Consider the following 72,089-nt stretch of genomic DNA (forward strand, 5'->3'; position numbering starts at 1 on the left):
GTAGGCAACGTCAGTCCTGGAGTGCCGATGTTCTACAGATTTTAGCTCCAACCCTTATAAAACCTTGGCTACCTGTAGTTGCAGGTGACTTTATAAACCTTTATTAGTTTGTTCAGGTCTGCTTGATTAGACCTGGAGCTATACACTGCAGGACATCGGCACTCCATGTTGCCTACCCCTGCACTAAGCTATCTGTTTCAACCACATACGGTATATGCCCATAAAAAATGAACGCATTTTAATACAATGAAAAAAACCACTTAAAGCAGTGGTTCTCAAACTGGGGGCTGCGAGATGGTGCCAGGGGCCCCAGTTTTATAATATTTTATGAAATACATTATTTTATTATAAATTCTGTGTAATTAAACCTCAGAAAAATAAGGCTACTAAACAAAAGCAATACATTGTATAATTTAATATGTTTTGTTTAATTCAAATTGTAAGTTTTAGAATGTTAATGTCATACATTTTCTTTTGGGGGTCGTGAAGGAATCCACTGTATAGGCGAAAAAGGTTTGATAACTACTGCATTAAAGAACCATATATGTGTACTACTGAGCATTAACATGTGTTCCATAGAGAGGAAGATATGATGACTTGTTGCCTATAAATATTGTAATGGTGCAAAAAGTCAAACTTCAGAGCAGGGCCGCTGCTGGCAAAACTTTTACAGTGGTGCCCTCTTTAGTTAAAAAACAACAAAATCACACACAACTATAGGATGTGTGAGAATAGAAATATGCTATTGTTATCATTTATAATTGTATTTTGACAGCAACACAAACTACAATTATACAAATATGCAATTATATATTATAGCCTATATTCCTGTATCTGTACTTGTAGCTAATGGACTTCAGTATACTTTACTTTAGGCAGTATAAATCCAAGCAGTTTGGAGAATTACTAAATGTTTTCTTGTAAGTAAATTAAAGGTCAGGTTTAAGGAAACAGCTGATGTCTATTAACAAAAGCAAAAGTTGGTATGTATGGTTATGTGTTTGATTGATTTAACACTCAAGCATTCAGCTAAGTAGGTTTTGTTAATGCAAATAACATTTAGGGTATTATTAGCAACTACAAAACAACAATGGCCCTCATTTATCAAAAGTACGTACACCAAATTTCCAGCGTACACCTGGCGTACACCCAAAACCACGGTGACTTTGAGATTTATCAATATGGACGTTGGCGTACGGCACGCTCAAATCCTACGCCAGCTCAGGAGGTGGTGTACGCACATTCTGAGTTAGTGCAGAAATGCGCAAACAATTCCTAACACCACAAAACGCACTGACAAATGAAAATATATGATATATTATGACCCACTGTAAAAAAACAAAAACATAGTAATTATAAACTTCAGTGTTTATTTTTATGCAACATGTACTTCAATGTTTAATTTGTGAGACTTTACCGAAGCATTTGATTTGTAGGCATATGTATTCCTTCAGTTGAGAGCCTTGAGCGGTGCGGTAATATTCCATCAAAGCGCCTCTCTAAAAATTCCGCTCGCTCAGTACCGCTCGTTGAACCCAGAACGCCCTTTAATAATTTGCTAGTTCGAGAATCTGTAAAAACGTCTAGCAATAAGTTATGGAATTCAAGCCTTCTACATAAATGTAAAGTAAAAATCAAAGTTAAGATTGGACAGGAAGAAAACATTGAAAAGAAGTGCGGAGAGACTGTAAAAGTCAGCGAATGTTCATCCTGGAATCTGAAGCTGCACATTGAAAGAAAGCACAAGGATGTGCTACGAAAACATGGTAATAATGCATCAAAAGGTAAGCTAGTTACATACTATTCGATGATAAATAAATAGCTACACATGAATAGGTAAGGTAAAATGCTTGTGTTGAATGGAGCCATAAATCCGATCATGATGATATGCGGACAAAATCATGGCCACGAATTATCTTTTATGCTACATTATGAACACTTCTTTTTCTTATTTAGTTTAAAGTATGGCCATAAATATAAAATTCGTTCCCAATATTCAACAGTTTGTTCCTTGGAATTAATTATTATAATATTTCGTCATTACTATTACAATTATTATTACTTCAAATTATGAATTAGTCTAGTAAAACATGTGGATGTCGTGGAAACAAATTGTTAATTTGAATTATATCCGGAGCTCCGTATCAAACTGGATCTTAGCTAACAAACAATGTAAATACAGAAAAACACACTACAAAAGTTACTACATCATTTTAAAATATTATTTAAAAAAAACTTAACCGAACCATTAAGCAGACATATAATTTAGATGTAGGCAACAGTAAATAATAATAATAATAAATAATTATTCTTCTAAATATCAATTAAGCGTCATTAATAATAAAAATAATAATACAAATATTACAAAATGTCATGCAATTATTAATGTGTTTTTAATCGATCCGCTCTTTAAACTCCCAAATAAAACAATTTTGTTTCTTTCCACTTCCCTGGTTTCTCGTCTTTGCCGTCTTCCATGTGTCAATGTCGTAAAATGAGGGCGTGGGGGAGGTGGAGACTTGAATTTATATGGGCTTGTTATTCTAATGACGATCGTTTTCAGCCGCGGCATTTATGAAGGGCAGATATTGCGTACACCTGAATTTCAGAGGTACGCACAGCTTCATAAATCAGGCGGTGAGAGGAGTGTAAGCATAATCGTACGCCAACATATACGCCCGTTTCTACGCAAGAATGATAAATAAGGGCCAATGTCTTTAGCATAGATATCTTTACCATGCTTCAAAACGCAACGCAGCAACAACTGAAGTTACATGGTATAAATTGGTATTGTTACACTATTTAAATCACACAGATGAGTTGGTGTCAGCAGCCAGCTATACATTTACACAGGCTTGTGAATGTGAACTGACCTGAAAGTGATGCGCGAGATTTATTTCGTACTTTTCCATTTGAAGACAGAATGCCGCGTTCTGTTACTGTACAAACGGATGGCGGATGATATCAAAGCATCGCGAGAGCAAACTGCTCCGCATGCTTTCTAATCGCTCTCGCGGTTCTTTTATGTTTATCTTTGCAGCAGCATCGAACAAACTTTTGATCATCTGCGGTCAGCTGGGGGGCGGGGATTGCATACAAACCAATAGGGTGTCGGAATGGTGTATGTTTATACTTCACATTGAACATTGAACATTAAGGGCTCTATCTTACACGCAGCGCAATGCGTGACGCAAGTGTCTTTTGCTAGTTTCCACCCTGCGCAATTATTATTTTCACGTTTAGCGCCACATTGTTTAAATATCAAATGCATTTGTGCCCCCTTTTGCGCCCATGGGCGTTCTGGTCTGAAAACAAGGTGTGTTCAGGTGCAATGTTGGCGCGTTGCTATTTTGAGGCAACTAAAATAGACTACGCCATTTACCAACAAAAACCTGGTCTAAAGTCAATGGCACAATATGTTTTTTTTGTTATTTAAAGAGCGCATTAGTAATATGCGCCTCTAAATGGGACGACGACGCGGGTTTGCTTATCACAAACATAAATGCGCAGCAGCACAAAAACGCTTTTAAATATGAAAGATTAATGGATTGAATGTAAAAGATTATTATTGAGTCTTGGACATGAATAAGGACTAATTATGAAACGTTAGAAGACAAAAAGAGCTGCTTCACCTGCAGCCTGGTAAGTAAATAAATGCTTTGCTTTAAACAAATGCATCTGTTTATAAATGTTTTTTTTTAATGCTACCTCACGGATTTATTGTATATGATGACTCTGTACCTGTGGATATGGTGAGATGGGAAACATTTTTAAGTAATGCTTAAAGGACAAGTTCGGTATTTTAGACTTAAAGCCCTGTTTTCAGATTTTTTATGGTGAAATAGAACGGTTTTGACTGAAATTTCGACATTTGCGGCTGCCCTGAGAATTTTCGCGTGTTTGTGTTTCATCTCACACCTCTACAATGGGTTTAATGGTGCACTGGAACAATCCTTCCTAAAATGCATTAAACTTTCGTTTACAAAGACGTGAAACTCACCGAGTGGTCAGGGGTGTTCACTGATATGCTCACACAAAAATCGCTGCAAAAGATGCTTTCCAACAGCTGTTTTAGCATTCGTTGTTAACTTGTGGACCTATTTTTCCAAACGCCTCACACCCGTACATTCTTCCGCTTAGAGCTTGAATAATAGACACTCCATCCCAGGTGGTGGCGCTAATCCGCCATTGCCAATTGCAAGAATAGAAACAAAGTTCCCGGTGGCGGAGTAATACCGTACCTCACAGGACATCTAATACAAGTCCATGGAGCTGGTAAAAACTACGATAAAACCTGTTGGAATGCGTCTTTTGGAGCGATTTTTGTGTGAGCATATCAGTGAACACCCCTGACCACTCGGCGAGTTTCACGTCTTTGTAAACGAAAGTTTAATGCATTTTAGGAAGGATTGTTCCAGTGCACCATTAAACCCATTGTAGAGGTGTGAGGTGAAACACAATCACGCGGAAATTCTCAGGGCAGCCGCAAATGTCGAAATTTCAGTCAAAACCGTTCTATTTCACCATAAACAATCTGAAAACAAGGCTTTAAGTCTAAAATACCGAACTTGTCCTTTAAACAAAAATGTCGCTGTTCAAGTGCTGAAACGTGCAGAGGCCGTTTGTAAATTCTTTATCTCCTGTTTGTTACAAAGAAAGTATTTTTAGAGTACAAACCTTTTCTTACATACTTGTAAATAATTTTGGATGATATTGGAAAGCCATACATTTAAAGCAATTAAAAGCCTGCTTTTTTACTTCCATGACTAAAAGAAAACAGGTTTTAAAGGTTTTAATAAAAAAATAACTATACAAGTGAAAAACAACACAATTATTTAACATTAATCTTAAACTGGGGATCTTCTTCCTCCGCTTAGTTTTTCAGTTTACAAGGTCCGTCATCTAAATAGTAGGGGTGTAACGATTCATTCGTTTTCTCGATGCATCGATTACAAATCCTGTCGATGCATATGCATCGATCTTGAAACCTGGATTTTTGAATCGTGAATCGTTTGTTTCGATTTTATATCGAAGTCGAATGAATCGTGATTATATAACGAATACGATGGATAATAAAAAATATATTAATTCATTTTAAATTAGTTTTATCTGCGACGTAAAATTAATGGATTACGTCACTACTCTTCAATTTGCGGTGCGCCTGTTTGCTGTCATCTGAATGAACGCAGCAGACAGTGCACAAAAGGAGGGACACGAAGGAGAACAACGCACCAGCCAACATGAGATCAAAGGTTTGGGATTACTTCAGTTTTCACAAAGTAAATTGAAAGATTGTCCGAAGTCCGTTGCAGTTGTTGCAGACATTGTAAATCTGAGTTAAAATACATTGGAAATACAACAAACCTTAGCAACCATCTCCGCAGATGCCATGCCATTAAGATAGACATACCTGCACTTAAAGCAGCTAATATTTTAGGGTCAGACGTGAGAAGTGCTACTCCTTTACACACTTTGCTGTATTTACACACTTTGCTGTATTTCCTAAATGTTCAGGAAATGTATGTAATGTTTACAATAAAAGCTTATGGTGCATTGAATATGTAGAAGTAGTATTATTTTTCTTGGTTTACTTGCTTTAATGTTTTTTAAGTCCTAAGAAGTTAAGCTATTAAACTAAAGTCCTGAATCTAGTTATTGAAAATCTATTAAATGGTCATGAATTTCCCAAATATTTCTTTTATTTGCTCAGATGCAGATGTATACTAAAATTTATAGAACAGAATCGTTAATATTCGAATCAAATCAAATTTTATTGTTAATCGAATCGAATCGTTCTGGTTAGCAAAAATCGTTTTTGAATCGAATCGGAAACCTTTGAATCGTGAATCGAATCGATTCGCTGTCTACCCAAAGATTCACAGCCCTACTAAATAGGCATTACTTGGGGAAGTTTTGACATGCACTGACATTTGTGCTTTTTTAAGTTGCTTAAAAACATATTAAAGTCTCATAACACTGTGTTCGGCACAAACTGGGCTACAATATTATATGATCAACATGTATGTTTATGTTTGTATTTTAGAGAGAAAAATGTTTATGCATGGTTTTTGAAAAAGCTAAATTTTTAAGTCACTGAAATAAGTCCACAAAACTCATTCTAAACATGTTTTCCCAAGACTTTTCAAAACAGGATCTAGTAGTCTAGAGTTTTTTCTTCAAAATGATGTGAAAATCATTTGGCCAACTCATTCACATAAAACAATGTATTGATTTACGATTTCTAAGACACTTTTGCTTGGGAAAGGCCGTATGCGTGGAGGCGAGAAAGCTACTGAATAATCAGTGATTGACAGCTGAGAAACAAAAGAGTTGCATAATGAGCCACCAGAGGTGGAAAAAAGTAATAAAATATTGTACTCAAGTAAAAGTAAAGTTACTTTTATAATATTTACTTAAGTAAAAGTAAAGTTACTGGTCTAAATATCTACTCAAGTAAAAGTAAAAAGTAAATCATTTTAACTTTACTCAGAGTAAAAGTTACTTTTTTACAGCGGGGAAAGGTGGAGGATTCTAGTGTAGTTCAAAAACGACAAGGGAATATAAATCTCAAACTAGTTGTTTTTAATTATAGGAACATCTTTACAATTAAAGTGCAAAAACAAAAAGTTAATAAAATAAAAAGCTTTTTTAAACTAAGAAACATTTATGGAATTGTTTAATGATTTTTACATGTGAGTTATGCACTTTTGAAGGTGGTCAGCAGCTGGTAAATACAATCACTATAGTAAGGTTGTAATTGATGTATTGCTGGTAACATACATTATTTTATTAAACTATATATAGTTTAAATGAGCATATAATATAATGAGATGAGTGCCATGGCCATATACTTTTGACAAGTTTATTGTCGTCTAGGTTCCCTGACCTGGGTACCTGATGTCAGACCTTTATTCTTCTCTCTCTTTCTCTCTCTCTCTGCAATGTCTAATGACCTGCGCATTCTCGAGGACGTTCTGAAGTTGTGTTTGACTTGACGCGAAGCTGTTAGACCTCGGAAGATAATGGGCATGGTATTAAAAACGCGTCGTGCAAATGAGCTGTAAAAACCAGGTCGTTTCGTACTCAAGAGCATGAATCCTACCTTTCATATGAAAGAAACGCTCGCCTCGCGTCAGTGGAAAGTGGTCGTTTAAATATGGCCAGGGGTTTCTTTCATAAGATTTGAACTGAGGCGAGTCTGCATTAGCGCGCGCCTGTCTCGTCCGTCTCCATGGTTCTTTTTGCGCGTTCCTCGCCCATCAATCATCCGTTGCGCGTCTTTATCACCTTGCTTTTTTAAAATATTTTTTTACTCAGTAACGGATATGATTTAAAATGTAGCGAAGTACAATACTTTAAACAAAACATACTTAAGTAAAAGTAAAAGTACAGATTTTAAAAACTACTCAAAAAAGTAAAAGTACACAAAAAAACTACTCAATTACAGTAACGTGAGTAAATGTAATTCGTTACTTTCCACCTCTGTGAGCCACATAATAAGCCTTGAAGGAATGTTCAACAAGAATGTAACTTTCTCTGTAGTAAAACCATGATAAGGTTTACTTGGGAATTTTTAACAAACATTTTCAATAGAATGTAAATACACACACATTATATATTGAAATATTTTCTATTGATTTCACAAGTATACCTTTAAAAACCATAGTAATCATAGTAAAGGTGTTTGGCCATCGCAAAAATGAACACGGGGTTAGTGTTTGGTTGGCCAGCGAGAGGTTTACTTTTGTGCAGTAAAAAGCTCAAAAGAAGACCTGAAAGAATCGTTGTCTGGACTCTTATTTTTGTTTTTGTAATCATTATAGTAGAAACACAACAAGGGACAAGCGTGATAAACTTGTTTGTTAACAGCCGCCGCCATTACTCCCTCACGTGTTGATCATGCACTGCAAAAAATGACTTTCTTACTTAGCATTTTTGTCTTGTTTTCATTAGAAATATCTAAAAATTCTTAAATCAAGATGTATTTTCTTGATGAGCAAAATGACCTAAGAAAATAATACTAGTTTTTAGACAAAAAATATACAATTTAAGTGAATTTGTGCTTAAAACAAGCAAAAATATCTGCCAATGGGGTGAGAAAATTTTACTTGAATTAAGTGTTTAAGAAAAAAGAAATCTTATTTCACAATTTTTTTTCTCACCCCATTGGCAGATAATTTTGCTTGTTTTATGGACAATTTCACTTAAATTGTATATTATTTGTTTTAAAACTAGACTTATTTACTTAGGTCATTTTGCTCATCAAGAAAAACCATCTTAATTTAAGAATTTTTAGATATTTCTACTGAAAACAAGACAAAAATACTAAGTAAGAAAGTAATTTTTTGCAGTGTGAAAGCAATACATGTGTGCACACGTGAGTGATCCTGTGTTTAATAAACTTGCTGTGCGGAGATATATGCTTAGACGCAACTAAATAAGGATTGTACTGTTTGCAATCGCGTATTTTATAAGAATACCAAAAAGCGCGTTGAATTTTCTGACTCGTGTGTTTGTTTATGTGTGTGCCCATCGCGTGAACTGTTTGACGGAAGGACAACAAAAACACTCGCGTCTGGAGATACTGACACACATACGCAAGTAAATAAGGATTTAGACGTCATGTTCGGTGCACTCGGATGAAACAACAAGGAATGGAGAGACTAGATTGTGGATTGCTGTTACGAACCTCCAGTGGGAAGTCTAGGGGAGGAGGAGGTTGGTGACAATGATAAAACCATTTCGGATTGAAGGAACAAAAGAAACTGCTTTATCAGCAAATATGACATTTATTTACAATATTATTGAACCAAATAGTACAACAAAACAAAGCAAGTTCCAAAACTGTTCAAGAAAAAGACAACTACATAAAAAGGAACAAAAACAAAAAACTCCTTACAATTTACCACCCTCTCTCCACTGAGAGAGTAACTCCCAACATGAGAGTCAACTTGAGACAATTTACTACAGGAACTCCACGAACGCCACTGCAGTATCACCCAGCTCTGGTAAGCTGTAAATTTAGACATCAGTCTGCCTGTTATCTTTCCTTTTTACCAGCTCCCACTCTCCTACTGATTGGCAACAGGTGGAAGTAATAATTGATTGGCAACTGGAGACAGGTGTGCCCACAGGACCTGTGGAGGACAGAGAAACAGCAGTACATCTGGGCAAACACACACACACACGCACAGCTGGGCCGGGCTAGTTTATTTAATATTAAATAGTCAACTTCCTCTTTCATCATCTGTCTTTTAGTCAGCGGACAACGATACGCATGCTGCTTTATTGGGACAGCCATCCCAATGTCGATATCATGACTCAAAACAGTGGTCTGCGATGGCACGTCACTAAACAGGGAGAGATGAGAGGTTATTAACAACATTACATCATCACGCTGTTCTGGGGAGAGGTATGACAGATGCACCTCCAGGTTAGCCAAGAGCTCTGAATTGGGCAACCTTCCACCCTGATGACCTTCACAGAGCGCCACTAACCCATCGTCAGGTTCTGCCCTGTCACAAACCAAGAAAGCAGCAGTGTTACCTGGAGCAACAGTCTCTGGAGTTTCTTTCTGCTTCTCCTGAGCTACTTCTCTGGAATGATAGGGCTTCAGCATATTAATGTGACACGCTTTTCTTTCTTTTACGGTCGGGTGTGTGAATTATGTAATCCGTCTCAGACACTTTCTTTTCCACCACATAGGGTCCTGAAAAACGAGCAGTAAGGGCAGCGCCAAGCACAGGTAGTAAGACCAACACTTGCTCACCTGGTTTAAATTTCCGTTCAACCGCTTTCCTGTCAAACCGTTTCTTCATGCCCTCTTGAGATAGAGCCAGAGCACTCTTTGCCAGTGAAGTAGCACGGTGCAACCGCTCCCTGTTCTGGGATACAAAATCCAACACATTAACCTTTGGCAAAGACCCAGACACCAACTTCTCCTTTAACACACTAAGTGGCCCTCGCACAGCATGTCCAAACACAAGTTCAGTCGGACTGAACCCTAAAGACTCTTGCTTAGCATTGCGAACAGCAAAAAGCACGTACGGCAACCTTCATCCCAATCTCTTTCTGTATCATAGCAAAAAAATTTTAACGTGGACTTAAGCGTCTGGTGCCAACGCTCAAGGGCACCTTGTGATTCAGGATGATAAGGGCTAGATACAGAATGTGAAATTCCTAGCGCTTGCAACGTCTGACGGAAAATCTTGGACAGAAAATTGGTCCCTTGGTCGGTTTGTACAACTTTTGGCAATCCAAAAGTAGTAAAGAATTTAACTAGAGATTTTGTGATGGTGGGAGCAGTGATATTCCATAATGGCACAGCCTCAGGAAAACGGGTGGACTGCACATCACAGTTTTCAAGAACTGGTTCCCTGACTTAGTCCTAGGTAAAGGACAGACACAATCCACAATAACTTGTTCAAAGGGTTCACCAATAATGGGAATTGGATGCAGCGGGGCAGGAGGTACGACCTGATTTGGTTTTCCAACAATTTGGCATGTACTGCAAGTTTTGCAATATCGTGTTACATCTGCCTTAAGGCCTAGCCAGAAGAAATGCTCAAGCACGCGATTGTAAGTTTTGGTGACGCCTAAATGACCCGACCACAAATTATCATGAGCTAACCCTAGCACGTACTGACACCATTCTGCTGGTACTACAACCTGGTAAACAGTGTCACAACCCCCGGTCTTATTATCTGCTGTCCCACCCCAAAAAAAACCAATTACGCATTAACACTCCATCCTCAATAAAAAAACGGTGCTGACTTACAGACCCACTAACATCACACTCAGCTGCAGCAAAACATTTAGTTAGGGTGAGATCACTCTTTTGAGCCTCGATAAGGACTTTGCGGGTTAATGGCAATGATTTCTTAAAGACAGTGACAGAAGGGGTAACACTTACAGCTCCCTCTTCGAGACCGTTCTTTGTCTCTCTACTAGGGGGCAGCTGATCCTCCCTAAACACAGAGGGAAATAGTGAATCCACAAGAGATCCACCTCTTTGGCCTGCTGACAAGCTTGCGCCCTAGTCAATACACTGACCGAAAAAACTTCAGGGTGTTTCTGAACTAATTCATCATGTTCTGGTTCACAGATAGGAATATCCACCACCTCTATGTCCAGAAAAACTTTTCCACCCGCAATGTCATTTCCCATGATAAAATCTACACCATCAACAGGAAATTGAGATCGAACAGCTACGGGAAAAAAACAGAAGCTAGCTTGGATTGCACATGAATGGAATGTAAAGGAGCAGGAACAAAACTCATCCCAATACCTCAAACTACTGTGCTCACGTCACAGGCAGATTGAGGGGGTCAATGGCAGTATGCTAGCCCTGAATGAGCGTGAGCCACCTGTGTCTCTCAGCACTTTGACCAGACGCTGATCCTCAGGTTTACCTGTGAGGGATACCAGCCCCTTGGAAATAAATGGCCTAAAACATTCATCATGTTCTTTAAAAACCATCTGACTACCACAGGGAGATAGCGTCTTGATCAACCCAACTCCTTTTGGTGATTTAACCACTGGAGCCTGGGACTTTCGCTTATACAAGGCACAATCTGCAATTAGATGATCAGACTTATGGAAAAAAAAACATTTGTCCCCCTGTGACCCCGAGCTAACACGAATGCCCTGAGTGTTACTAGACTTCTTAACAGTGTCAACATCAGAGAATGAGTTATGTCTAACAGACGGGTTCTTATGTGTTAAAGCGAACTCATCAGCAAGCATAGCAGCCTGCTGCAGCGTGGTTACTTTCTGTTCATTGAGATAAACGACAATCTTTTCAGACACACAGTTCTTAAACACTTCTAACAGCATCAACTCGCGAACTGAGGAGAAATCATTAGCTTTACATGCAGCACACCACCTATCAAACAAAATCCCTTGTTCTCTGGCAAAATTTATGTAAGTTTGACCTACTCCTTTTCTGAGAGCCCTGAAACGTTGCCTGTACGCCTCTGACACTAGCTCATAAACCTGAAAGATGGCACTCTTAACTTTTTCAAAGGAGAGGCTGTCTTGCAAAGCCTCTTGAGCTCTCCCTGAAAGTTTACACTGTAACAGGATGACCCACACATCCTTTGGCCAATTAACTCTTTCCCCGCCATTGACGACATATCTCGTCAATCAAGAGAAAACGCTTCCCCGCCAATGACGAGTTTTTCCATCTTTCCGCAATACTATTATCCACTAGGTGGCTTCCGCAACGTTTTAAACCCGGAAGTATTGCCCTATGGCAAGCTGCTGCATGTCTGTGTCTGTTTTAAAGATCGCTCTGAATGGGAACTCTATGAAAAGTCCGTCACAAAAATGGAATTATCTCTGCTTTTTGCTCAATGGTGGTGTTTGTGCAGAAACCTACCCATATTCAAAAGCTGATTATAAAAGAACTACTGAAGGTAGGATGAAACGGTTTTTTTGTTTGAAAGCAGAGGGTCTGTTCTTTCATTTGGTATATTGTATGTTTATATATTTGAAGAAGAACATTTTCTGGAAGACATTAAACTTTTGTGAAAATCATGAAAAACGCTGGTGCTGGCTGGCAACTTTTTTAAAAACGCTGGCAGTGAAAGAGTTAAGAGCAACAGCAATGCGCTCAAATGCAGTAAAATAACTCTCAATATCAGATTCACAGAAGACAGGTACTAGAGAAATATGCACACTTACATCAAAATTACCAGTGGTGTTAGATCCAGATGACACTATACCAGCAACAGTGACTGGGAGCTGCGCGGACTGCAACTCCAACTCACGCATTCTTATGGCTGTTTCCGCCTCCAACTTCTTTAATTCCAACACCCGGGATGACTCAACTTCTATCTTCCTAAACTCTAACTTCCTCCTGAACTGATGCTCACGTTCACGCTCTTCCCTCTCCAACTGGAGCCGAGCCAAACGAACCTTCAGCCGAGCGTCCGCTCCAGAAGTAGGAGTAGACTCCAGAGACAATGAGTGATACCTCGGCAGAGTGAACTGTTTACCTTCGCCTCGCTTCCCACTATGTACGTCTGCCACATCATGTGGTGTGGCCACTTCCTCTACCACCGGACCAGATTGTTTCGCTTCTGCCCCGCTTGGCAAATCTAATGAACTACATACACCGCTCTGCACTAATCCATCAGTTACAACTGCTCGCAACTCTGCTTTAACCAGGGAACTAGATGCAGAAAAACCATAATGTTTAGCGATAGCTGACAGGTCAGTTTTCTTACATCCATCCAGCTGCTCTTATGTAGGGTTTGCTACAAACTCCTCTAAACTAAACACATCCATCCTCACCACAATACTATCTGGATGATCGTGTAGGTTACGTAATAGAACAGTTACACACCAGCTTCTTCGAAAGAAATAACCACTTCCCCAGGACCTACCTACCCAAAACTTAGCCTAAACTGTCTCTTCTGGGGCTTGCCAGGCTCGAGTCAACTTTAAAAGCAAACTTCGGCGGCCGAGGCCACGAAAGCCTACCCCCAACAGGGATCTAGTCCCCACCCAGGATTCGCCCCGAAAATAATAAAGGAAAAATAACAACCAAGTGTCCGATGGAAAGACTGCACAACAGTCTAGCTAGATACTTCTAACTAGCTGGGGAAAGGGTCTTTCTCTAGAAAGAATGGACATTAATTAACCTACACGATACAAACAGTTTCAACATAAATAAAAAAATTATAACTACTAACAGCTTTGTTCCATGCAACCCGAAGTGTTTGTATATCTATTGTTTGGGGAAAAAAGATCCCGGACGAGCCCCCAAATTGTTACGAACCTCCAGTGGGAAGTCTAGGGGAGGAGGAGGTTGGTGACAATGATAAAACCATTTCGGGTTAAAGGAACAAAAAAAACTGCTTTATCAGCAAATATGACATTTATTTACAATATTATTGAACCAAATAGTACAACAAAACACAGCAAGTTTCAAAACTGTTCAACAAAAAGACAACTACATAAAGAGGAACAAAAACAAAAAACTCCAGTACATTCTGGGCAAACACACACACACAGGGCCGTAAAAATTGCATATCCATTGACTGCAGGAGGCACGAGTTATGCATATGGATGTCTCCGCTCGTTCACTTCAATGAGGCGGGGGTGTGGCGATCTCATCTCATTACAGATAAACAGGTAACAGGAGAAAGACTGTACTTCTCCTCCTTCTCATACAATTTACATCGAATAACAATATCTGTTTTCGATCTCACTTACATCATTTAAAAGCAGACATTCCAAGGATTATGTAGAGATTTATCTTTTGTTTCTATGACAGGTTTTTTCGTTACAGGTATTTATAAGTTACAGTTAATTTTTCTGACGCGTTTCTGAAAGGACTTGCGCATCATGTTTATTTTCTTAATTTTGCGAAAAGCACAACATTCTGTTTTTATTGGGAGTGGACAGAAAAAAACTAGACACTTTAACGTTTTAAGTGATGTATAAATCATACCTGTATGTCCAAAATCAGCAGAGTAATCTAAGTATCTTTGCAGAGTGATTGAAAAATAAACAGTTTGCGGCCCCAGAGTGTTAATCGCTTAAACATCCAACAAGAGTTTACAAACACACTTGAAACAGAGACTCCCAAACTCCAGAACTTCTGTTCGCTTCAGCGCTCTCCACCCCCATTTTGAGGGCGTATCCAATCAAAGCAGAGAGGGCTAAACTATGATAATGTTGGTCTTGTCTACGTCACCAATCCCAGGAAGTAAACTGTTGCCTACAATCCGAGTGTTTTTTGTAGTCCTAGAACGTTGGATATGATAACTCGCGTCAACGTTTTCTTTGGGGTATGTACATTTTGAATATCCTTAATATGTACTAATACATACCTACACACAAAAGGATATTTAAAAATATGAATCTTAAAATAGGTGCTCTTTAAAAAACTTTGGTGTTAAACCTAGTCTATAGCTTTTGTCAGATTGTGTGATCAACCTGGCCAAGCCGTAAATAACAAACAGGAGAGAAAATTAAATAATACAAAGAGAACACAGTTTTCACATAAGTGTGAAGTAGTGTTACCTGTTACTTTATGACATAAAGGCTTTTATTTTTTTCAATAATATTCCAATGCCTTGGTTTATTGATTTTATCAGCTTCTAACATGGACAAAATGCTGGTACTTGAACTAAACTATGACTATTATCTTTTATGCGCACTCTCCCTCTGCTTGGCTGCTGCGTCACATGGTTACAGTTGCGCCCTTGCGGCGTGTTCAAAAACATATATTTATTAAATAAAAAATAAATGGTAAATAGATGCTATATTAAGCAGTGTCAGACACATAACTGCTAAGTCTGGTTTCAAACAATGCATATGTGAACTGTGTGTTTGCAGCACAAATTTTTTAGCACTGATGAGGTTTAGGCATTTACACTGCATGTAAAAGCAACAAAGAAGTAGAGCTAAAACGGCTGTGCTGTGATTGTTTTCAGCATCTATGCGGCATCCATAAATAATGTCTATGTATAGCAATAATATCTCAAGCTACTGATTGACTTGTTCAACTGTGATGATTTTGGTTACATGTTTGTGACATAGGAAACTGAGGCAATTTCAAACCGTGGTTTTGAGGATACATAATAAACCCAGTCACATGGTGATGGCTAGGTTTCACATGGAAAAAGACATGTTGAGAGAAGAGGTTTTTTTAACCATGTGAGAAAATGTCATGATAGGTCATCATGTTATCATGTTGTGATTTCTTAGTTAAGTTAGGATATTTAAGGGTAACACTTTACAATAAGGTTCATTAGTTAACATTAGTTAATGTATTATTTAACATGAACAAACTATGAGCAACACATTTGTTACAGTATTTATTTTATCTTTGTTAATGTTAGTTAATAGAAATAAAGCTTTTAATTGTTTGTTCATGTTAGTTCACTGTGTATTAACTAACATTAACAAGATTTTAATAAAGTATTACTAATGGTTGAAATTAACATTAACAAAGATTAATAAATGCTGTATAAGTAAAGTTTATTATTAGTTCATGTTAACTTATGTAGTTAACTAATGAACCTATTGTAAAGTGTTACCGATTTAAGTAGCTTTTATAAATGTGCCTTAGAAACATTAACTGGTGTGCATTTTGAGACGAAACAATAGTACATTTGCATTTTAAACCTTGTCTGTGAATCCAGACCAATCTGATTTAAAACTTGTATAGAAAACTTTTATTGATACAAATTAATTGTAGTTTCTTACCAAATTCCTTCTAATACGATAGAGATAAAACATGAAATTTATAGGGGTCAAGAGGAGGAGACAAAAAACAGACAAACGAAAATAAATACAAAAATGTTAGATTATAGAAAGAAATAAAGTATTTTTGTTCTCTATCTTAGTTATTAATAAAAAATTAATTAACAATATTAATTAAAAATCTATTAAAACAAAATCATAGTCATTATTATGCTATTAAAGAGATTATCTAGATGTCCCTCTTAGCTCCTGATTAAGCAGTTGAGAGAAAAATGGATTGTAACGCAATGCAGAATACATACAGTACTGTGCAAATGTCTAAGGTCACCACCACCAGCTTTGTTGTGTTCAAGTTTTAATGTGCATCAATATTTATTTTTCACTCATTTTATTAAAGGGACACTCCACTTTTTTTGAAAATATACTAATTTTCCAGCTCCCCTAGAGTTAAACATTTGATTTTTACCCTTTTGGAATCCATTCAGTCGATTTCTGGCACAATCGAATGAATCTGATTAGACCATTTAGCATCGCACTCAAAATAACCAAAGAATTTCAATATTTTTCTTATTTAAATCTTGACTCTTCTGTAGTTACATAGAGGTGGAAAGTAACGAATTACATTTATTCACGTTACTGTAATTGAGTAGTTTTTAAAATCTGTACTTTTACTTTTACTTAAGTATGTTTTGTTTAAAGTATTGTACTTTGCTACATTTTAAATCATATCCGTTACTGAGTAAAAATGTATAAAAAAAAATGCAAGATGATAAAGATGCGTCTACGAGTGGAGGGTAATGTCACGGTTAATCCGTGTCATGTCTTGTCTCTGTTCCGATTGTTATCACCTGGACATTCATTGATTAATTACCTGCCTCATCACACCTGTTTGTCATTTAGTCTGTGTGTATATATACCTCTGTCTTCTGTTTGCTCACTGCTGGATCATTGTCATTGCTACCCCGTCTGTTCCCTGTATTGGATGTTCCTGTGTTCACTGTGTTATCCCTCGTGTTTGATCATTAAATGTTATTTATTTTGGAACCTTGCGTTTGCGTCCTGTCTCTCCTTCCGTGTCGTGACACTGCAGGCATGTTACAGCAGCAAAGTCCTTGATTATTACGCCATATCTGCCTTAGAAAATCACAACTTTTAATTTTCTATCAGTCTTAGTACACAATGTAACTACAGAAGAGTCAAGTTTTAAATAAGGATATACAGGAAATTGTAGTGGCAAAAAGTATAAAAAATAACTTTATTTGCTCGATCAAAAAATGCATCAGCATGTATTCAAAAACCATCTCAGCCTTCTGATCTCCTCACCTCTGACTCTATTTTTTATACAATATCATAAAAAACTTCTTATCTGAGATTACGTACCCTCTGCTCATTGGTTCTTACCGGCCACAATTAAAAACTAATTCATTGCCTGGTGCCTAATTGTGGCAAAAGCACAGCTGGACTCTTTATTGAAAGTGAATTAATGGCTGAGCTAGAAAACAAAAGCTTAGGCAGAAACAGAAGTTAACCGAGTGTCATCATGACCTTATGTAGGCCCAGTATAATATTAATACAATATATGATCAGTAATATACCCAACAAAAACTACCATACAATATGTAGGCCTACACAAAATTTAACCTCCTAAGGCCTGGATGTCCACATACATGGACATCAATATTTTTAGTTTTTTGCACCATAATACTTGATTCTGTGTAATTGGAAACTGTTGTACACAAACGTGAAAAATTACACTGGTTCATGTTCAAAGAAAAAATTGGTTATTATATTTATTGGTTCTTTCGAACCCCAAAATAGTTGGAAGAAATCTGAAAAAAATACAAACCAAAACTCAGGTCTTAGGAGGTTAAAACTATTTTTAGAACTACATGTCTTCTTCAGACATCAGTTAGTATATAGTGTGACCTCTCTTGGCACTAAACAGATCTTGAGCTTTTTTGAGGAAACTGAAGTCATTTGATAAAAATTATAAATTAGGATTTAATTTCATTTAGGTTTAAGAGATCCTACAAAGGCCTGCTATTGCTAAAGTGGAAGTGGAGTTTCCCTTAAATAGTTGACACTTCAACTTTTACACTGTTTTTAATACTACATACAAATTTCTTGTATTTTCTGGTTGTATTCTAATAAAGAGACTGATAAATAATTATATACAATCACTATACCATGGTGGCCTAGACTTTTGCACAGTACTGTGTATTTTATATTTTGGTAAAACATCCAAAAATTCTGGGGGAATTTAGAATTTAGTAACTTGGAGAACATAAGATTTAACACATGGTTGATGTGAACATGTGAACAAACCCAAACCACTTAGAACAGACCCAAACCACATATTTACACATTACCCTTCACACGCACATATAGTGACACACAAAAAAAACATAACAGCCAGGGGGAAGTGAAATAAAACCACTACTTTAAAGATCATAAGACCATTCAAAACAATAATACTGTATATAAGGCAGAGTACAGTGGCCAAGAGAAAAGCATATGATTTGGAGTGTTATTCTACTGGAGGCGGCATCCGAAGCATAAATCACAATGAAATTCTTCTTGATGTTTACCTTAATTGCAGCCAGCATCCTTTTTTCCAAAGGTAAGCTCAAATTATCTGTTTATTTTAATAATCAGTTTAATGTATTTCAATCAATTGACAAGGAGGGTCGTGGAGTTGTTATTGCATATACTAGAAACTAATAACATAAGAAGATTAATTTACCTGGGCTGCATATAATTATACTCTATGCATAACATATTACTGCTATTCGTATTTTGACAAACTATATTCAAATGTCTATGTATAGTTGCCATTAAATATCTTAAAAAAGCAACCCGTGCCGCTCATGTGAATCTATATCTAACCTGTAATTCAGAATTTTAAGGCACAGTATATTGAGCTTATGAGTTCGTGTTTTATTTTCTTTAAGAAATTGCACACTACTTTTATTTAAATGTAAATATTCCTAAAACTCTGCTCACACAAGACCATGAAAATCACGCCAACATGTGGTTCATCTAGATTTCTTCTTTGGCCATCTCTGGGCCTGGATTTGTTACTGAAATATGCTGTTTTTTAGTTTTTATCACTCTAGTAAGCATTAGTAAGTTAGGTTATAGTTAAAAACCATCGCTACTCTGCTGCAAGTAATTTTTGAGAACAGGGAGACAGGGTCAGAATTGTTGCTCTGGGCTGGTGTCCAATGAAAGATAAGCCAGCAGTTCCACAGAACTTGTCTATTTATGTTTTTTTAGGATTCAAGCCAGTGGTCTCAAACTCCTGGCCACAGGCAATTTGCGGCCTGGCCTCCCCCCTCTGTGACTCACGTCACCTTTTGTAAAAATATAACATAATCTTGCCCGCCGATGAAAATATTTTTCATATTTGTTTGATTTTTAATTTAAACGTTTAAGGGTTTGTTCACCTCTCGTCTAACAATGCATGTTAAAATGAGTCAAGACGTTTCTTAGGGTGTTTTCACATATAGTTCATTTTAAAAGAACCAAACCCAGTTCACTTAAAGTGAACCAGAAAAGAAACTTGCCGAATGTGACCTCAGTCCTTTTGGTGTTCACAAATATAGTGGACTCAAAAGAGGACCCAGTTCTTTTTTGGTCCTCTTCAGAACTGAAGTGATCTTAGACCCTTTCTTGTTCACATCACAACTTCATAAGAACTCAGACCCCAGCTTTCTGTGCAGCAGTTGATTTTGATACAATGTCAAAACGACACACGAAGCAGACCAGGACCTCATTGTTTTCACATATCAAAAATAAACCACAAAAGAACACAAAAGCTTAGTTTAGTGCAAGGTTTTAATAAACCTTAGTTATTTAAGATACGGTTAAGAAATTTATAAAATCATTTATATTAAAAAGATAAAAACTACTGCTTATATATTTCCAAGTATTATTATACATTAAATAATAGAATTTGAAAAAGTACATTTACAGAAATATTGTACTTTTTTTAACGTTAACATATCTCTGCGGCTCTCCGATGAAATGTAAATTTCAGAAATGGCCCCGATGCCAGTTTGAGACCCCTGATTTAAGCCATTCAATTTCTCTTTTTCAGCTGTGCAGCCTTTCGGTGCAGGTTACAACAGCCACTGCATGTGTGTGAAACTGGAGTCAAGGGTAATCCCACAAGACAATCTGCGAAGTGTGGAGATATTACCTAGAGGTCCCCATTGCAAAACTACAGAGGTTATGTAAGTACTTTTAAAAATATCTAGGATGTGTGTTTTAGGGAAAAATTAGGACACATGAAATCATATTCAGAGCCAAAATCTAAATATTTCTGTGTAAGGTTTCCTCCCCATTCGTTATTCATCTCAAAACAGGACATTGAACTTGTTGGCTCAAAGCAAAGATTCACAATTTATTAGGCAGACATTTGATTATAAATAAATTCCTCAATTTGCATGCAATAGGTTTATTTCTATTTATTAGTACAAACTATAAATGTTATAAAAGTATGAACAAGACACTCATCAATAGCAACTCAGATGACATTTGTCTTAAATGTTTTATCTTTTAGTGCTGGTTTATCAAGTGGAGAGAAGATCTGTCTTAACCCCAGGACACCATGGGTTAAAAAACTCATACATTTTATTGAGAAAAAAGAACGAGTCATCAAGAAAGAGTAAAAGAAATGCATTCTCACCACTATGACTTTAATTACCACTATTCAAAAGATGCTTTGAGTCTTAGTCATGTAATCTGTGTCATTTTCCAAAGGTTAAGCTGTGTATAATTTTTGCATGTTTATTTTTGCATCTATTTTGTATTAGAAGCCTGTCTCTTTTAAAGGAGTTGAGTAATGTATGGATGACTTTGTTATGCTTTTAAAATAAACCCTGTTTAACAAAAAAACATTAACCATTTTTCTGCTAATGAACTTGACATCAAGATTTCAAAATAACCCAGCATTACTTGCTACCTTACATTTCTGCATTTGATTTTATCAATAGTGATTTACAGTGCATTCAAGATTCAAGACATTTCAGTATTTGTATTTTACCTGGGAATTAAATCCATGACCCATTACCTCTTTAATTGAGCTACATCTAAAAGTAACTTTCTGTGGTTTTAGCCTTCAAGAACAGCTTACAATTACAACTTAAAAACTAGTTGATAAGCACAATATCACCCATTGTGCAACAGCAATGATATAATGCTCTGGGAATCTTAATGTAAGTTTCCTCAGATAACAATATTGATACATACCCCTGACAGATTAATGGTGTTGATACTGGTAACAATGAATGTTTTCACAAGAGAAATAACATTTAAGAGTAGTTTTTCTTGCATATTATCTTTTCTTGCATAATATCTATGTTTGAAATTCAGGCTAAAGTCTGAAAATCTAATTATTACGGTAGAAGTATCAATGTGTGATTTCAGTTATCCATTTTACATCAGTCAATACTAAAGGTATTAAGGTTATATATTTACAGATTGCTTTTATGAGTTTAGTGTAGAAAACTGTTAATCACATAAAAATACTTTAGCTGGGTTTTCACAGACTGGGTCACTTTTACTTTAACCAGGCATGAACTAATACACTAATTACAAAAAACAATAAAAGCTAATAACTCTTTTCTTAAGCCCGGTGCACACTGTGAGATTTTAGCCACGATTTAGCTGTCTGGGACAAATTTTGAAATCCTAAAAGATTTCTGGAATCCTAGGCTAAAATCTGCCGTCTTTGATCGCTTGTTTGACATGTTCACAGACAGCCAATTAATGACCGTTGCAATCAAAATTATCCTCCAACAAAATTCTGGCAGTGTCAGAAATTTTGTGAGACAATCCTGCTGTGTGACATCTCCCTACGAAAACCGGCAGATCAATAACCAATAGAAGCACAGAACCAGATGACGCAATTAGTGCGGCGACAACAACAAATCAAGTCAAAAAGAGCCAGATAGACTGTACTGCAGAAAGAGAAACTTGTGGAGTTATGGAAACATAAAGAGTGTTTGTACAATGTGTCATCGCCACTGTATAGGATAAAAATGAAGCAGCCTGGAGAGAAATCGCCCTGGAAATACAAATGCCAGGTACTCGTCTCCTTCGTTTTTTCTTCTTTTATGCTTGAGACAAGTCATGATTTAAATGAATGATAGATGTTGTTTCGGTTTGCTAGCCTTCGCTTTAGCGTGTGTTCGCCCAGCCGTCGTCGATCGATGACAAAAAACGGCGGACGCGTTTGTTTGCGTGCGTATGATTTTTAAAAGTCTTTAAACTCGTACAGTCTGACATTGATGGAAACTGAGATCATACAGTGTGACATGGACTTAACTACGATCTTGATCGCACAGTGTGGCAAGCAACAATCCTAAAGGACTTTTTAAAATCGCACAGTGTATTTAGGCACAGAAAACACCTAATGGTTCTAAATTAAAGAGAACAGCAGAGTTCACACCACAACTATACATTTTAAAAATGTTTACTGAAAACAATATAGTTGAGATACTTTCTGAGCTAATTTTTTCAACTGATGAAAGATAAACCTGAAAGCCAATCAAATATATTCACATTTTAAGTGCTTGTGTATTTGAAATCACTGATGACACTGTGGAGAAGCTATGGTCCATTACATAAAAAAATACATAGTCAATTTCACTGCAACAATGCTTAATATCTGAGGTAATTTTTTATTAATATTGACTGTGCCAATAGATAAAATGATAGATTACACAAACTAGATTTACTGTTTAGAGATACACAAAACACAGTGTGCCGAGGACATCTGCTGGTTAGCCACTGAACATGTGTTCTTGGATTGCTTTACATGTCATACACTTCCCTTTTAGGTCAGACCATTAACTTTGTGACTCAGCACTGCCAGTAATAAAAGTCACGATGAGTATATACACATTTTTGGTAACACTTTACAATAAGGTTCATTAGTTAACATTAGTAATGTATTAACTAACATGAACAAACCATGAGCAATACATTTGTTACAGTACTTATTAATCTTTGTTAATGTTAGTTAATATAAATAAAGCTTTTAATTAATTTTTAATGAATCTAATTTAGTTCATGTTAGTTCACAGTGCATTAACTAACGTTAACAAGATTTTAATAAAGAATTAGTAATTGTTGAAGTTAACATTAACAAAGATTAATAACTACTGTAACAAATGTACACTGCAAAAAATCTACATGCAAAAAAAAAGAAAATTAAACATAATTTTAGTTTTTTTTTTCTTAATTTAAGTAAAATTATCTGCCAATGGGGTGAGGAAATTTTACTTGATAAGACATCTTGAAATAAGAAAAAGAAACTTGTGATGAAAAGTTCTTAAAATCCCAAAACAAGAAAAAAACTATAGTAGATATAGATATTTTAACTAGATTCAAGCAGACAACATTTCTAGGAAACAATTAAAAAAACTGGTAAAATTAGCATTTTTTTTTCTCATTTGTGGTTAAATACTCTTGCTAAGAAATGTCTTGATATGAGAACATATATACACATTTTAAGAGTTTTAGGCTTATTTTGAGGGAAATTTTTGGTTTAAAATGTCTTGATATGAGAATATATGTACACATTTTAAGAATTGAAGGCTTATTTTGAGGGAAATGTTTGGTTTAAAATGTCTTGATATGAGAAATATATACACATTTTAAGAGTATCAGGCTAATTCTGAGGGAAAGATTGGTTTAAAATAAGTATTTAGAGTCTTAAAATAAGACTAGCTAATATTTATGTCCTCTCTCAATTTAGACTGTAGTACTAAAAATAAGCCCTAAAAAAAGACATACATTCAATAAATAAGATAAAACAAACATGCTCTTAATATTGCTTTATTAATTCTACTTCAAAAGGAAAGCAAATGACTGTTCGAATTATGACTGCAGAGCATCATATCACAGCAATTGGTAAGCCTTTAAAAACAAAGCTTGGCCAAGGTTACACAAAAACATCACTGAAACAGTGGAATATACAAAAAAAGATCAATAAAAACTGAATTTTTATTTTGTTGTCGAATTAAAGCAACTGTCTATAAAGAACTGATGAAAACAACTGCTGTCAACAATTAGTGATCAAAAGACCTAAGTCTAACTTAGTACTTTTTCACCACTGCCCAAAAAAATATTCCACTCCAAAATAGCTTTTTTGTAGGAGGACGTTGCATCACGACCATGAATTGCATCTAACATGACTTCTGTCTGAAGTACAGATAGTAAAGTTGTAACGCACTTTGGATACACAAGATGAAGTGCATAATAGTATGCCATTAGGTAGAGCACACCTTCATGGAGGTCTTCTTGTGGAAAAGTTGTAACAGGTGTAGTACCAACAGCCAACATGCAGTTGTCCTCTGACACGATCAGGATTTGACTGAAGAGTTGTCTCCCCTTGAGAAAGGAATCCGGATTTTCTGAGGCTATATTTTCTAATATATTTTGAAGAATGTTTGTAATTAAACAGCTGATCGACCCCATTGACTTCCACAGTATTTCTTGGAAAGATCTTCATTTGTGCTCATCAGAAGAAATAAACACAAACAAGTTTAGAACAACTTGAGTGTGAGTAAATAATGACAGAATTTTCTTTTTTGGTTGAACTATGCTTTTAAGATTTTCACTTTGCCTCCTAATTCTTGAAAGCTTTCTTTATTAATTTATCTGAAATTGCAATTTATTGCCATGATGCGCAGTTACTTTTTTAGCGTAATGTCTCCAGTCTTCAGTGTCACATGAGGCATCAGAAATCTTTCTGATATGCTGCATATTAGTAACATGTATGTAAGCAATATGGTACGAGAGGCATCATGCTTAGCAACGCCCTTCAGCCGTTACTTATTTACGATACATCACTTGCCTCGAGTACCTTATTGCTTTTATAAAAAGTTTACCACACAATGTTAAAGTAAAAAAAAATTTATTAGTGCAACTTTCCTGAAATTAAATCAATGAAAGCATTCCTTCTGCTAGAAAAAAATAGTCCCTGACCATGAACAAAAATGTGTTTCAATGTGTAATATGCATGAAAGCTCAAATCAAAACAGCAAACCATTCTCAAACTAAATAGAACCGTTGGGTGAAGCGGTCATAGCCGTGTTTTATTGTGAATAAAGCACAGATATTGACCAATCAGAATCAAGGATTGTAACTAACAGTTTTATAATATTTATTAACATTAATTTTTAATATCAGTATTGCAAACAACTGTACCATTCTTTTAGGATTCTTTGATGAATATAAAGTTTAAAAGAACATTATAAATGCCTACACTGGTACTTTTTAACAATTTAATTTGTCCTTGCTGAATTAAAGTATTAAAAAATAGTACAATGTATAATTTTAAAGCTTTGTATTTCGGGTTAAATGCATCACAGAATACTGAAAAAAATTGTACAGAATAATTTTCCATACTGATAATAATTCGAAATTTTAGAAGCAAATCATCATATTAGAATAATTTCTGGAGGATCATGTGACACTGAACACTGGAGTAATGATGAGCTTTGATCACAGAAATAAATTACATTTCACTATATTCACATAGAAAAGTTATTTAAATTGAAGTACAATTGCAGTATTACCGTTTTGCTGTATTTGGGATCAAATAAATGCAGCCCTGGTGAGAAGAAATGTCTTTTTAAAAATGTACCTTTCTGAATCTTTTGAATGGTAGTCTACCCAGATAGCACACGTACGTCTCAGATACATATCTGCGAGGTAATCACTCAGATTTCCATTCCGTCTGGAAAACGTATTATAAAGGTCGTTTGCCCATATGAATTACGTATCTGAGACGTACGAGCCCAGCCGTTTTGAAGACGCTTTTAAGATCTTTTCAAGACGCTTGATATTTAGAATGATGGTTAGCAGATGTTTCTAAGATATTTCCAAGATATTTCCAAGATGTTTCTTAGATCTTTAAAAGATCTTTATAAGAGCTTTAATCGAGCTCTTTCTAAGATGTTTCTGAGAGCTTTAAAAGACGATTAAAAGATCATTAAAAATAAATTGCTCTAAACTACATATTCTACACAGTTATACACACATATTATTACAATATATCATTGACAACAATTAAAACAGTATTTTCAATAAAACAGGCAGTTGATTGCGTAAAATTTATTAAAATTAGACAAAGGAAAACATTCATAAGATGCATATTTACACAAGTGTATGCAAAAAAGCAACGTTTTTCTATAACATACAAAGAAACACAATATCTTTAAATTAATCAAATGCTTCCTCGGGCAAAGAACATCTTTTCCCGATTTTCCGCGTCTCCTTGTGGGCTAGACGGACGGATTCTTCATCTGCAGCAGCTGCATTCTAAAAGAAACATTACAAAAATAAGGAAAAATTAATTTTACAAACTATGTCATATGTTTTCTTTGTTTCCTCAATATAACTCTGATTAGAATGTCAAACAAAGATAAAATCATCCGTATTAATCGTCAATATCGTGTATATTATTAATATGAGCGTCTTTGCGTTAAATTCGTGCTACACCACACCATGCACCGTACCTATATCGACGTCGCAATGCAAAAGAAGAAGGGCAAGAAAGAAACCTGTCCTGGTCTGGCGATTTAAGGGAACATTTGTTTAAGGTATGTAGTAATAATACATTTTAATAATGCTGGGTGTGCGATCAGTTAACTAGAAATTTCTTTGATAATAAGCAATGTATGTACAGTAACTAGCTAGTTCACGTTAGATATTTTATTCACGTGTCTGTGGTTATTTTAGGTTTTTGATAGTTAATTTCACTGATAGTTTGAGCCCGTGTAAATTTCTTAAAAAGCTGTAATTATTATTTTATTTAACATGATTATGTTTGCTGTCAAGACTGATATTTATTTATATATTTATTGACGTTGATATGTAAACTTAACCTACTCAGTTGTACTTGACTAATGCAATAATGACAGGTCCACCTGTTTAAGTATATTGTAAAACATTTGAACATAACAACATTTGGACATAACATACACACATTGTTTCAGCCTGCATCAATTTAGTTGTATAGCTGCATTGCTGGTTAACACCTCTGGGCAGATTCTCCATCTTCTTCTTTTATGTGTAGCTGCTCACCTTAAACAGATACAGTACATTGAAGTAATGTTAAAACAAATTAAGCCCTATAATATTGTTTATGTTTACAATAATTGGTAAAAAGTTTGACGGATAAAATGGTTCTTAGCATTCTCTATATAAGCCCCTCTGTCTGTTAACTTTTGTTTGAGCCTGTCTAGATCTTTTATCAGTCTTGAAAGATGTTGGAGAAAAGACATCATCCTCTTCTATAATCTCCATCTGTAATTGGACTAACAACTGGACCAGTGAATGCAGGTGACTCCAAGATTGTCTCGTTTACCGCTGCAATATCAAAAAAATAATTGAATTGAGGCTTTTTATATACATTTAGTATTTTTTATTAAAATTCATAATGAGCATATGTATACATTGATTTAAAACAGTACTCAAGACTGTATATACTGTGAGGTTTTGAATGTTGGACAGATTATCAGACCTGCATCTGCCTCAGACATGTTGATGTTTAGCTCAGTGGTTCCCAAACTTTTTCAGCGTGTGGCCTCCCTTGTGTACGGTGCATTCCTTCACGGCCCCCCAAAGAAAATTTGTGATAAAAAACTGTTCCAAAACTCAACATTTTAATAAATAAAAACATTAAACTACACAAAAATAGTGCTTTTGGTTAATAGCCTTATATTTTTAGGTTTAATTACACAGAATTCATGAAAAATTAATGTATTTCATAAAATGTCATAAAACTGGGGCCCCCCTGGCACCATCTCGCGGCCCCCCTGGGGGCCCCGGCCCCCAGTTTGAAAACCACTGGTTTAGCTAATGACGATTTTAAATACATTTATTTTTTTATTTTTTTTAGGCAACTTACTCTCCATTCGACCTTGCAGGTCACACCATGGTCTCAAGAGGGAAAATGAGTGCTCTATGGATTGAACAGAAAAGGTAGTATTAAACAGTGTTATGTTGTATTTAAATGCCATGAACAATGCGTTTATGTTTTCTTCCTAATTATGTCAACAAATGCTCTCTTACCTTGCATGGTACTTTAGGTTACAGTTTTTCTGAATTGCTAAAACACATTTTTTGAAACCATCACTCATTTTCTCAAAACCTTAAACACAAATCCCAATTTTAAACAAAATTCACAGAACCCCTGACTCTTCTAGCAAAATCAAACAATTGCTTCAAAACCATTTCACTTGTACTCAAAATCAAACTAAGCTTTCAAATCATACACACATAAGTCTATAATATAAAACACTACAAGCATCCATTAGACACTACCTTAAAAAATGGAAAACACAACATCCAGGAGATCTGCTTACAGAAAAATACATGTTTATTGTACATAACAACACACTTGACAAATACTGTTAAAAATCTCTATTACTGTAATCACAAGTTTAGTTCAGTGAATATAGCGAATACTTTACTGTAAGTACTGCAAGTAATTGTAAGTTTTCAATATTACTGTAAGCAGCACTTGTATTTTGTAAAAAGTCAGCAATCCAACTGCAAATTTTGCCAATTGCATCATCTCTGGTGTCCTTTTCTTCCTCATACTCTTCATCTGCCTCTCAGACTGTTTCCAGTCCAAACAATTGCTAAAAAATACCTTTAGATAAAGGTGTGTAGAATTTTGAGTTGTTGTGTTTACTCGATGACAACTGTGTTGTAGTTGTGTTCAACTTTTGCCTGCCTGTGTTTAGCATTTATAAAACAAGTGCATTGCAGTGTGAAATGTGTGTTTTAGTGAGAAGTTTGTGTTTAGGGTTTTGCAAAAAGAGTGCATGATTTGAAAAATGTGTTTAGGCCACTATGAATTTGGTTCAGAGATTGGGGTTTAGTGTTTTAGCAATTCAGAAAAACTGTAATCAAAACTCCAACCATCTGTATGAGGGTCTGGATGGATAAAGGATGCCCACTGGAGCTGGAAATGATGGATCAGGTCATTTTCATTTGTCACATTTACAAAGAAGCACACTCTAAGGATTGCGTTACCCTTTCTGTGACAAATACACTAGACAAAAGTATTGGGAGGCCTCATTCTAATAAACATGTTTATTTATTCCAGTATGTCCAATCAAAACAAATATAAATGCTATACCATATAATACCACTACAAAGAATTTTGTTTTGATTTTTGTTGCAACAGTTTTGTAAGTGCCTTTTTCTGTTCCAAAATGACTACAGCTTCTTGTACAAGTCATTGATAGGTTTAGGTGATGAGTTTTTGGCTAAAAACCTTTGAGTTAAGGTCTGGGGTTTATTCAGACCAGTCAAAGTTCTTCCACACCAGACTGAATCACTAATTTTCTGTTTGAACCATACTTTGTTTGTAGGGTCATTCTTAAGTTGGTATTGAAAAGGGCCCTGCCAAAACTCTTGCTATAAATTTAGCATCAAACGGTTTTTCTAGAATATCATATCATATGCTGTAGCATTAAGATTTGTGCTCATGGACATAAGTAAAGTATTTAAACCTGTTTATTAGAAGGAGGTGTCGCAATAGTTATGTCTATATAGTTTATGTTTAACAAGCCAAAATAACTAGGGCTGCTTCTTTTTAAGAACTTTTGGGTATTTTTAAATCAGCCAGAGGAATAACAGTCCTTAAATGTGTAATGTACTGCAATAATTTTGTAATGATCAAACGTGAGGTCAGATTCTTGTTAACCTACTGTGTTCTTTCTTGATGGTTAGCCAAGTGTCCCAGGACAGAAAATCTGTTTCGTATGGATCAGAGTCAGACATTAACATCTAATATGTAATATCTAGTGATATGTTTTCTTAGATAATGCTGTGAACAAATGCTCTTTTACCTTGAATATTAGGTGGATCCACACTTGAACCATCTGTATGATGATCTGCACCCACTGGATCTGTAAATGGTGGTGCAGGTAAGTTTCACAAGTAAACAAACTCAAATCCTATTCAGACCATTCATGATTCCAGCAATAACCAAGTTTTTTCGTAACAATAAGACTGCATTTACAATGCAAATCTTAATGCACAGATCACATTTTTTTTACTATATTCATTTTTTGTTCTGCTCTTTTTATATTTACATAAGACACTATTCATATCTGATATCGGTGTTACAATAATTTGCAAAACTACAGTTAATATGAGTGTCATGATTTGCACTTGAGTTTTGTATCGACTTAAGCCAGGGTCACTGCCAATTTAGGCATGTTTTAATTATGACACTTAAACAATTGTATATGTACTTCGATAAAGGTTTTTGCAATCATGGAAACATAAGTGAATCGCAGACAGCATTCTTCTTTTACAAATGTAAAATGGCTGGAGTAGTGATGTCACTAGCTAAATTAATTTTCATTTGACCTCCCCCACAGAAAGACACAGCACATCATTATATCATTGGCTCCGCCCACTGGTGTTCAGTCTAAAGTAGTAGTTGTTGACAATCATAAAGTTGTAATAACAGTAAGATTGTGATGTCTAACACAGTCTCACCCCATTTCGTCAATATTTGACGACACTTGACCATTCGTCATATGTTGACGTGAAGGGTATACCTTTCGCGTCATTTTTTGACGAACTGGGGACTTCAATACTATTACGTCCGTTGCATTCTCTTTCCTATTTTATTACCATTTGCGCGTCGGTTTAGGGTTAGATTACGCGAAATTAAACAGTCTACGCGAAATTAAACAGTTGTCACCTGGCGTTGGGGTTAGAAACAGTTGTCACCTGGCGTTGGGGTTAGAGTTAGGTTTGGGTAGGGATGTCATTATGTAAATCTAACCCTAAACCGACGCGCAAATGGTAATAAAATAGGAAAGAGAATGCAACGGACGTAATAGTATTGAAGTCCCCAGTTCGTCAAAAAATGACGCGAAAGGTATACCCTTCACGTCAACATATGACGAATGGTCAAGTGTCGTCAAATATTGACGAAATGGGGTGAGACTGGGTTGTGATGTCAGACAAACATTGTGCTGTTGCTGGCTGTGGGAAATTAGTGTCTTTGTAAGGGTCGCAAATAATTTGAAAATATTTATGTTTCAAAATATGCCCCCCTATCATGAACTAAACTGGACTGTTGCAGAGACCAAGTGTAGTAGGGTACGGAGCGCTCACACTAGTAACACCAAACTTTGGAGGTAAAACATACTTTGGTATGATACAGTATGCATAGTGTGAGTACCCCATAATTTTACTGTAAACCATGCCGCTCCTTAGAGCTTATTTCTATGTATATTTTAAACATTCTTCATTCTCTTGTAATTATTTTTGCAGGTTTCTGAATTGATGTCAGATGCAAAGCAGAAGCTTATTTTCTGCCAGTTTGGCTTCATTGTGGAAAAATGCTTGAAACTAAAATGCAGGTGACATTCTTTTATGACAAATAATTTGTCTGTTTAGTTAATGTTTTATACAGTGTAACTGTACCTAAACATTGTTCCTTGAGGTCCTCTGCTATTCACATTTTGTAAGTCTTCCTTATTTAACACACCTTATTCAAATCATCAGCTCATAAGTAGAGATCTTCATGAACTGAACTGGCTGTGTCCAAATGTTCACACTTGTTGTCTTTGCACTAGACTACTTACATTACGTTTTTTTTTTGTATTTGGCCTAGGTATTCTAGTGGGCGTGAAGATCCCAAGCGTGCATGTAGAATTATTCATCCGATGGGACACACTTAGCATGTGTAAAAATTTCAATCCAGGTAGTGCCAGCAATTTGCACCAAAACGTATTTGTGTTTTATTTACTACTTTTAATTTATATTTAACATTTTTAAGTTTTTCTGTAAATAAAATGAACACTCTGAAATGATCATTTGCTTATATCAAACTTTTAGATGCAGAATTCTTTTCTCCTGTAAAAAAGCTCTTTGTTTTGAGTATGTAGCTTTTAGTGTATTATTTATTCAGTAGTCCCTAAATAAACAACACAATGTTGCAGATGTTTCACAAAATGCATAACAATAATGCAGTGAACACCATAGAAATGTTAACATACAATTAAAAGTCTCATGCTTTACATCCAGAACATGATGCACGATAGGATGCACAAAGTGATATTTGGACGCAGCCTCAGTCTGTCAAATCAAAGAGACATACAGAATGCACAGAGCAGTGGGACTCCATGAACAGAGTTGAGAACCACTGCTGTAACTCATTATGCTTACCTGACTCATGCAGAATTCTGGCCTGGTGTTTGGTCCCCCTTTCTCTGGCTTGTGTCTCCATCATCATTACACTCTTGTCAGTGTAATAGTATCGTCGTCTGCGTACCAGGACTTTGTTACTCAGCTGTCCCTTCTCCTTCAAGCTACATTTTTGTCAAGCTGCAACAAGTTGGAATACATAATTATTAACGTTTAATGATTTTGATGTATGAAATATGTAACAAAAGCAAAAAATGTATAGACATTCTATTAAGAAATTACCTTTTTGTTGTTTGTTTACTGACCTTTCAACCATATTGCATTTATAATTGATCATCATACCTTTGGTCTACTGTTAACAGGCTACTGTAGAAAACAAAGTCAAACAAAAAGAGAGAAAAAAATTATAAATGCTGAATGTGTCTCATCTTAAATACATTGTTGTTGTTTTTGTTTCATTGAATTTGGATGTTTTGATGATTTAAGGAAAATTTACGTAGCATATATGATGTTTTAAATCAGAGTTTGTTAATGACACTTAATCATTAACAAACATTTAAAAAGCTTTATTACAATACTAATTGATAATATTAATGTAATAATATTTTTTTGTAACACCCTAAATCACTGAGCGCACAAACACTACCCCTGTTACAAGCACTGTTACAGTGGTTGACTTCATGCAGACATGCGCAGACATTGAAGTACCGCGAGAGTGATTCAAAAGCCCACGAAACAGTGTAATCACGCGGTACTGTGATGTCATACTGGTTAACGCTAAGCCACGTGAAGCCGGACACAAGGGCTACACTAATCTTTGGGCTGGAGTAGCCTGTGGTTTTTAAGGCTTCGTGTCTCATCGCGTTAAACGATCGCAGAACGATTTATTTCTCTTTTTCACCTCGATCTTTGGCCTCGTGTGATTTACCAAAACCAACATGTGAAGTTACAACGCTGACGAAGGAGTTTCGTCAGTAGAGGTAAGTAACCAACATTATGTTATGCATGTAGTGGATCTAAAGATTGATTGTCGTATATGATCATTCTTTTTTTTGGTTTGTTTGTTTGTAACGTTTATCAATGCAAGCCAAAATCGAGCTGCAAATCCTGAAGGCAAGGCACGTTGAACATGTAACCGTTTTCTCAGCGGTGGTGGGGTAAACATTTGCTAAGTTAGCCTAGACCAGCCCCTGTTTAACTTAAAGTTACTTGAGTTATAAAATGTATCAATCTTCCCGCCCGACTTGCTTGGAGTAAGTTAACGTTATGTAAACGACCGGTATTCACAAGAAGCCTTAAAGTTTTATAGCGAAGTGGTTTGATAATTAAGTTAATATATTTTATCAGTTGTATTAGCTATAAAGTTATTTATATCTGTGAATTAATTCGTATTTTTATCAGTTTCTAACAACACGTACATGACAAAAGGCTAGCGTAACGTTAATAACGTACGTTAAGTTACTTACCAACACGAACAAACTGAGTCTGACAGACAAATTAACTTAAAGCCAACAATTAAAAAAAAAAAACATTATAAATTAACATAAACGTTATGTTTACGAATTATATTATTTACATGTTAATAATGATGTTAAATGCGAAGAAAATGTTGAAGTGTGCCTGAGGGAAAACGGTCATATGATGAAAATGGCGCTCACGTGACGTACGAATGGCCTCACGACCACTGTCTATGCTCGCGACCAGCTTGCGTTTGCGTGACAGAAGGGTTAACTTCCTGCTCCAACCTGCCACCATTTGAATGCAGGGATAATAACAAATAACCAAAGTTTAATAATATTGCTGGATTTTTTTATAATGGTTAATAAATGATGCGTGTAAATTTACACATATTTATTACGTCACTGACATTGTTTTTTATTGCGTTTATTTCTTTTATATTGATTGAAAATGAAAACCTTATTTAATTTAACTGTTACCTAAAATTTGTTTGTGTTTTTATGTTGTTTTTCTGTTTAATATTAGTGTGTCCTGGTAAACGTGTGCTCGGAAACATGCAGATTACAGTATTTACAGAGCCGACCTTGAGTCACCCACTGATGGATAATCTGTTTACCTAAAAACAGGTAATGTGAATTCATTATATTTGCAATGTTTATACAAGTATATAATTTCACAAATATTAAATATTATTAACAATTATTATTAATAATGTACATATTAAATTATATTATACATGTTCAGTTGTTCTGTTAAGTTATTTGAAGGATATGCATGGTAGATCAATTAGATTATCTTTCTCACTAGCTATAAGCAGCATGCTATATAAATGTTCCACTTAAAGGTGTAGCGGAGGATTTTCTCGAATTTAAAAAAAAAATCGCCGTCTCCGCTTTTTAAAAAAATGCAATTGCGCAACACTCCAGATTGACAACTAGGAGGACCAATAGTCTTGATGATCCACCCGGAAAACCTAAATTCTCCGCAATACCTTTAATGTTTAATGCTCTTTTACCTTGATTGTTAGGGCGGTGTTCATACAAAGCAACTTATTGCTCATCTGCTTGAGAGAAAGTTACTGCTGGGGCTCTCCTGCTAAGGTTGTCTTAATTCTAAAAAGAAAATAAGTCATTTAGGCTTAGGTCATAGCAAGTTTTGAATGAATGACTTCACAATCTGTTTTAACAATGTTTATTTACAATGTATTTTATTCCACTTACCTGAATCGTGCAGAGGCTTGATGTTTAGTCCACCGGTTGTCTTCTCCAACCTCTGAGTGAAGCCACCACGAGTGGTCGTGTTAACCAATTTTTTTAATTTTAGTGCACAGTGAGTGTGTCTACATAGTCTAAACGCTTAATAAACTGATTACGTGTAAGGTCATTTAAATGCATAAAATGGTTTTCTTTTATAGGGTAAAGCCCATAAATGGCAAAAACTGATTGGCACAGGTAGTTTTTTGCTCTTAAACCAGATTTTAACGTCTTTTTTGCCGTTTCGTATGTGCGTATGTCTCCACCTGTGATAGATAAACTTCACAAATAAAAGTAAATTAAAACGCTTGAAACATGTTAATGTAATAAGCTGATTTTTATAATATCATAATAAGATAATTGTCCTCTTATTATGTGCATGTAAACATACGCAATGTCTTTGTTTATCCTTTGTCTCAAGTCACACTGAGTGTGAGAAGTCATTTGTCCAGTGCTGTCTGGAAATCTAATGATAACTGCAATTCCTTCAGTCTAACATGATGGTTGAATTACACACAGATAAACTCCCACTTTATAGACCACAAGATTTGAGTTCAGGCAGATTAAGATAGTTGATTGAGTTTAGTTGTTATTGTTTGGCTGTTGGCTCATATTATTATTGATTTTGACAATTTTCTTACAGCCCTTGTCTGTCAAAATAATGCAACCTCTGGTTGTAAAGCACATTTTAAACTGATCTTCTTCATTCTGTCACTAGCCCACCACAATCCATGTTTACCAGCTGTGAAAGTGCAGGCCAAAAATCTTCCTTCACCTGTGGGCCTCTACCCACATGTAGATAAGGTAATGAATTATTTGATTACTGTCGCTGTTTCTGTCACTGGGGCAAAATAACTGCCCTGGAGAACATGAAGAATAGCCAAAACTGTGGTATTGCGCTAGCCCTAAAAATTTGAGAATCTTGATGTTTCTAACACATGGTACAACCGCTTAGTAGGCATGGGCCAGTATAAGATTCTGGCGGTATGATTACCTTTAGCAAAAATACCACGGTTTCACAGTGTTGCGGTATTCCCATTGCTACACTAATTTTTTTTATTTTTAAATGGCAGGTAAAAATAAAGCCTTTAAATTATATTATATATAATATTTTCGAAATGTATATTACATGTAAACATCAAATCAATCACAGACCATTTTAGTGGTTTTGTAACCTTGACTGTTTAAAACCACGGTGTACCTTAAAACTGGTAACCAGCCCATGCCTACCGCGTAGTATCTATTATTAAGGTGGTTGACAGGTCTGTTTGCATGTTATTGCATTGGTAATAATTTATTGTTTATAGTCCAATATTGATTGTGAGAATTATTTAAATTTCCTTAAAAATGTTCTAACATCTTTTCCTTTCTTTTCTTAATGCAGCACTTCAGGAGAAACCTGCCTGTGATCTGCTAAGATGCACAGATTCAACTCTGGCCCATTGTCATCCCAACACCTCATCTGCCATCAGTTTCGTTTAGTGTCGGTCTATTGCAAAAGTTCTTATAAACTTTAAATGAGACTTTGTGTTAAGCAGTTTCCAAACTTTTCATTCCACAACATATTAAGCCCAGGATACACAGCAGGATTTTTGCAATCCAATAAGACCTTATCACACTGTGTGACAAGGATTGTTTAAACTTCAGCAGTAGACTGTCGATGAAGACACCTATTGCATCTGAAGCTGCGACATCCGTCATCAACATGCGCTAGTGGTAAACAAATACAGGTATGCAGGTCGTAGAAGCAAACACATTGTTGATGTGCGATGATCATGCTGAACTTCTTACACTGTCATAAAACTATCGTAGGTGTCTTTGGTCCCAGGACTGGGAAAACAGACGTCTTTAAACCTCTCACACTGTATGAGATAGGACCACCAATTAAGAGCCACGATCACAGAAATCTCCACGATTGTTTCACTATTGGTAATCTTTTATCTGGGACAGCCAAAAATCGTGCCGTGTATTATGGGCTTTAGACAGGTGTAATCTTATAGTATATCAAAACCATTGCTAATAATTAATTGGACAAACCATCACTACAATGCAACACTCACTATCTTACGGTGCGACCCACAAGTGGGTCTTCACCCACAGTTTAAAAACCCTGAGTATGAGAAAGAGTATGTTGTATTGTAATTAAAGTCACATCTAAGTGTTATGGAACAGTTTGTCATTATATTCACAGTATTACATGGTTCTTTCAGCAGTTACTACGTTACAGTGCTCTTAAAGTGTCCTGATCAGCTTTGGGTCTTGTGAAGTAATGTAATGAGAACGTGATCAATAGCTTTGCAGTATTTTGTTACACTGTGGCTGTAATCATATTAACACATAGGTTAAACATTTTATTCAAATTTGGTAAACAAACTAGTCAATATAATTCATGCTGTGATGCTGGATTAAACCTGGTCAAATGATTGTGTATTGTGTTTTCAATTTTTTATGAGGTTTCTTCATCTATATAAACATTCTCAATATCACCTTTGGTTTGCTCAGAGTTTGTTCAGATGATTTTTAAAACTAAATGTTGTGAAAATGCAAGTTGTGTTACACAATTTCAATGGATGGCGTGGGGTCAAAAACTATCAAAAGTTTCAAGCTTAGATATATAACTGTTGACAAACACACTTAATGTGAGTCACACCCAGTAATTATAATAAGCAGGAATTGCAGTAAGCAGGGTCACCTTAAGATAATCAGCTTGTTGGCAATTGTTTTATTTAATTAAATGTATAACTTTTTTCATTTCAGACTGATAAAACAGTCAGAGGGGCAGTGGCTGTTGGCAATGATGTTCTTGTGTGTTTTGTATTTGTTAATATTTTGTAGTCAGAAAGAGTATGAGATCACCTTTTCTTGTGCATGGTGCTTTATCTACGGTAAGTGCCTTTTTAACGTTTTGGATTAAACGCAAAATGTCTACATTGTTTTTTATTATACGTGATATGGGCTTTTATTAATTATATTTAATTATATTTTTTGTTTCAAAATTAATGCCAACCCTTAAAAACATGTTGACTATATTTTTTAAACAATTAAACAAGACATTTATTTAAAAAATGAAATGAGTTGGAGGTCTTTGCTGATTCGTCTGCGTTTGATCGGATTCAAGACCAAACGGAGATGCATTGCAGGCAGGTAGGATTTAGAATTTTTTTTAAGATCTTAAATACGTCTTGTAGAGATATGGAAGACGTATTATTCAAAGACGATCGTCAGCAGATGTAAAGATCTTTACAAGACGTATCTGAGACGTACGTGTGCTATCTGGGTATGACACTGTCGGGCAAGTTAAATTTTACTACTTGACTTCAAATGTGAAAAAAAAAATAGTTAAGGCAGGTAGTTTACCTCCATCTAGTGTCACTGGTGGCTTCAAATCCTTTTTGTAAACCCCATAGAACTGAGCTTTGTTGTAAAAGCTCTCCCAACGGGCCTTTAATTTTGTGATAAATCTGGGGTTTCCTTTGTCAAGGATTCGGCCAAGTTCATCCATCACCTGAAATAATCCCACACATATCTATTTGTAAAAACAAATGAAGTCACTAGGAACTAGAATATATTATGAGATATATTACTTACATGATGTAGTTCTCTGAAACAGGGGTAAGCTTGCAGTATCTTTGAAGGTCTGTCCTGATCCTTCAAACAGTCGGGATTGATGAAGGCTCTCCGAGCATCAACCTCAAGGTCAAGTAGTTGAGCAACTGCTTCCCTGTTAGGCTTTGGTCTTTTATAGATCTCTTGGAGGGTATGGTAATGTCTGGCCTGGCTTTGTTGACTATCAGTGTCAGAATGGTCTTCATCTATTCTGTGGTCAGCCTGACTGAATGGTATATTTTGTTCACCTGTTCCTCCCTATCAACAAAGAAAAAAGAAACCAGTATAAACCCAGTAAGCAGTTTTGGTAGTTTTCATGATTTGATAATCGTCTGTAAATTCCATGTACAAAACTGTTTACTTTATAACTTTTTATAAATGTGACACCTTTACAGATGTGGCCTTTAAAAATGCGCGTCTCTGAAAGCAGAATGCCGCGAGCACTTCCGAAATTCTGCGAGATCCCGCAGAAGGGGGATTCGGTGGGGGACGCAGGAAATAAAAAACCTGTAGAGGGCAGTCGTGTTTCAAGTAGGGCATACTACGACAATGTGTGCTCGACTTTAAGCTTTAAGCATACTATATGATATTGAAGTAACATGACAGGGATTCTCGGTGCTTTGGCAGTACTTTGATGTCACATGCAAGCTTTTTGACAAACATTTGGTTGGCGAAGTTTTCTTTTGCCAGTTACATAAACAGTAAAATATTCTTCATAAAAATCTGACTTAAACGCGGATCATTCGTCTTATTTTTTTTGTGTACACTTACAGTAGAAGAGACGTGATGATAACGAAGTCTTATAACAAAATAATTCGCGAAGACCTTTGAAGAAACCGAGAGCATTTGCGCAATATCATTAACTAGTTTATCTAAATGTACATTTAGTTCATTTTTGCATCTGAACGTTTTTAATAGCTTGAACATGGTTGTAATGCGCTTTTCTGAATTACTGTACTTTTTATATTATCATGTTTTCCTTTACATGGTATGAAACTCGATATAAAGTGTGCAATGATGTTAAATAAATTTGTATAATGTATTATATTTTGTAGTAAGTAAATAAAATCATGTTGTAAGTGTAAATATTCAATTCAAGGTTTCTGAGGTGTTTGTCATAGGCAAAAGGCGCAGTTTCTCTGTTGCTGATTAAAACCTGTTGGCTATATGGGATTTTTTAAAATTAACATTTGTTCTACTTCTTATTTTATTTTTTTGCCTACATTTACTCAAATAATATGATTGTAAAAATAGTAATTAAACCATAGTTCAAGTTAGGCGTAAAACGTAAATTTTTATAAGTTGATGTTAAATACAAATAATATTAATTTGAAGAAAGCAATTATTACAGGTTTAAAAACTTAAATATATAATTCTGACATTATCAAATATATTGATTAAAATAATCTGTAAATTAAATACTTATATTATTAAGGCGTATACATCAAATAAATTATGTACATTTTAAAAAAATATCTATTTCTAGTCAATAATTTTGGTTTGTCTAACTAAAAAAAAATCACATAACTGACATTAAAAGATTTTATTAAGTTACTTTAATCATTTATTTTAGATAGACTACATTTACAAAGACACTGAATCATTTTTTACAGTGTATACATTGTGATCTTACGGTATTATTAAATGCATATAAATAAAAATATGTAAAACTAAATAAAGGAGATGTCATACACGGACTCCGTGAAAGCATACGTTTTCTTGTTCAGTCCACGTGGGTTAAACGGTCAAATAGCCTATTCTCCATAAAAATCCCACTTAATACAGCAAGTAAAAATTATCTGGTCAGATCATCTTTAAATATGTAAGTGAGTGTTCAAGAAGATTTGAAATGTATGATCATTATGGGGAATCAACAGCTATTTTAATTACTTTTAACAAAAATGACTTCTTTAGTCAGAAAACTGCCAACTAAGTCTGTGTATATTAACAAACAGTGATAAGTTGATATGATTATTATTAATAATCACAAATCTATTTTATTATTTAAGTTTATTTTAGTTTTTTATTTTATTTGTGTGGGGATTGGTAAAGTTAATTAATAAATAAATAATTAACCTAATGTTATTTAATTGGTTGCTTTTATATCTTTTAGTATAGTGTTTGTTTAGCGAATTTACATATTATTATTATCATAAAATTGTGTTAAATGTATTGCTTAATTAACAATAAATAGTCAAAAGAACATAGCATATAATAAAAATTTCCTCCACTGCCTATTGAATGCTCTACACCCAGTCCAGTAGGAGGCGCTAATTACCCTTCAGTTGCCAACCGCCACTCAGGCCAAAAGCGCAGAAGAACAAAAATGACCGGAAAATCTGACAGGACTGAGATGATGACAACAGCACAGCGGGGTTTTAGAAGTTTTAAATATTTAATATATTTTGCATAGGTTTCTTGTTGTCTAGTTTGTTACAGCCTAATTAGTCATTACTGTTAGGGAGGCAGTGTTTCCCACAGATCTGAAATTTACTTGTGGTGGTAGCTGGTGAAAAGGGCAATCATTATTATCCACCGACAAAAAATGGTCTACTATACATGTAACAAAGAACTAATAATGTGTGACACAACACAATACTTTGATTTATAAAACATTCATATTAATTTCACATTATAGTTTATTAATCTAACCACCCCAAACTTTTTTTGCCATAAACAAAGCTGACACTGTTTGTCAAAGCACCACGAAAACACTTTATGTTTTTGCACTGATATATGAAGCAATTTGATGACCCCTTTTATCAAACTCAATTATATACAATACTATGAATACTATAGCCTATATAGACAGTGCAGGTCTATAGATTATAAATGTGACTGATGTTATAATGTTAATAACTTCTATAAGCACTTTTACTGCTTCTGCTTTCTATTTCTCTTTTGCCGATTAAAAAAAGCTTAATCCACTAATTATTTCAGATATAAAAGTCTACTTGCTGTCCCAATGACAGACTTTACATTACAGCTTTACGTTTTTTATATCCTGAGTCAGCTAGAGCTTTGCTCATTTAGTATTAACACTGCTTTTTGCTACAATCTCTGTGCAAACTGTTTAGATTTTAGTAAAGATATTATCTATTAATAGTAAGATTATTAAAAAATGGGATAAAGAAAATGAAGCGGCGCGTGGTCGTGACAAGAGCCAGTTGTTATCGCCATAGAAACCGGAGGCACGCTAAAACAGCACTCGAGCTTTAGCGCGGTAGCGCTCACGGCCGTTCTCCGATCGACTCGGGTTTTACACACAATATTAATCAGACTTGGGACCCGAAGTAATGAACTAGGACCGACCCGGACCCATCTGACCATTTAAAATATAAACCCGGAACCGTACGGGTCCCGCGTCCTCAGTGAAGAAAGACCTCTAATGGTAAAACTCTGCTCAAGTTCAGAAACATGAAAGGATACGGGTCCCGCGTCCTCAGTGAAGAAAGACCTCTAATGGTAAAACTCTGCTCAAGTTCAGAAACATGAAAGGATACAATGTGACACTGAGGTTGCTTCACGTCGCGCCCAATTCATTGAGAAACAGAGAGCACGTGAACGGACACTCAACGGGAGAGACACAACGTGCTTGCACACAAAATGAAGCCAACTTAGATGCTATAAACACACATGCACATAAGCATATGCGACCATTTTGGTCGCAGTGTGTTCCCTGGCTGCTCCGTATGTGCTGCTGCAGTTGATCCAGTTTGCCGCGCTGGATGATGAGTTTATGACGCGTGCATCATCTTCACGGTCACCCGCCCCCACCTCTCTCTCGCGCTCTCTCTCTCTCTCTCTCTCTCTCCAAAACACGGGTCATCTAGTCGAGTTCAGAAAATAAGGAAATTCGTAAAGTGATTTTTTTTACCTGGGCGGGTCGCAATTTACCTGGGCGCTGCGCCCAAGTAGAGCCTATGTATGGGAAACACTGGGAGGTTTTGCAAGTTTTTGTCGTAGTAATCGTGTAGCTTGCAGTTTACTATGGTTTGATGCTTAATTTTTCTTGGGTGTTTTTGTAAGTAACGTTATGTCTTAATTTAATGTTATTGCACAATGCACAAAACTGTTCAGAATCTTTCAGTTTATATTATTCTGGTTAACCTTATGAAGCATGTACTTAAAGGAACAGTGATTAATAAGGCACTTATTTATGCAGTTAATTCATAATTTACAAAATACGATTTGTTTAAAAAAGGCAATACATTTATGTTGCCTAACAGTCACTTGAGAAATAATTCTAGAAAAATAACGTGTACAGACATTTTCACAGACATTGTAATGTAACTGTAACATCTGCATGTAAATTATATATATAAAAGCAGCTTTCTGGCAACAGGACTTATATTTATCTTTATGTAAGAGTTATACTTTTATTTTAGTGAGAGAGTTATGTTTGTGTTTAAGCAGACATTGCAAGCAGGCCAAGCACTTATAGCTTTACATGGCTGGAGTCAATACTACCCAACCAAAATTACAACTAATGTTTTGCTTAAACCTTGCCTAATCGCAGTGTTTTCCCCTTTTATTATTTCTCTTTTTGTAGGCCCGTCAGAGTGATTTTCTGAGTTCTTTCACATGCTGTATGGTAAGAGTGAATTTCTGCCAGTTGATACCAGTGACAGGTGTTAATTATTAAGTTTATCTTTGTATTTTTTATTAAAGGTCAGCGAATGGATGGATTATCCAGTCAAGGTACAGAATGAAAGGTAAATGGCAAGTAATTAAGTAATGTACTAAATGTATAAACTGTAGTGTATTCAGTAGCTACTAATCACATTACCTCTATCACTCTCTCTAAAAGACTTGACTGAGTTAGAAGAAGCTGGGCGACTCTTCAGAGTGAAGATGTTATGGTAATGTAAATCTTAAGTTTTTATATTGCAGTTATATATATCAGAGACAGCACGTCATTTTAACCATGTTTTATGGTTAAAGGGGTTTTGCACCCTAATGGCACTTTTCCATTGCATAGTACCCTACAGGTAAGGTTGAGTCAGCTCACTTTACTTTGGCTTGGTTAGCTTTTCCATTGAGTTTAGCAACACTTCAGAGTGGGAGGGATTATAGGGGTGTCAAATGTATATAGCACGACATTCATTGCTCGACTTATCGAGACTGTTTTCTAAGATGGCTCCTGTCTGTATACGCATAATATACTGTCTTTATAAAGGATCTTCTTATTAGGGCTGTCACTTTTGAGAAGAATCAAGCACACATATCCCGCGCTTGAGCGTGTTTCTGAAAAGTAATCTTCACTGACAACACGCACACATACTAGGGCTGGGTATCGATTCAGATGTTCCAGATCGATTCAATTTCGATTCACAAGCTATCATATCGATTCGATTTCGATTCTCGATTCAATTTTCGATTCCAGTTCTCGGGTCTGTTTTTATACTCGATTCTCGATTCAACTCAATGAATATAGATTTAATACAAATACTATATTAATAAAAAAACAACAGTGAACATAAGTTTACAAGTGGGTAATTAATAAAAAAAAATCTGAATCGACCACGTTTAAAAAAACTATTAATTGAAATATCCATTTTTTTGCCCAGCCCTAACACATACATACCCTATGTATGCGCGCGTTCATATACATTAACCCTGTCCGTGCTGTTTGCTTGACCGTTTTTAATGATAGAGCACACAAATCATTGATATTTGAGAAATAAAACTTACCGCTGAGTTAAGCAGATCTTACTTCACTCCGTCGTCTATGTGACATGCGACAGTCAGCACGTGATCATTTTAAATCAGTTTACAAGACAAATGCTCTTGTTGTTTAATATAAAGTTTACATCAGGGCTTTGAACCTGATTTTTTCCCCAATTGGTTCATTCCGAACAGAAACAGTATTTTAACGTTTCCGGTTTTTGGTTCAATCCTAAAGCTGACGTTCCTGAACCAGTTAGAACAAAAAAATAAAAATCCCGAACCGGTTAATAACGTTCCATGTCAGCTGTGGGACATAAAAATAAGTAGGCTGATCATTAGGACATTAAACTTAAGAAAAATTATGTAGACTAATAAGTTAAGTCTCTATCTTGTCATCGAACATTAAAAAGGCTAAATTATGTAAGCAGCATAACTGACATGCCTACATTTGTTAAGTGCACTTAAACACACGCGCACACACACAGACGGAGGACGAATTCCAAACGGCGCTTCGGGAAGAAGATGCTGCATAAACAGTCGCTCCACATAAAGTGAAAATTAAGATGTTTTTCAGTGCTTTATTCGCCAAATGTATTTTATACATCAAGAGTTCTAATCTTTGAAGGGCATAGGGATAATCATATTTGATTGGAGTTAGGGCTGTCACTTTTGAGAAAAATCAAATTCATACGGATATCTAATATCATGCAATGTATCCGAATATATTCGAATATCTAGGTGCCCCCCGCGCGCATCAAAAAAACCCCCACCATAATGGAGATTCAATCACAAATTTATTAACAGTGACAGTCATAAACAGGACTGTCTGAATTACTTTTTTTTACTTTTGAAACAGAAGGTTATCAACTTATAAATAACAACTTATATGAAAAAAAAACTATTCAGAACAGGTACAGACAATAACTTAAACAGCAGGAAGCCCAAACGGATTTCGCGCCCACAGATTTCGGCGGAAAATTCAGCGGATGTAATGGGCTTGACAAGCAAACATATCCCGCGCTTGAGCGTGTTTGTGATAAGTAATATCTTTGACAACAAGCACACATACATAGCCTATCCCACACGTTTGTGAGCCGTCATTGACAAGTACATTAACCCTGCGCGTGCTGTTTGCTTGATCGGTTTTAATGATAGAGTGCACAAACCCTTTGATATTTGAGAAAAAATTAAACTTACCGCTAAGTTAAGCAGATCTCATTTGACTCTGTTGTCTATGTGACGTGCGACAGTCAGCACATGATCATTTCAAATCCGTTTACAAGACAAATGCTGTTGTTGTTTAATATTAAGTTTACATTGCATTGTAAAAATCGAATGAATATTTGAATATCGAATAAAAAGTGACAGCCCTAATTGGAGTTGGGCCGGACACATTCAAATGCATGTGCGTCTGTGTGTACAGAATTTTTTATTTTAGTGCCTTTTGTGGTTAAATTGTTTAAAATCACTTAAGTGTTAACATTTGCAAGTCTTTGAAACACGTGCAAATGATCAACTTTCACCATATTTAAATTTGCATATTAATCCGCAAATCGCATGTGAGCCGAACTGTCGGTTGTGATCTGTACAGATCACTGACCAACTGTGATCCGTTACACCACTAATTAGTATTAAAAAAAACAAACAAACATCTTGAGATACTTGGTAGCCTACAATATTTACCTCTTATGATTGAGCATTAGAGACTTGGGCTTGAGTAGGCTACCTGCTGGTGGCAAGCTTCTCATTTCTCTGAGTCAATGACAACCGGAAGTGAACTTCACAGAGTCAAATTGCACAGAAATCTTGTCAAAGAACTGAAAAAATAACGTTATTAACCGGTTACCCTTTATTTTCAATTAACTGTTCTGTTCCGGAACATGTATTTTTGGAAAGTTTCTGGTTTCGTTTCTGTTCCTTGCAAAACATCAAAAGTTTCTGGTTTTCGTTCCTTGAACCGGTTCAAAGCCTTGGTTTACATTCTTCATACATGCTTATTTCATAACGAAAATGTATTAAAGGGACATTTCACTTTTTTTGAAAATATGCTAATTTTCCAGTTCCCCTAGAGTTAAATATTTGATCCAATCCATTGAATCTGATCAGACCATTAGCACCGTGCTAAGAAATAACCAAAGAGTTTCAATATTTTTCCTATTTAAAACTTGACTCTGCAATTACATTGTGTACTAAGACCGACGGAAATTAAAAGTTGCTATTTTCTAGGCAAATATGGTTAGACCTATACTCTCATTCTGGCATAATAATCAGTGACTTTGCTGATTTAACATGGCTGCAGGAGGTGCAATGATATTACACACTGCCCGAAAATAGTCCTCTGCCGTTGAAAGTAACCAAGGGGACTATTTTCGGGCAGTGTGTAATATAACTACGCCTGTTGCAGCCATGTTACATCATTGATTATTACGCCAGTTTGAGAGTATATTTTCTCCGTAAGAATCAAATGTTTAACACAAGCTTTTTATTCTGCTATAACACTAAAAACAATAATATATGTAATTTTATATACAAATTATAATTCTATCTATCTGGTTCGTGTTGGTCCAATTTAATTCAGAGCACTTGTTTGGTTTGGTGTTATTATTTTCATTGTAAGCCTTTAAAAAGTAATTATTTTTGATGCAATTTTGTAATATTTACGGCTTAAATTCTCTTATACATTTTTTTTTAATATTTAAAATCATTCCGCAGAATTATCCAAAAAATTTCCACAGAAAAAGCAAAAAAAAGTCTGCAGAAGCCGGAGCCACGTCTTCCCTGTCTTGCGCACAGTTGCCGTCGGTCTCACTCTCAGCTTCCTCCCTATTACGAGGTGTTAAACTGTAAAAAATGCGCTACACATGGCATTTTAAAAACCGGATGGTTTATTTATAGTGGATATTTCACGTCATGTTTGAATGCATATTCGAATATCAAATAAAAAGTGACAGCCCTACTTCTTATTAAACTGTTTGTACATTTACAAAGTTCAACTTGGGGTTAAGTGCCTTGCTCAAGGGCACAACGGTGGTGACCAGGATTCAAACTCACAAATTCTAGGCTAGCATACTAGCCAGGTTCCTTAACTGCTGTGCTACTGTCACCCCTTTTGGCTTAGTGCCTGCTTTCGAACCACACCCGTGGAGATATCTGCCAACAAATGGACAATCATTCATGGGGCTACAGATGGGGCTGCATTCAAGAATTTTCAATGTATGTGTTCAAATTCACATTCTGCGTAAAAAAAAAAGTTTCGATGAGAGGTGATGGAGGGTGGTGTTTGGCACTATGACCCTATCTCGTCTGCAAATTAAATTGGTGCAAAACTGGCCGCCATGCTTGCACTAAGTGTGGCCTTACTTTGCCTATTCACGTACTTTAGCCCTATTCGGACGGGATTAGTTTTACAGGGGGACCTCTGAGAAAACCGTGCTCCTCAGAGGTCCTCTGTGTTTTTAATCCCGTCCGAATCGGCCATGTCTGTGTTTTTCTCTGACGACCTCCGTAAGAATTCCAGAGCAATTTACCTACTGTTTTTCGCTGAACTCAGAGGTCCTCTGAGAAATTTAATCACGTCCGGATGCAAATGTCTGTGTTTGCTCGCAATATCTTTTGAAAACGCGGTTCATTTCGTGTTTTGGCCAATGTGATCTGCCGTAAGGTCTTACTAATGCGCGTATATTGTATTTCCTGAGTCCTCTTCATTCAGATATGGATGTTTTAACGCATTCGGCAAAATAAAATAATTAAATCAAGACGAGCTGAATATCAAACACTGTTAAGACTGGCCACTGTAATATCATTAACGTTATAAGAAACTCCGTTCAAAGTTGTTCAACTCCGGAATGGTAATGTTAATTAATAAAGATAATAAATTGTTATTAATCATTATTTCTAAATTTCTTTGGGTTTATTCTAAGCAGACAGTTATATAAAACATGTAGGATAACGTTACTTTGGTAGGATTTGTATATTTTATTTTGATTTGTTAAAATTAAATTAATAAATTACATTCTGTCATAATTTTTCATTTAAAGCAAAATATTAAACATTACAAACACGCGTATCCAGAGCACGTGCTCTTCTGCAACGCCCAAATGCATGAAACAGACACTCCCATCTCTGGAATAGCCTGTTTCATTTTAATCCAGTCCGAATCGGTACATAAAAACACAGACGTCCTGGGGGACACGTTGAAACTCAAACGTTGTTTGGAAAACTAATCCCGTCCGAATAGTGCTTTAGTCACTTAATTTTACTGACTTGCACTAGAAGAAACGGCAATAAAGATTTTTTTATCTTTGTGTTTTGTCTATTTTTTTACCTAAAACTTTTTCTTTAAAATGTACCTTCTCAGATGCAGTTATGTCAAAGCACTCGTTTCGGCTGGCCAGATTGGAACAGACCTGAATGGGAAGATGGCAGAGCTAAGACTGACAATGTCCAGGAAAAATGTTAACTAAAAATGAGTGTTTTTCCTCAGCGAGTGAGTTTGGGAATGTTTTAAATGTGCCTAAAAGTTTGAAAATGTAATACCGAGGGAAAAAAGTGAGCGCTTTGAAAAGGCTTTAAAAAGAAAATAAAGTCTGAAGTTGATGGTAAATGAATTTAAAGTTTTTACTTGAAAAGTTTGTACTTGTTTGTACTTGTCAAGTCTGTGCTGAAAAAAATGGAGTAAAGTTTGTATTTGAAAAGACTTGGAATTGTGTGTTCTGTAGAATGAGTACACATATATGTGCAGGCTGTATAAAAAACATAGTTGTGCCACTAATATAAGTGAAAGTACATGGTGTCATCATATTTGAAGCATATTTGTATCCCTAATATAAGTGAAGGTACATGGTGTCATCATATTTGAAGCATATTTGTATCCCTAATATAAGTGAAAGTACATGGTGTCATCATATTTTAAGCATATTTGTATCCCTAATATAAGTGAAACTACATGGTGGCATCATATAAGAAGCATATTTGTATCCCTAATATAAGTGAAAGTACATGGTGGCATCATATAAGAAGCATATTTGTATCCCTAATATAAGTGAAAGTATGTACTATGGAAATAAGTACATATATGCATGTATACATGTGTCTTGCATATATTTCACATGTATGTCCATATATGGGAAAATCTATGGCACTTACATGAAAACGGCCATTTTTGCTATATTTTGAAATATATTTTTCATATATGTCTATGTATGTTACATATATGAATTTTGCATATACTTTCATATATGCAGCAGACATACATGGGCACTGATATTATATATGTAATTTACATATATTGACATATATTACATTTCTGTATGGGAAATGCGCATCATTTGATTCATTTTTTCTGTGTATTTAGAAGAGACGTGATGTATAACGGAGTCGTATAAAAAAACTCTAATTCGCGTAGACCTTTAAGAGACCGAGAGCATTTGCGCAATATCATTAACTAATTTATCTAATTTTACATTTTTTGTGATTTGTGAATCCATGTTCTGCTTGCCCCAATTCCAAATATTCTGTTGTATTATTATTCCCATTTAACTAACCATTTTGTCCAGTCTTAACAGTGTATGATATTCAGCTCGTCTTGATTTAATTATTTTATTCCGCCGAATGGAAAAAAATCCATAGGCTATCTGAATGAATGTGATTCAGGAATTAAGTACAATAGTCTAAACGTGCGTTAGTGAGACCTGTCGGCAGATCACGTTTGCCAAAACATGAAAAGAAATGCGTTTTCAAAACATATTGCGAGCAAACACAGACGTCTTCATCCGGACGGGATTACATTTCTCAGATGACCTCTGAGTTCGGCGTAAAACAGTAGGTAAAATGCTCTGAAATTTACAGATTACAGCGGTCGTCAGAGAAAAACACAGACATGGCCGATTAAGACGGGATTAAAAACACAGTGGACCTCTGAGAAGCATGATTTTCTCAAAATGATTTTTGTCGAGGGTGCCCCGCAAGCACGAGTTTGAAGCCTATGAATGAAAACGTTATTATTCGCTTTGCGTCAAACCCTGTTGCTGAAGGAGACAAACCGGAGCTCTGGCAAGGTGTGTTGTGGACCCGAGGAGGCGGAGCTGCGCTCCGGTGCGCTCCGGCCCAGTTTAACCTATTACCCCGGATTTCCACCGACTGCGGAGCGACTGCAGATCAGCTCCGCTGCGTTACGCAGGGATTAAAGTGAAAAAAATTCTTCTGACTGAAATTTTTTTCAGGCCAAGTCATATTCCTTTAACTTACACTTTATGTAGGCGAGACCAATAACATTTTAAGGGGAGATTTTTTTGCCATTAATTCCATATTAAAGTCTCCTGTAGTATATAGGTAGCTGTAGTTTACAGGGAATTTCAGATTAAGGCGAAACAGCTAAATAACTCACTATATAAAAAGAAAACATGAATATCACCACCTTTAATGAATCTTTTATTAATTATTAATTAATTAATTGTAAATGTATTAATTTGAGCATTTACTAATATTTTTTTTAAATCAAAGTTGAAACTGTTAACATTAGTGAATGCACCATGAACTACCGTCAATTACTGTAATGACATAAACAAGAATGCTTATATACTCTATATTTTCATTGTTTGTTCATGTTATATAATGCATTTACTAATGTAAACAAATACAACTTTTTCATATCATATTATTCAGTACACAAACAAATAATCCAGGGTCTGTTCTGTTCACAAAACAGCTTACAGTCACAGCTCTTATACAGTAACGTTATGTATGAATATAAATCCTAAACGAGTAACTCGAGTCAAACTCGTGTACAATAAGCACAGGATGCCTGTAACCATAGTGAAAGATGTAAAATGAATGACTGTACCTTTATCAACAAATTATTATGTTACAATAGAGGAAGCGCTGATGTGCTATTCTGTGCGCAATGTTTCTGCTGTTTACTTTCTCCTAAGACCTAAATGGCCGTGTTTATATGAGGATATTTGCAAAGACTGGATTTTTGACGCATGTGTTTATTTAAGGCCAATAAAGCGGCAAAAATACTCACACAATGAGAAGCGAATGCGCGACTTTGCGTGCCCATCTGACACAGAAACAGCGGCCGCATTTTGCACTGTTGTTTGACTTTGAATGGCTTAAATCACTTGTTTTTAAACTGGGGTGCTTAAATATGTGTACAAATGTTAAGTTTTTGTGACCACACGCAAATGCAACTGCAAGAACCGACATGTGGTTGACATCAAAGTCCCGCGAGAGCATTTCGGAAGCAGTCTCCTCTTATGATTCCTCGAATCGCTCTCACGGGATTTGGATGTCATCTGCCTCCTGGTTCTTGTGGCGCCACATGAAGTTTACCCACGAGTTTAACAAACCCGTTGTATCAGCCACTGGTTAGATCAGCAGTCAAAAACGGGACGCGGGTGATCACGTACGGGGGAAATCATTTACCCCCAAAATACAGCACCCCTAGTCATACTGTGCAAAGACACGCAAGTTACCTGGCTTTTTGGTTTTCTTAGCCCACGAACTGAAAGCCTTGCCAATCTTCATCATTTCGCTAAGTCAATCTCCAGGTCTTTTACACCTTTATCGATCTCCAAAACATCGGAGCCTTCCTGCATTATAAGTTTGTCCATGCTAGCTGAAATAAAGCTTTACCTCAGCTTAACGTGATACAGCCAGAAAACCCGGAGTGGATCCGGTGCGTGGTGGTTACAGAACGCTTACTGTGGAGAGAGGAACGTGATTTGGCTCCACTCCAGGCTTTGATCACATCCCACTTAAAAGTTGAATACACGTCGTCTTTATGAAAAGTGAATTTAATAATTTTTCAATTGACGGAAATCCGTCTAGCGACGGAAAACTTTAATCCATGCGTTACGTCTCCGCACTCTGAATTCAGGTATGATCACGCAATAAACTCATGGCTCCACCCTGCGGAGCTGTCCGGCATCCGTCAAAAATAAAAGCTCTGCGTATTTGTGCCGGAGGGCTGCGGATGGCCGTAGCTGTGACGGATTCGGAGCGCAGTCAGTGGAAATACACACATTGACTTGAATGGAAAGCGATTGACTCCGCCGCCGTTCCGCAACGGATCCGCAGCCGTTCTGCAGTCGGTGGAAATCCGGGGTAACTTTCACTAACTGAGGTATCCTTTGCTGTCTGCCTGGTATGATTTTATTGGTCATCTAGGAATAATTTTCACTTTATCTTACTTAATGGGGCGCAGCGCAAACCCATTGGCCTGTGACATCACACTACCGCGAGATTTATTCAAAAGCATACTGTAGGCCTACTGTCTCGCGTTGTCAAACGAGCGCTGAGCATTGAGTCAAATAAGACACGTGTCAGAAAATTACCGAGGTCCGGACGGCCATGCCCTTTTTTTTGCTTCAAAATGCAGACAAATAATGTTTTTAGTAAGGCATGTTTGTTAAAACTAGTTATATTTCCTATTTAAACTAAGTCCTGGCTTAAGCTTATAAAGACCCTGCAAAACCCCTGCTACAGCTCCTGAGGGGGTGCTCTCACTATTCACATGTAAATAAAATGGTTAGAAACCGTTTTTTCTGGTTCTCATTGCAGGACTGTGCGGGGGGAGGGCATTCCGTTTCCATGTGGAGACATTTAACAAACACATTTGATATACACCAAGTTCCAGATTACAACAAACACCAAAAACACATCACGTTTGATAGCAGTGCATGTAGGCCCTACTTATTTGAGTATAATGATAGAGTAAGTATTATGTTGGACACTATTTTGGATATCAAATTGTCCTTTTCTCCAGACAAATAAAACACTGATGTGGATGTCTATAGATCTTATCTAAAGAGTCATTGCTGTCATTTTCACTTTTGTGTTGGGTTAATTCCCTGACCAGACCTCTGTCATTTTCTTACGCTCGTCTTATAATTTGACTCAACGCTCAGCGCTTGTGTGGCTTCTTGCTGCACCGTGCAGACCAATCGGCATGTGACGTCTATAAGCAGAGGTGGGGCAAAGTCATTGTTATGCAAGTCACAAGTAAGTCTTTGCCCTTGAGTCCGGAGTCAAGTCAAATCAAAGATGAGGCAAGTCCCAAGTCGAGTCAAAAGTCAAAGCCAACAAGTCTCAAGTCGAGTCCAAAGTCCTACCATTTTAGTTTCGAGTCATGTCAAGTCCTCTTACAACAGAAATAATGAATGCTGTGGACAGGTGGAGGGAGGCCCCTATACTGCATTGCATTTTCAAAAGATCAAATATGCCATGATGCCACATGGCTGAAAACTCTCTCCACTGTAGCACTAGAAGCAGGCACTGCCAAGGCTACTTGAAAGAGTGAAGGAAGAGTGCCCAGAACAAAATGGCATTCTGTCCTTCTGCCATGTCAATGTAGTGACTTAGCTGCAGTGGTATAGATCTCTTGGTGATGTCAAAGTACCGCGAGAGCGATTCCAGTTATCACGTGGATAAATCCGCTTTGAATCGCTCTCGCTGTACTTTGCTGTCACTCGCCTGTGGGTTTTTGTAGCGCCACACCACTCTGCTCCCCAGTCACTTTCGCGCCGCTTTAGTGATTTCATATGTCGATCGGATTGCGCAGTTCGGCAGAAAGTCAAACACACCAAATATATAGCCTAATATGTATATGCATTTCAACTCGCTAAAGTAGCAAGTGTAGCATGCTAATGGTCAGTGCTTCACTATTACTAAAAGTTTGAAATGTCACAAAACCATGCTGTTACGCATCCTCACGCTATTTTTAGCGGGTATACGGAAATCCTTTACAATTCCTAGTAGACTACACCACTGCTGAGCTGTACTGGTACAGTCCCAACATCCAAACCAACGTGGGACTGCAGTGATTGGATGTCGTGCAGGCAGCGCGCGTGCTCTCTGCATGCAGGTGGTGCACATTTTTTTCATAGATGCAGACACACTGAGAGCGGCGCGGCCGTGTGCATTTTTTGTGTAATGGGTAGGTTGCTTCACTGCTGATTCTTGCCATACCTCCGTTGCCTAAATGCGCACGCATACGGTCCCATGTCATCATGGTGTACAAACAGTTAAAGGGTCTAAGTAAGATAAAGTCAAAATGAAACCGAGATGACCAATAAAATCAAATCAGGCAGACAGAGGTGCAACACAGAGGTCAGATGCGCAGTTAGTGGAAGTGCAAGAGAGATGTAAGTAATCAAACGCTGACTATTATACAGCAGTTTATTGACGAGAAATATGAAACCGTAGTGACTGTCAAGGTGACAGGACAAGAAACATTACTGCCGCTGAGCACTTGGGTGTCCAAATTTAATGCGCTACTTTCTCTCCCTCCAGTAATTCACTTTCCGTTATTCAGCATGTTTATTAACAACATTCAACGCCACCCTTTAATTCTTGAAGATATGTTTTTACTGTATAATGATTAGATTCCCTGTGTTGCACTGGACTTCTGCTAAGCTTGAACTTGAAAACGCGATGCATCACGTGCGCGGTACAACGCTTCATCCACCTGTAGCGCGCGTGCACAGAGTTTAAATGTTCATATTTTGGCTTGAACATTTTATTGCATTCAGTCTTAAAGCCTAATAAACAGTACCTGTTGAAGTCATTAAAGTTAAATAAATAACAAAAGAAGAGAAAGTGTGCAGGAGTGTTCCCAGGATGGAAAAATAATTATTACAATGTATTCCTAATGACCAACACAAGTCTTCTGCATACTGACATGGTTTGAAATCTATAGGTATTTGATTCTTTGGTTTTCTGATGTATTAAAATTCATATATGTAGAGCAGGGAAATAAGAAGCTTTTTTCCTGGGGTGCATGCCCTGGAAAATACTTAGATGGACCTCTGTATTTCTAAAATCATGCAATGTGGCGTGTTTGTCTTTACAGTTATGAAATTTATTATTTTAAACACACATTTCACAAAGTATATATTGTAAGTGTAAATATTCATAAACTCAACACTTCGGAGGCGTTTTTCTAAAGAATAATGTTTAAACTTTATTGGTGGTGGTTGAGAATAATTCCTCTTTCCATATGTAACGCATTTTAGCGCAATATAAATGTATCATATTGTTATTCTTAATATATAAGAATACTAATATATTTTTTACAACATTTATAACATATTTATATATATATATATATATATATATATATATATATATATATATATATATATATATATATTTATATATATATATATTTATATATATATATATTTATATATATATAAAGATGCTTAGTACAATAGGTTTGCTTCATATAAGTTTCTGTAATAAATCATTAAATCAATCACAAAACGTGTTGACAGTGGCAAATAAAATGCTTGTTAATTTAAACAAGGCAGAAAGGTGTATAAAACAGCTTTAATTAACAATATCTGAATTGGCTCTTTTGCACACTTCTAATTTTCTCATGTCATAATTTATTTATAATTATTAATTAGATTTAATATAAATAAGTTTTGAAAAGTGTTGAATGCGAACGTGTAAGATATCTGGAAGGCGATGCGGCGTGTTTGTCTCTACAGCTACATGTTATAAAATTTATTATTTTACACACACATTTCACAAAGTACATATTGTAAATATTCATAAACTCAACATTTCGGAGGTGTTTTTCGTCCGCAAAAGGCACAGTTTCTCTGTTCGCGTCAATTATTTTGGTTTGACCAACTAAAAAAAACACATAAGTGACATTAAGACATTTTATTAAGTTACTTTAATAAATTATTTTAGTGATATTCTATTTTACAATAATATTTTTTACAATTATGAATTACGTAGAAACACTGACTGCATATGCGCAAGAAAGGTAGCCTATTATTAAAGATTTTATAAATATAAATATGTAAAAACAAAACAAAAAAGATATCATATGCCAACTGTACAGCCCGCATGGGTTTAAACGCTTTTTTTCTAAAGAATAATTTGTAAACTTTATTGGTGGTGGTTGAGAAGAATTCCTCTTTCCATATGTGAAGCATTTTAGCGCAGTATAAATGTATCATATAGTTATTCTTAAAATATAAAAATACTACTATATTTTTAACAACATTTTTAACTTTAAAACATGTCTTTTTTATACCACATTAATCTCTTTAAAATATTGATACTTTTAGAAAAACTGACAATTATAAATATTATGAACAAACAATGAAACGGTGTCAAAATTCGACAACACAAATAATTAAGATATTCATTGTAAATAGAGTCCCGTTTATTAGGCTCACACTAAATTCTCTGTTGCACTTCCTATAAATTCGCATTGCACGTATCTTAATAGTTGTATGCGCTGTTATGCTGGCAAGAAGGGGTTGACATATCACTTTGCTGTTTTAATACAGTAGCAATGTAAAATATTCAGCAATGCCCTTATTAACTTCTGGAAACAACGCAATGCAATGTTTTTATGCGCCACCTGGTGGATATTCTGTGAAGCGAAACACATTAAGGGAAAATGGAAAGTAGCCCCCCGAAAGCACTTGCAGAATGCTGCAAGACTCTGCGAGACGAATTGGCGAATGCCGCGGGAGAAAACGCGCATTTTTAAAGGCCACATATGTATAGCGCTTTTGCCAGGTTTGGCAGATAGAGCGCTGCGCAAAAGGCGTATTTTCAGAGACCGTATAGACTTACTTGCCGAGAATGATGACTGGTTAATTAGTCGTTTCAGGCTACCCAGACCAGTGCTTTTGCATTTAAGCAATACATTGGAGGCCAATCTTAGAAGGCAAACTAGAAGATCCCACAGCATCCCAGCACACTTGCAGGTGTTGTCCGTGCTTGGTTTTTTGGCAACGGGAACATTCCAGCGGGAGATTGCAGACAGGTCAGGGATATCTCAGTCATCCATGAGTCCCATCATCCCAGATGTTCTTGATGGCATAATAGGGCTAATGCCCCAATATATAAAATTCCCCTATAACCTTGCCCATCAGCTGGATGTGAAGCAAAGATTCTTTGCTATTGCAAACCTGCCAAACGTAATAGGAGTAATTTATTGCACACACATTCGCATCAAGGCGCCATCACATGATGCATTTCCATTTCTGAATAGAAAACATTATCATTCCATCAATACGCTACTAATTTGTGATGCTAGATGTGCATTACTTAATGTAGTGGCCCGCTGGCCGGGGGGTACTCATGACAGTTTCATTCTTCGGAGCAACTCAGTTGCTAGACGTTTGGACCGTGGTGCAGTTACAGACGGATGGCTAATTGGTATGTACAATTTTATTTATTCACAACATTTGACAAATATTTGACACTTTCCCCTTCCCTCCCCTACCTTACACTCAGGTGACAATGGTTATCCCCTGACACCATGGCTTATGACCCCATTGATAAATCCCCAAAGCCGGCAGGAGATGGCATACAATGGGGCACATGCAAAATCTCTGTCAGTTATTGAACGCACAAACAGCATCTTAAAGGGGCGCTGGCGGTGTTTGGACACATCAGGTGGTACACTGTTATACAGACCAGAAAAGGTTTGCAAAATAATATTGGCCTGCTCCGTTCTACACAACATTGCCATGGAACATGGTCTGCCAGACCCAGAGGATATCATTAGACCTGATCATGGTATGGTGCCTTCAATACGAAACATAGACATACCTCTTGCTGCAATTGCAAAGCGACAGGAACTAATTCTACGTTTCTAAGAGCGTATGTATGCATTAAAAAGCAAGTGCACAAGATAGTTTCAGTAAACTTTATTTCTTATGTTTAATTGCATCACATATTTCTCGTAGGCTTACATTTATTTCTTTTAATGTGTCATTTATTGCCAGCACAGCTTGACAAATGTTGTCTTGCTTATCCAGCACTTCCTGACTTAAAGCCGTCTTCTGTGCAGAGGTAACACTGCGGGATGCTGCTGGATATACCGGTTCAGGGGCCATTAGATGAACCGATCCGGTTGCCGCTTCAGTGGTCTCCTGGGCAGACACAGTTGTTATTTTACCATGTCAGCTGGCCAAAAAATTGTGAACTGTAGTCTTACCATCTGATTGTGCTGAAGTGCTTTCCTGCAAAGGGGTTTCATCACTGTCACCATCGGGAATTATACCCGACAGAGAGGTTTCGCCAATTATGCTAATGATGCGTTCATCACAAATAGATATACTCGATGCTGATGGTGGTCCTCCTCCAGTTTGAATTAGATTTTTTTGATGTGAACTCATTCGTTTTTTTGCAGTCAAGCTTCATGTCGAACCATTTTCGTTTCACTTCTGGGACTGTTCGATTAACAGATGAAACCCAATTTACAGCATCTGTAATGTGCTGCCAAGCTTCCTTTTTTTAGGACCTGATACGCCACTATGTACGCCTGAAAATAAAATTTGCCGTTTTGAATGAACTTCTGACAATAAAACCTCAATTTCTGCATCAGAGAAATTTTTCTTTTTCATTCGCTTTTGAGAAGACATGTTGAAATCCTTCGTTTGGTGTCATAATATGATGCCCATATATAGTTGTCAGTTTGATTTAATGGGCGGGATTTATGGTAATTGAGAATGAGCGTGCACGCGCGTCCCATTTACGACTGATTGGAATTCATGAACACATACACACATTTAACTATCAAATCTGACGTTTACGAAGTATTTGTGAATCAGGAGGACAGTTTTCGGGAAGGTCTGTTTACGTGCAAATCACTCACATATTTACGAATGTTTCATGAATGAGACCCATTACATGCAATGTGAGATATGTAAAGCCTTTGTTATCATTTAGATTTTTATGGCTTACAGCTTATGAAAACCTATCACAATTTTTCTAATTTTGAATTTGTGCTTTTTTATACTATCATCCAAATTATGACAAATAAAGGATTGAAATATGTCACTTTGCATGTAATGTGTAATCTATATATTAGTTTCACCTTTTAAGTTTAATTACTGAAAGTTTGTGTGTTTGTTTATATTACATGGTGGGGTCCTCAACCTGTTAACACCCTCACAAAGTGGGGACCGAAAACAAAGTGGGGACCAAATCCTCGGTCCCCACAATGTTTTGCATTTAATAGGCTCTAGGGGCACTGCTGATATGCCTCGTGCAGTTTTTTTTTGAAGCCCCACCATGAGCAAATACCTGACTTAAGTGTGTGAGTGTATGTTGCAAGCAGTGCTCTTCAGCGCCCCTGCAGTTCAGTCTCAGAACTGCACCCGTAAGCACACCTATGACATCACACGCAAAGATACACACTTTTTCAGCAACACTACTCCAGCACATGCGGTTGATCTTGCAGGTAAGTTAATTAATTAGTTAATATGTTTATATTAAATCTATTGGAGTTGTTCTTAAAATACAGTGATCACGCAATGTAATGGAATGTGGTGTAATTGAAGCTGTTTTGTAAAGAAAAATGTGGAAAAAAGTTTTTAACTCCGCGTTAGAAAGCATTACTGAGTGTGGAGAAAAACACTGTTAATTAACTTGAATTTTGCGTCGATATTTAAGTTAAAGTTGAACAAGAGTTCAATTTTTTTTCTCAATTTCGTCACGCCGTGGCGGGTGGTAAAGTTTACCGTGACATAAAGGCTTTGTGTGGGTCAACATAAGATGGAGGAGGATAAAACCAGTTAAAGAAGCGGAGGATAACGTGTTAAATGGCATCGAGAAAACGTATGCTCTGGAAACTTGGTACATCAGTAATTATAAAGGTGAGTTTGAAGATAATGTTTACACGTTTTTGGGAGTGTTTGATACAGTTTTTCAATCTCAAGCGTGCAGTCTGCTGAGGTTGCTTATGTAGGCTGAACTGCACAAGCCATATTACATGATAGCAAATATAAATGAAGACAAATTACTTACAGTTTCTTCAGGAATATATCTTCCTCCAGTGCGTCCTCCATTGTTCTTCTTCTTAGAAAACGTTAAAGACAAACGCTTCTCTTCCTCAATGTCCAGACATAAATGAAGATCTTTCTCACGTGTGTGTGTAAAGTTTATAATCCAAACATGCGGTAAAGTCTTTAAATCTGATCAAACTTTACTTTGTCTTTTTGTTATTGTGTTGACCTGCTCCTCATTACCATGTCAACAGCGTGTACCCCCTGTGGGCGTGACCGAATTAAAGATAATGAAGTCAGCCAGAAAAAACTGTACTCTCTTTACTTCAATGCAGATTATATAAACAGGCATTATTTGTTTTCGATTATAATTAGCTTGTTTAACCCTCAAGAGTTCCTTAAGTGTTCCTAAGGCCACAAAATGACACCTTCCCAAAAACTGCTCTAAAAAATCATACGTCAATATTTTTTTTTTTCATTTTAAACGATGCAGTCTTTTAGAACTACTTCTGCCTGAAACATACATATAAAATATTAATATAATTTGTGGAAATTGTAACCCTTTATAAGCCTGTTTGTTTACGTCAGCCCATGTTTTTTTAAAGGAATAGTCTACCCTTTTGCCATGATTGATTTGATTGAATGCGTGCACTGTACAGCGCATCGTGAATGTGTTAGCATTTAGCCTAGACCCATTCATTCCTATGGTACCAAACAGGGAAGCCATCAAACACTTCTGTCACGAGTGACTATGAGGGCGGGAACTAAAGTTGTGAAGGAAAGTTCCGCTTGGCCCGATTTATGCAAACACCCGTCACTTCCAGGTAACCCCGGGCAACAAAATCAGCAGGAATACGCATCAGGTGTGGGTGATGAGGTGGCAAACGCTGACTGGGCAGTTCACATGAGGTGAGGAGTATAAAAGGAGCGCGTGAAACACATGAAGGTGCTTGTGGATGGTTGGGAAAAGGCGCTGCGGGCAAAGCTGTGTGTTATAGAGACAAGGCAAATGAGTGGAAACAACGGAGAGGATTCGCTGAAGTAGAGGAAGTGATTGGAAACGAACCACTAATATAGGTTTGGAAAAAAGCTACGTTGGAGAGGTAAACATTTACCTGTGTGTGCATGTATGTTTGAAGACTGCATGGAGATATGATCTCTGGCGGAGATACTGCAGTGTTGGGAGATTTCTGGGGAACTGTTGGAAGAGGACGAACGATACGGAGGAAGGGAGACAAATGTTACAAGACTGTGAGTACAAGCGGTTTGTTTACATTCACTGAGGCATTAGAAAACGGAATTTGAATTCTTGTGTGGAGAGTTGTTGTTGTTTAGTGGCCCCACCGTGGAGGACGAAGCCGGTGGGCGAGCCAGAGGATTGCAGGACACGCATATCGTTGTGTGGGGACCTGTGGCATCCATACCACCGCCCATGGCAGTGATCGCAACGTCTCCCTCCACGAGGAACTTGACCCAGTGTGGAAGTATTTGGCCTTATCTATCACTAAAGAGTGTGGATTGCCGTGGGTGAGTGTGCTTATTGACGTGTGTGCACCTGAAGTATTGCAGTGTTGTGCCGTAGGGCTGTCAAATTTTAATTCGAATTTCGAATATTCGTCGAATGTAAAAAAAATATGCATATTCGAACGTAAAACTTTGCATTCGAATTTTACCTGTGTCAGGAAGCTCACGCAACGTGATAATGCATAACTGACGCGGATTGTTATACAGAGCGGCTCAGCCAACTATGCGGAGCAAGCCAGCGTTATTCATTTGAAAAATAGCAAGAAAAGACAGTGGGGATTACGAGTCGGACAGAATACATATTAAAAGGGCTGTGTGATGCTGCTTTGGTTTTTGGAGCATCAACTGGAATTCAACCGCAAAGTGAAACTAACTGAGATGAGTTATTGTCGTCTGCTTCTAAATGCAGTTTTAAAGTTTAAAATAACGTAACTGATCAACACGAAAGTGCCATAATACAGCTGCTTGTTTAGCAACATTAAAACCATATGTGCATCTACAGAGTCCACACCGCATATGAGAGAATAACGCCGCGGTGGCTTTATTTTAACTGACTGGAAACTTGACTTTCACCTGGACATTTGATATGCAAGTTTTTCATCAACATTATCTGCGTGAAATATAAATATGATGATCATCTGCCAACTCGACTGTTTCAGCACGTCCTCTATTAATTACGGAGTCTCTGCTTTATTAACGGCTTCACTCTGCGCGTAAGTTAAACATTTCTGTTCTGTACTTTATTACTCGCTTATATTTCTACATATTTTCAACCAAGGAACACACAAAATATAATATAAGTTGTTGTGAATAGCGTTTAAGCTTGACAAAATTTAAATGACTTACCCACTTATTTTGGCTTAAATAAAGATTAATTCGTTTTCATACTTTATTAGAAACACGTTAATTTATCTACTTATATAAAATGCCCTATATTAATATGCATTGTCTATGTATGGCATTCGTTTTGTACATTTACAGGTGCACAACTATACTGGTTAATTTTGATTTCATTAGTAGTGTTTATAACATTCGTTTTAACAAAAAATATGCTGTGCATGATTATATTATTGGGGCTTTGTGCTGCGCCCTCTTGTGGGCTTTTAGGAGTATTTTCTCCAAGATAAAGTAGGTCTTTATAATTCGAATATAATTCGAATTTTATTATTTTTCAAGGACGAATTTCGAATGTACTTGTTCAGCCATTTTGACAGCCCTATTGTGCCGTGTCTCCTGTTGCCTATACCCGCGTCTAGGTCACGCAAATCATTGGGGGTGTTCCGTGAACTGTCGTGGTGCAACTACCATCGTGGATCTATCTTCTTACAACCCCTGCCTGTGTGTCCAGGCCTGAAGGAATTGAGTGAGTACAGCAATTGAGTTGTTGTGGAAAAGACCATACTGTGATAAGAGGGAGTAGTGAAACTGTTACCAACTAAACTAACTGTTGTGTGCATGTCCTGCACTGGAGAGAAGGCCTAGCCGTCTCCCCCACTGATTTAGGTGACTCTCTGGCCCTGGGAAGGAACGGGAAGCAGGCGTGTCCCGTCAACCGCACGGACGCAGCATTGCGGCACCATCAACGCCCTCCTCCCCGAACGCCACTGGCCGTGTTCGGCCCGATTAATAACAGTTGGAAGTGGGTAAAGACCGCCCTCCCTAGCCTGTTGAACCAAGCCCAGGTGACGTATGGTTTTCTTCGCCTATGTTGAAATGCATGCATGTGAAGCCCTCGAGTGTGATTAAGAGTTTAGCTAAAAGCTGTACTTACCTGAAAAGCCTTGTAGATCCAGCACAGCACGCCCAGTGAACCATAGAGCATTACCAGAGTCGAGCTAAAAGCTATACTTACCTGAAAAGCCTTGTAGATCCAGCACAGCACGCCCAGTGAACTGCAGAGCATCACCAGAGCCGAGCTAAAAACTATACTTACCTGAAAAGCCTTGTAGATCCAGCACAGCGCGCCCAGTGAGCCATAGAGCATAACCAGAGTCGAGCTAAAAGCTATACTTACCTGAAAAGCCTTGTAGATTCAGCACAGTGCGCCCAGTGAGCCGTAGAGCATTAACAGAGTCGAGCTAAAAGCCATACCTACCTGAAAAGCCCTGTAGATCCAGCACAGCATGCCAGTGAACCACAGAGTCTTTGGCTTTGGGCCACGAGACCTTCACCCCCAGTCTATGGGGAAGGAGATAGGGACGTAGTGTCCAGTGGATCGCAGGAGGGAGACAAGAACTTGGATATAAAACAAGGCAGAGGACCGAGACCCCTAGGAGAGTTTCTATACTGACCATATACTGACCCAGGTCTAATGTTAAGCACCTTACATTTTCTTTTACAGAATGGTTCACTGGAAGCATTAAGACCTTTCACAATACCATCATTCATGCCATAGAGTTTTTCAACAGGTAAGACATCCTTACAATTAATATCTGAACACTTTAGGGCCTCATAAGGCAGATCAATATAATTTAGAGAACTTTCAGTTCATGAGGAGTATTCAGCCAACTCCTCTATACCCAGCTTTGACCAGTCCAGTTTACATAAAACCACATTATTATAGCAAGAGGAGTTTTTCAATATCTAACAAAGCAGCAATAGGTATATGATCAGAGGTGGCAAGTTTATAGCAGATCTCCACATTTAACAGTGAGGCATGAGCATCAGCTGTGGTCACAATATGATCTAACCAAGATGTTGTGTTCCACGCATCACTAACATAAGTAAAACTTGGGTCAGACAACAAAGCAGTGCTTGATATAATTAATTTAGACTCATTACAGAACTGCTGTAGATGTTTTGCAAATAAAGATTTGCTATCTGACATGTCAGCATTAAAATCCCCCATAACATAGACACAAGATGAACTATTCTCCTCTATAAATGACTGAATTACAGCTAACCTGTTCAAAATTTCATCTTCATGCTCATATGATTCATACAGTGTAAAAACATTTAAAACAATAAATTTCTTTTCATTAAAATTACACACTAGCCCTATGGACCAGTCAACATTTAGGCGCACCACATTAACCACTGAGTTATATTTGATGTTCCACAATATTGCTACACCACCAGCTATCCTACCTCGAACCAGCTTTGTGCTAAGGTCAGTAGTGGATTCTCCAGCCCCATGAAAATTTGTATATAAAGTGTTCAGCTTATCCAGATCTTGTTTCGCCAGCCAGGTTTCTTGCAAGCACAAAATGTCAAACTCATCCAGCAGTGTATCCACAACCAGACGTCTTGTTATATCTGTAGTAAGGGTGTCACGATTTCGATTTTATATCGAAATTGATCAAAATTAAGTCACAACCTCGAACTTCGAATTAAAAAATGGGATCGTCGATGCTGCCACGCCCCCATGTCACGTCCGGTCGGCTTGTCAAGCGGGGGGAAATAAACCTCTCAGAGGTGCCTTTAAAAACATGGGTCCAGCGGAACGCGATTTGTATTTTAAACACGAGGGATGTATTGCTACAACTCCTTGTAATGCATATCATAAACAGGATTACTACCTAGTGATCTGCCTTCGGACAGAGCGCAGCTCTCTGCATGTGCGCGAGAGAGCCGCCAAGATGCACCGGGTTATATTTTAAACAAAAGGGATAGTTTGCCTCAACTCGCATGAAACGCATAAAACTGAACAAATACGTAAGGATTACTACTTTAGTTTATGTTTAGACTTTGGACAGATGCGAGAGCGCGTGCACGTGAGACAGAGAGAAGCGCAGCTGCTTATGACTCACCGGTTTTATTTCATGTGCTAGAAGGAGTCCAAGACGCGTGCATTAAGTCCATGTGCGCAGCCCCGCCGCTCCCATAACGCGCATCACGCGCTGTGCGTGGGGCACCACGTGCTGAGAGGGCACCAAAAATAATAGCCTAATGAAAAAAAAATTATAATGCTGAAATTATTTCATTACCCTATAGAAATATTATTAGGCACTTTTTATCCATGTATATATGTTACAAAAAAAGGGGGAACGAGATAATTTAATTGCTCTAGTCTAGAAAGTATGCCCCCAGCCTTTGATGGTCCGTGCCGGTTGATCGCGCGGGCGCCTGACTTTGACAGAGGCCGTTTCTCAATCCGAAGGCTGCAGCCTGCAGAGGTCGCATATCTAAGCGCATACGTCATCAAACGTTCTTATTTGGTAATATTAACGATTATAAAGTTGACTATTATTCTTAGTTAATCGTAAATTGTTGTAATATGCTTATGACTTGCTAATGTAATGTTCAGTTACCTGAAATAAACCAGGCTTGATGACGTATGCAGCCTGCATATGCGACCTCGCGCAGGCTGCAGCCTTCGGATTGAGAAACGGACAATCAGTAGGCAGCTTTTGGAAATGGTCCCGAAAACATAGCAGGAGTCAGGATCGGAAAAAATAAAAAAAGAAGAAACTGCGGGATGATGCCCGTGCATCACTTGCAGGTAAGTCCATCATGTTTAATCATTCCAAATAAGGGAAATGCGCATGGGCTGCAGCTGCTGCTAATCGTAATGCGCCTCGAACTTGCTGTGATGACAAACTATGTTGTTATAATTTATAATCTCAGTGCAAGCTAAATTGAGATTTTACTGTAAAACATTACCTATGCATATGCATTTTACAAATAACTGACGCAGCTGTTACTTTCTTTACTACGTTTCTTTAGATATTGAGCAGTAGTTTATTTTGTGGTTTATTTTGACGTGATGGTGGTTAATACTTTCTCAGTATAAGTTAACGTTAGCAGTCAGTGCACATGCTTGGCTAACAATTCCTGACTCTTAAATATATATAAATATAAAACGTCATTATATATGATATGAAGCAAACATTACTGTGACACTTAGTTCTCTGAATCATTGTTTTATTTAAGAATATTGAGTATTCTTGTTTACTTATTGATGTTTATTTAATGTAATTTATTTAAAGTGACATTGTACATAGGAAAAACATGTCTGGATTATTTTGATAATTTAAGTTTGGTAATTTTTTCTATTTTGCTATTTTATAAAAGTTTGCACTTTCAAATGTGTAATGTGTGTTGGCTAAAGCTGTAAAGTTTTTACTTTCTGCTATTATGTTAAAAAAATTACTAAAAAATTATTAATAAAAAATTAAACTGGCAAAAACAAACTCAGGGTCGGGGTGGGGGGCATTAAAAAGGAATTATGCTTAGGGCACCAAAATGGCTAGCAGCGGCACTGCATGTGCGTGCAAGAAGGAATCCTCTCTCTACAAGCTCTCTCCCGTAAAGTGAAGCCCACAACCCCCCATGTGAGGAATAGCACGCAATGTGCATGTTAATGTGAAACTATAATAATAAAAATAATAATAAAGGCATATAATTTTTCAAGTCTTTCAAAAATAATAATAATTAGAAAATTAAGAATCGAATCGAATTGTGGCCTTAGAATCGAAAATGTAATCGAATCGAGGATCTGGAGAATCGTGACACCCCTAATCTGTAGCAGTATGTCGTACACCCAGCCCACGGGTATTATATGAGCCAACACGCATTTTAACAATGTTTTATCATCACCAGTGATGCAGCTGGCCTTCATCCCATCCTCACCCACAACCACAGCAGGCATCCTAGCATCATTAACGTGCAACAGACCCTCATTTCGAGATCTGGGGGCAACCTCAGGCCCAACAGACCTCCGTCTGCTCCCCTAGGGCGACAAGGCTCATAGTATCGTTGGACAAAAGTCCCAGCGGGCCAGAGTTGCGGATCGTATAGCTCAGCCACATCATTACATTCAGCAGAAATATAGAAGGAGCTAAATCTGCTTTGTGTCGCTTCTATTTTTCTGCATGTCACTTCCCGATTCAGCTTCCTCTTTTTTTTCTTTTCTTTTTTTACCTTTATTTAACCAGGTAAAATCAGTTGAGAACAAGTTCTCATTTACAACTGCAACCTGGCCAAGATAAGGCAGAAACAGTGCGACACAACAGAGTTACACATGAGAAAAATTAATATCCAAAATAAAAAAACAAATGTACAACAGGTGTAGTGCTACTTACAATGTAATTAATTAAAAATAAACATTATGTTTACTCTGAAATAGACCTTAAGAAATATATATATGTATAAAACTTATATTTAAACACTGTTTAAAATACTATAAAAGATCATAATTGGACGGTTAACATGAGCAAGAATCAGTAAGCAGTTTTAAAAGCTGATGCTTTAAACTACCGAGGGAAATCATTTCGGGCAGTGAACGATTAAAAAGCATGCATTTAGTCTTTTTCAGATTTAAAAGCAATTGGAGGTCAAGAAAAGCGTGTTGTAAGGCATTAAAACTAGATTGAAGGTTACTTAACACAGAATCTAAAGATGGTCCGGATGTATATAAGATGGTGTCATCTGCATACAAATGAATTAACGAATCACCAGCAGCACTAGCAATCTCATTAATATAAATAGAAAAAAGGGTTGGCCCAAGAATTGAACCCTGAGGCACTCCCATTGAGACTGCAAGGGGTCTGGACAACATGTCCTTAGATTTTACACACTGGACTCTATCTAAGAAATAATTTGTGAACCAAGCGATGCATTCTCTTGAAAAACCAATGCTATTGAGTCTGTCCATAAGAACACAATGATTTACGGAGTCAAAAGCCTTGGCAAGATTAATAAAGACAGCTGCACAATAACGTTTGCAATCAATTGAGGTTATAATATCGTTAAGTACCTTTAGCGTAGCAGAAGTGAATCGGTGACCGGCTCGAAAACCAGATTGCGCGGCTGAAAATAAATGGTGTGAATTAAGATATTCAATAATCTGTTTATTAAGTAAACTTTCAAAAATTTTAACAACACATGGCAGAATAGATATTGGTCTATAACAATTTGGATCTAGAGTGTCTCCCCCTTTGAAGAGGGGGATGACCGCGGCAGCTTTCCAATCTTTTGGAATCTCACAAGATACCAAAGAGAGATTAAATATACTAGAAATAAAAGGTGCAATAATTTCAGCCGATAATTTTAAAAAGAAAGGTTCCAAATGATCCATCCCAGCAGATTTGTAAGGATCCAAACTAGATTATTCTTTTAAAACATCGGCTGTTTGTATTTGCGTGAAGGAAAAGTGAGGATGACTTGAGCAAGATACTGTAAATGGTGCAGAACTCTCTGCAGAGTCGGATGTAAGTGAATGAAAAACATGACCAGCTTTAGCAAAGTGTTCATTAAAATTTTCGATTATCAACTGTTTGTCTGTGGTAACAGTATTTCCAAACTTCATTGCAGCGGGCAACTGGGCGGGTATATTTTTATTCTCCATAGACTTCACAGTGTCCCAGAACTTTTTGGAATTAGTGCTACAGGATGTAAACTTCTGCTTAAAGAAGTCTTTGCTTTTGTAATTGACTGTATATATTTATTTCTAGTTTCCCGAAAAAGTTGCATATCCCGGGGGCTTTTTGATACTAATGCAGAGCGCCACAGAAGATTTTCTGTTGATTTAGAGCGGACAACTCTGGGGTAAACCAAGGGCTGTACCTATTCTTAATTCTCATTTTTTTTTAAAGGAGCATGCTTACTTAATATATTTAAAAATGTATTTTTAAAAAGAAACCAAGCATCATCTACTGATGTGATCAGTTCAATTTCATTCCAAGATGCCTGATACAAATCAAATAAAAAAGCCTGTTCACAGAAATGTTTTAAAGAATGTTTAACAGTGATAAGAGGTGATCCTTTGGCCACAGACCCTTTTCGAACACAAGCAATTAAGCAATGATCGCTTAGATCCTGGTTAAAAACAGAAGAAGTGTAATTGAATGGCATGTTAGTCAGGATAATATCTATAATAATTCCCACATTTACAGATTTGGGATTGTATCTAGTAGATTCATTAATGATTTGTGTAAGATTAAGAGCATCTATCCTAGAATGAAAAGTTGCCGGAGCGTTAAGCATGTCCAGGTTCAAGTCACCCAGCAACACAAACTCTGAGGACAGGTGTGGAGCAATCAGCTCACAAATAGCATCCAGGGCACAACTAGGGGCAGAGGGGGGTCTGTAACAGGTAGCAACGGTGAGCGACTTGTTTCTTGAAAGGTGGATTTTTAAAAGTAGAAGCTCAAACTGTTTGAGAACAGACCTTGACAGTATAACAGAGATCTGCAAATTATCTCTGCCATCACCTCCCTTAGTAGTTCTATCCTGACGAAAAACGTTATAGTTAGGAATAGAAATTTCAGAATTTTGAATGACTTTCCTGAGCCAAGATTCAGACACGGCTACAACATCAGGATTGGTTGAATGTACTAAAGCAGTGAATAAATCTAATTTAGGCATAAGGCTTCTGATGTTAACATGCAGTAGTTTGTTTTAATCCGAATATGTGTATCAAATACTTTACCATTATGTTTTTATGTTTTTCTATATGGATATAACCAGTTATATGTATCACGTAGTGAACCATTGTGTTTGTAGGAAAAATACCAGCATGCATTGCAGTTTGTTCAAAAAGTACATGCAGAAGGTCGCTACATGGCGCAGGTAGGAACAAAGGACCTACAGTCCCGGGAATGAGATCACCATGTTTTTCTATATGATATTAACAATATGTTGCTTCATGTTATAAACCCTTGTGTATAGAAGCATATGCTAAGGTCAATGTAAAGGTCATGGATTGCGTGCGAAGACAGTCTTAAATACTGTGGTACAGGAAAACGTTTTTCAGTGAGTCTTGGCATTTGTGCCGGACTGCTCGGCTTTTCTTTTATCCAGATAATAAAAGTCTATCTCTTGAAATCAAAACCTAAGACTGAAGAGGGTTTCATTTGAGGAAAAGGAAAACCACAACATTTGGTGCCGAAACCCGGGATAGAAAAGAGCTGGACAATCGCACCACCTGGGCAGACCTGACGAACAACACAAACAACGTATGGCCATATACTAAGGTAAGCACTTTTTGCTTATTAATTAGGTTTGTGTTGTTTGCCAGAATTTGCTCAACGTGGTGAGACATTTAAGCTCTTCTAAATTTAAGAACCATATAAGTGAACTGGGTTTTGATTTCAAGGGTACAATCTAACTAAGGCATGCATGCATGAATCTGTATTTGACTTACTGAGGGTTGGCTTTGTTGATCACAGTGACTTGAAAACAGATTTTAAGTGAAGAGAACGCGTAATTGTTGCCTATATCTGTGGGTGTAAGTGTATGATATAGAAGTCTGTGCCTGTGGTCGGAAGTGGATGGCACAGAGGTCAATTTTGTGTGGTTGAAAGTGTATCAAAATTGACAGTATACTGCCTTAAAGTGGTATATTTTATTGTTTTAATTCAGATCCATGTTGAGGAAGTGTAATGGTCTGTTGTTTAAGGCGTATAACCACGCTGAGGAAGTGTAGTGGTTATTTTGGTTTAATTAGCAAGGTACTTTGGGTAAAGTACAGTTTGTGTTATTAATTGTATTTGTTTTTGTGTGAGAATGCATTGCAGTTTGTTCAAAAAGTACATGCTGAAGGTCGCTACATAGCGCAGGTAGGAAAAAAGGACCTACAGTCCCGGGGAATGAGATCACCATGTTTTTTTTATATGATATAAACCATATGTTGCTTCATGTTACAAACCCTTGTGTATAGAAGCATATGCTAAGGTCAATGTAAAGGTCATGGATTCCGTGCGAAGACAGCCTTAAATACTGTGGTACAGGGAAAAGTTTTTGGCGTTTTTGGAGTCTTGGCGTTTGTGCCAGACTGCTCGGCTTTTCTTTTATCCGGATAATAAAAGTCTATCTCTTGAAATCAAAACCTAAGACTGAAGATGGTTTCATTTGAGGAAAAGGAAAACCACAACAAAACCTAGACTTTTACGATTACAAAATTCGGTAAAGGAAAATTACATATAATGATATGGACAGAGTTCTGAACATGATGGGATAAATTAAAAGCATAATAAGACACAATCGGTATAGTGAGGTGTGGATTCAATGATGATGAACCTAGATTGTGAGTAATAAAAAGAGAGATAATATCTCTGGAATCACAGGTTAAATCAGATGAGGTCTCCGTATAAGTAGGTAGTATAACAAATTGATCGTTAAGAATATGTTGAGGAAAACTATGTATTCTACATTGAATATAAACAATAATAGCTAGCCTAAACAACAGCACACCAGACATATTGAAACGAAAAATCAGGCCTTTCAAGGCCTGATAAATAAAAAAAATAGAGTGTATTAACGACAACAGTTCAACAATTCAATGAACAATACAATAGAAAATCGTAAGGCAGTACGGCTAACAAGCTGAGGCTGATAAACGACAACTTTGCACGCACTCCAGCGAATCAGTCACCACAGCTTCCTGAGCTCCGCGCCGACAACCGGATAATCCGAGCAGTATGACAGGCAAAAAAGTCAGGCCAGCAGACCA

General features: G+C 36.8%; 4 long non-coding RNA genes across 4 annotated transcripts; 3 read left to right on the forward strand and 1 right to left on the reverse strand.

The window, feature by feature from the left end:
• Nucleotides 1-29,149: 29,149 nt before the first annotated feature.
• On the forward strand, nt 29,150-32,584 carry LOC135783597 (uncharacterized). Its single transcript, XR_010545710.2, has 4 exons — nt 29,150-29,224; nt 30,111-30,176; nt 31,543-31,631; nt 32,453-32,584. It is a non-coding gene; the product is annotated as an uncharacterized lncRNA (long non-coding RNA).
• On the reverse strand, nt 29,157-34,018 carry LOC135783596 (uncharacterized). The gene is made up of 5 exons (XR_010545709.2): nt 33,885-34,018; nt 32,440-32,784; nt 30,099-30,158; nt 29,958-30,002; nt 29,157-29,206 (listed from the first exon to the last, which is right to left on the reverse strand). It is a non-coding gene; the product is annotated as an uncharacterized lncRNA (long non-coding RNA).
• Nucleotides 33,114-37,553, forward strand: LOC135783595 (uncharacterized). The gene is made up of 4 exons (XR_010545708.2): nt 33,114-33,398; nt 34,402-34,502; nt 35,848-35,933; nt 36,514-37,553. It is a non-coding gene; the product is annotated as an uncharacterized lncRNA (long non-coding RNA).
• Nucleotides 37,554-41,033: 3,480 nt separating this feature from the next.
• LOC135783762 (uncharacterized) lies at nt 41,034-49,101 on the forward strand. Its single transcript, XR_010545771.1, has 5 exons — nt 41,034-41,119; nt 43,288-43,329; nt 43,407-43,450; nt 43,546-43,597; nt 48,763-49,101. It is a non-coding gene; the product is annotated as an uncharacterized lncRNA (long non-coding RNA).
• The last annotated feature ends 22,988 nt before the right edge of the window (nt 49,102-72,089 follow it).

This window comes from Paramisgurnus dabryanus, chromosome 2 (assembly GCF_030506205.2).
Source record: "Paramisgurnus dabryanus chromosome 2, PD_genome_1.1, whole genome shotgun sequence".
Taxonomy (NCBI): Eukaryota; Metazoa; Chordata; class Actinopteri; order Cypriniformes; family Cobitidae; genus Paramisgurnus; species Paramisgurnus dabryanus.